General features: G+C 43.2%; 2 protein-coding genes across 3 annotated transcripts; one reads left to right on the top strand and one right to left on the bottom strand.

Annotated features, from left to right (window-relative positions):
• Positions 1-25,951: 25,951 nt before the first annotated feature.
• CETN2 (centrin 2) lies at positions 25,952-70,901 on the bottom strand. Of its 2 annotated transcripts, XM_039220701.1 has the most exons (6): positions 70,883-70,901; positions 42,204-42,250; positions 29,119-29,277; positions 28,473-28,601; positions 26,977-27,114; positions 25,952-26,527 (listed from the first exon to the last, which is right to left on the bottom strand). In XM_039220701.1, exons 1-6 carry the CDS (start codon positions 70,884-70,886, stop codon positions 26,438-26,440), a joined length of 567 nt encoding a protein of 188 aa, XP_039076632.1. In that variant the 5' UTR covers positions 70,887-70,901; the 3' UTR covers positions 25,952-26,437. The 2 variants fall into 2 exon arrangements, with proteins under 2 accessions (XP_039076632.1, XP_039076633.1); XM_039220702.1 differs by lacking the exons at positions 42,204-42,250; positions 70,883-70,901 and adding an exon at positions 30,219-30,286.
• On the top strand, positions 30,537-62,023 carry NSDHL (NAD(P) dependent steroid dehydrogenase-like). Its single transcript, XM_039220700.1, has 8 exons — positions 30,537-30,619; positions 41,092-41,203; positions 46,495-46,653; positions 52,727-52,873; positions 56,726-56,854; positions 59,291-59,433; positions 60,440-60,542; positions 61,605-62,023. The coding sequence occupies exons 2-8, from the start codon at positions 41,132-41,134 to the stop codon at positions 61,935-61,937; spliced, it is 1,086 nt and encodes a 361-aa protein (XP_039076631.1). The 5' UTR covers positions 30,537-30,619; positions 41,092-41,131; the 3' UTR covers positions 61,938-62,023.
• Positions 70,902-71,879: the final 978 nt, after the last annotated feature.

The following is a 71,879-nucleotide window of genomic DNA, read 5'->3' as shown; positions in this document are numbered from 1 at the left end:
TGAAGAAATGGGCAGAAGATATGAACAGACACTTCTTCAAAGAGGACATCCAGATGGCCAACAGACACATGAAATGATGCTCAGCGCCCCTCCTCATCAGGGAAATACAGATCAAAACCACACTGAGATACCACCTCACACCAGTCAGAGTGGCTGAAAAGATCAAATCAGGAGACTAGATGTTGGCAAGGATGTGGAGAAATGGGCACCCTCCTTCAATGTTGGTGGGAATGTCAACTGGTGCAGCGCCTCTGGAAAACAGTGTGGAGGTTCCTCAAAACGTTAACGATAGAACTCCCCTATGACCCAGCAATAGCACTGCTAGGAATTTACCCAAGGGATACCGGAGTGCTGATGCAGAGGTGCACATGGACCCCAATGTTCATAGCAGCACTCTCAACAATAGCCAAAACATGGAAAGAGTCTAAGTGTCCATCAACTGACAAATGGATCAAGAAGATATGGTTTATCTATACAATGGAATACTACATGGCAATGAGAAAGAAAGAAATCTGTCCATGTGTAGCAAAATGGATGGAACTTGGGGATGTTATACTGACCAAAATAAGTCAGGCAGAGAAGGACAAATATCATATGTTTGTACATATTGGTGGATTAGGAGGAAGTTAACAGAGGAACATGAAGTAGAAGAAGGGGAAAAATAGTTGAGGAGAGGGAGGGAGGCAAACCATGAGAGACACTTGAATGCTGAGAACAAACTGAGGGCTGATGGGGTTGGGGAGAGGGGAAAGGGGGTGATCGCATTGGGGAGGGCACTTGTTGGGATGAGTGCTGGGTGTTATATGGAAACCAACTTGACAATAAACTATTAAGAAAAAAATATTTTTTCCTTTCTTTTTTTTCTTTCTTTTTTTCCAGGATTCAAAAGAGAACATTTTATTTTTTATTTAATTTTAAAAAATTTAAATATTTTTATTATCTTTTATTGTTTTTTATTTTTATATTTTTTAAAATTTTTAATGTTTTATTCATTTCTGAGAGAGAGAGAGAGCACGGGAGGGTCAGAGAGAGGGAGCCACAGAATCCAAAACAGGCTTGAGGCTCTGAGCTAGCTGTCAGCACAGAGTCCAATGAGGGGCTCGAACTCACGAACCAGGAGATCATGACCTGAGCCGAAGTTGGATGCTTAACCAACTGAGCCACCCAGGTGCCTCTTTTTTTGTAATTTTTAATTCTACTTTAGTTTTACTGTATTTTGCTCTATTATATTATATAATTTTTTAATTTTTAAAAATGTTCTTACTTCTTTTCTTTCTTTTCTCTCCCTTTTTTCTCTATTCTATCAAACTTCTTTCCACGAGTATACCCAACACACCTAGGATCTGGCTTCCTCTATTACACTTTTTGTATTATTTTTAATTTTTTAATTTTAATTTTTTATTTTATTAATTGTTTTCTTCCTCCAAAATGACATAATGAAGGCATTCACCCCAAAAGAAAGAACAGGAAGAAATGACAGCCAGGGATTTAGTCAACACAGATATGAGCAAAACGTCTGAACTAGAACTTAGAACGACGATAATTAGAATACTAGCTGGGGTTGAAAAAAGCAAAGAATCCCTTTCTGTAGAGATAAAAGAAGTAACATCTAGTCAGGACAAAATTAAAAATGCTATAATCAAGATGCAATCATGAATGAATGCCACAATGGCAAGGATGGATGAAGCAGAGCAACAAATCAGCGATATAGAAGATAAATTTGTGGAAAATAATGAAGCAGAAAAAAGAAAAATTAAAGCAAAAGAGAATGATACACGACTTAGAGAACTCAGTGACTTATTAAAAAGGAATAACATCCAAATCATAGGAGTCCCTGAAGATGAAGAGAGAGAAAAAGGGCCAGAAATTTTATGTGAGCAAATTAAAGTGGAAAACTTTCCTAATCTGGGGAAGGATACAGACATCAAAATCCAGGAAGCACAGAGAACTCCCATTAAATTCAACAAAAACCGACTATCACCAAGGCATGTTATAGTCAAATTCACAAAACACACAGACAAGGAAAGAATTATGAAAGCTGCAAGGGGATATATGTCCTAACCTATAAAGGCAGAGATCAGGATCAGGTTCACAGACCTATCCACAGAAACTTGACAGGCCAGAAAGGAGTGACAAGATATATTCAACATACGAAGTAGGAAAAATATGCAGCCAAGAATTCTTTATCCAGCAAGGCTGTCATTCAAAATAGGAGAAATAAAGGTTTCCCAAACAAATAAAAACTAAAGGAATTCATGAGCACCACCAGCCCTGCAAGAAATTTTACAGGGAACTGTTTGAGTGGAGAAAAAACAAAAGAAATAAAAAAGACCAAAAACAACAAAGACTAGAAAGGACCAGAGAACATCCCCAGAAACTCCAACTCTACAAGCAATACAATGGCACTAAATTTATATTTTTCAACACTCACTGTAAATGGCAATGGACTAAACACTCCAATAAAATACATAAGGTATCAGAATGGAAAAGAAAACAAGACACATCTATATGCTGCTTACAAGAGGTCCATTTTAGACATAAAGACACCTGCAAATTGAAAGTAGGAGATGGCGAAACACTTATTATGATAATGGTAGCCAAAAGAAAGCGGGAATAGTCATACTTAGACAAGCTAGATTTAAAAATACAGTTAAGACTAACAAAAGAATGAGGACATTTATATCATAATTCAGGGGTCTATCCACCAAGATCTAACAATTGTAAACATTTACACCCCCAACGTGGTGTTTCCAAATATATAAATTAATTAATAACAAGCATAAAGAAACTCATTGATTATAATACCATAATAGTACGGGACTTTAACACCCCACTTACATCAGTGGACAGATCATCTAAGCAGAAAATCATCAAAAAACAATGGCTTTGTATGATGCACTGAACAAGATGGACTTATCATATATATTCAGAACATTTCATCCTAATACATCAGAATATACATTCTTCTTGAGTGCATATGGAACATTTTCCAGAATAGATCACATACTGAGACACAAATCAGCCCCCAACAAATACAAAAAGACTGAGATCATACCTTTCATATTTTCAGAACAAAACGCTATGAAACTCAAAATCAACCACAAGAAAAAATTTGGAAAGACCACGAATACTTGGAGATTAAAGAACATCCTACTAAACAATGAATGGGTTAACCAAGAAATTGAAAAGGAATTTAAAAAGTACATGCACGCCAATGAAAATGAATACATGACAGCCCAAACCTATGGGATGCAGCAAAGGTGGTCATAAGAGGAAAGTATATAGCAATCCAGGGCTTCCTAAAGAAGGAAGAAAGTTCTCAAACACACAACCTAACCTTATGTCTAAAAAATCTGGAAAAAGAACAGCAAATAAAGCCCCAAACCAGCAGAAGAAGGGAAATAATAAGCTTTAGAGCAGAAATCAACACTATTGAAAAACAACAACAACAACAGTAGAATAGATCAAGGAAACAAGGAGCTGGTTCCTTGAAAGAATTAACAAAATTGATAAATCCCAAGCCAGATTGATCAAAAAGAAAAAGGAAAGGACCCAAATAAATAAAATCACGAATGAAAGAGGAGAGATCACCACCAACACAGCAGAAATACAAACAATAATAAGAGAATATTATGAGCAATTATATCTCAACAAATTGGGCAACATGGGAAAAAACGGGCAAATTCCTAGAAACAAACAAACTATAAAAACTGAAACAGGAAAAAATAGAAAGTTTGAACAGACCCATAACCAGTAAAGAAATTGAACCAGTAATCAAAAATGTGCCAACAAACGGGAGTCCAGGGCCGGATGGCTTTCCAGAGGAATTCTACTAAACAGTTAAAGAAGAGTTAACACCTATTCTTTTGAAGCTGTTCCAGAAAATAGAAATGGAAGGAAAACTTCCAAACTCATTCCACATGGCCATCATTATCTTGATTCCAAAACCAAAGTCCCCACTAAAAAGGAGAACTACAGACCAATTTCCCTGATGAACATGGATGAAAAAATTCTCAAAAAGATACTAGTCAACCGGATTCAACAATAATACATTTAAAGAATTATTCACCACAATCAAGTGGGATTTATTCTTAGGATGCAGGGCAGGTTCAATATCTGCAAATCAATCAATGTGATATATCACATTAACAAAAGAGATAATAAGAACACATGATCTTCTCAATAGATACAGAGAAAGCATGTGACAATCACAGCATCCGTTTTTGATAAAGAAAAAACTCAAGAAAGTAGGGATAGAAGGATCATATCTCAAGATCATAAAAGCCATATACAAATGAGCCATGGCTAATATCATCCTCAATGGGGAAAAACTGAGAGCTTTCCCTCTAAGGTCAGGAACACGACAAGGATGTCCGCTCTCACCACTCTTATTCAACATAGTACTGGAAGTCCTAACCTCAGCAATAAGACAACACAAAGAAATAAAAGGCATCCAAATCAGCAATGACGAAGTCAAATTTTCACTCTTCACAGATATTATACTCTATGTGGAAAACCCAAAACACTTCACCTAAAAACTGCTAGACCTGATCCACTAACTCAGCAAAGTCACAGGATATAAAGTCAATATACAGAAATTGGTTGCATTTCTATACACCATTAATGAAACAGCAGAAAGAGAAATCAAGGAATTGATCCCATTTACAATTGCACCAAAAACCATATAATACCTAGGAATAAACTTAATCAAACAGGTGAAAAATCTATACACTGAAAACTATAGAAAGCTCATGAAAGAAATTGAAGAAAACACAAAAAATTTGAAAAGCATTCCATGCTCATGGATTGGAAGAATATTGTTAAAATGTCATTACTACCCAAAGCAATCTACATAGTCAATCCAATCCTTATCAGAACAACATGAGCATTCTTCACAGAGCTAGAACAAACAATCCTAAAATTTGTGTGGAACCAGAAAAGACCCTGAATAGACTCCAGAAAAAGAAAACCAAAGCCGGAGACATCAGAATTCCAGATTTTAAACTGTATACAAAGCTGTAATCATCAAGACAGTATGATACTGGCACAAAAACAGACACATAGATCAAAGGAACAGAATAGAAAACCCAGAAATGGACCCATGAACATATGGCCAACTAATCTTTGACAAAGCAGTAAAGAATATCCAATGGAATAAAGACAGTCTCTTCAGCAAATGGTGCTGGGAAAACTGGACAGTGCCATGCAGAAGAATGAACCTGTACCACTTTCTTACACCATACACAAAAATAAACACAAAATGGATGAAAGATCTAAAGGTATGATAGGAAGCCATCAAAATTCTAGAGGAGAAAACAGGCAGCAATCTCTTTGTCCTCAGCTGCAGCAACTTCTTACTAAACATGTCTCCGGAGGCAAGAGAAACAGAAGCAAAAATAAACTATTGGGATCTCATCGAGATAAAAAGCTTCTTCACAGCAAAGGAAACAATCAACAAAACTAAAAGGCAAACAACAGAATGGGAGAAGATATTTGCAAATGACATATCAGATAAAGGGTTAGTATCCAAAATCCATAAAGAATTTATCAAACTCAATACCCAAAAAACAAATAATCCAGTGAAGAAACGGGCAAAAGACATGAATAGACACTTTTCCAAAGAAGATATTCAGATGGCTAACAGACACATAAAAAATGCTCAATATCAGTCATCATCAGGGAATTACAAATCAAAACCACGATGAGATATCACCTCACACCTGTCAGAATGGCTAAAATTAACAACTTGGGAAACAACAGATGTTGGTGAGGGTGTGGAGAAAGAGGAACTCTTTTGCACTGCTAGTGAGAATGCAAACTGGTGCAGCCACTCTGGAAAACAGTATGGAGGTTCACCAAAAAATTAAAGGTAGAACTACCCTACAACCCAGCAATTTCACTACTAGGTATTTATCCAAAGTATACAGGAGTGCTATTTTAAAGGGGCACATGCACCCCAATGTTTATAGCAGCAATATCAACAATAGCCAAAGTATGGAAAGAGCCCAAATGTCCACTGACTGATGAATGGATAAAGATTTGATATATATATATAGAGAGAGAGATAGATATAGATAGATATAGATATAGATACACACACACAATGGAGTATTACTCAGCAACCAAATGGAATGAAATCTTGCCATTTGCAACAATATGGATGGAACTAGAGTGTATTATGCTAAGCGAAATAAGTCAGAGAAAGACAAATATCATATGACTGCACTCATGAGGAATTTAAGATACAAAACAGATGAACAGCATTTCCCTGATGATGAGGGATGCTGAGAATCATTTCACGTGTCTGTTAGCCATCTAGATGGCAGATCAAAACCACACTGAGATACCACCTCACACCAGTCAGAGTGGCAAAAATGAACAAATCAGGGGACTATAGATGCTGGCGAGGATGTGGAGAAACGGGCACCCTCCTACACTGTTGGTGGGAATATCAACTGGTGCAGTCCCTCTGGAAAACAGTGTGGAGGTTCCTCAAAAAATTAACTCTAGAACTCCCCTAGGACCCAGCAATAGGCCTGCTAAGAATTTACCCAAGGGATATAGGAGTGCTGATGCAGAGGGGCACAGGTACCCCAATGTTCATGGCAGCACTCTCAACAATAGCCAAAACATGGAAAGAGCCTAAATGTCCATCAACTGACGAATGGATCAAGATGTGGTTTATCTATACAATGGAATACCACATGGCAATGAGAAAGAATGAAATCTGGCCATGTGTAGCAACATGGATGGAACTTGAGGGTGTTATAGCTGAGCAAAATAAGCCAGGCAGAGAAGGACAAATACCATATGTTTTCATGTATAGGTGGATTAGAAGAAACTTAACGGAGGACCATCGGGGAGGAGAAGGGGAAAAATAGTTGGAGAGAGGGAGGGAGGCAAACCATAAGAGACTCTTGAATGCTGAGAACAAACTGAGGGCTCATTGGGGTGGGGGAGAGGGGAAGGGGGGTGATGGGCATGGAGGAGGGCACTTGTGGGGATGAGCTCTGGGTGTTACATGGAAACCAACTTGACAATAAACTAAGAAAAGAAAACAAAAAACAAAACAAACAGATGAACATAAGGGAAGGGAAGCAAAAATAATATAAAAATAGAGAGGGAGACAAACCATAAGAGAATCTTAAATACAGTGAGCAAACTGAGTGTGTTCTAGGGGTTGTGAGTGAGGAGATAGGCTACATGGGTGATGGGCATTAAGAAGGGCACTTGTTGCAATGATCACTGGGTGTCATATGTAAGTGATGAATCACTAAATTCTATTCCTGAAATCATTATTATACTATATATCAACTAACCTGGATATACATTTTTTAAAAATGTTACTAGTTTGCAACTAGTACCTGGACCCAAAATCTTGACTTGCAAATCCAGGAGCACAAGCCAACGTAGGAAGGAGACAGAAGGCCTCAGCCTCTGAGCACTGTGCCTCAGCAGTTTCAAGGAAAAGCCACTGGGCTGGGGCCTTGGCTCTTTGAGCTGCCACTATTGGAGAGGACTCTCTGGGAGCCCGGTACCTGATGCCTGCACCACTGTGTGCTGGCCAGCACAGTTATCAGAGAGATTTTAACAAAACAACAACAACAACAACAACAACAACAAACCCACCAACCAAATTAGATCATACTTATTCCCTGCTTAAGCCTTCCAGTGGCTCCCTACTTCCCTCAGAATAAAGTCCAAACCCTTTTCCACAGCCCACAGGGTCCTGTACAACAAGGATATTGACCCCCTGTCCAGACTTGCTTCTTGCCACTTTCTCCATTTGGCTGCAATCTGAAGCCCAGTGTCCCCACATTCCTCAAATGGAGTTCCTATCTTCCATGCTGGGGGCTCCAATGGACACTGCCTTTATGGCCTTGAGCTTCTAAGACCTAGAAGGGCCACCCTGTGCAGGGTTCAGGCTTACCAGTTTCCCACCCTTCTGATGACTCAATAATGGGATTGTAGAGCAACACCTCCTCTGGCTCTACTTCTCTAAGTGCTTGGCTAAAAAGCCATTATGGCTGCATGGGTCTCAGCCCTTCCTGCAGGACAGAAGGAGGTAGAAAAGTAAGAAGGCTGGAAGGCCTGAGAGCTCTCAGTTGGTAACAACTCCCTCAGGGCCCACCAAAGAATTCCTTGTGTCAGAATTCCTTGTAGCAGGCATCATGCTCCAATACTCCGCAAATCAGTTGGAGTGTGCAGGTCATTAATCCAAATACTAGCTGACTCATCCTACACTTGCATGACCATGCAGGAAGGTTGTTGATTCCCTGCTAGTCCCCTGCCAGGATTCATGACAGCTTTTTCTTTGACAAGTCATTTAAAAAAAATTTTATGAGATACCACCTCCACTTATAAGTGGATCAGGAGAAACTTAACAGAGAACCATGGGGGAGGAGAAGGGGAAAAAAATAGTGGGGGAGAGGGAAGGAGGCAAACCATGAGAGACTCTTGAATGCTGAGAACAAACTGAGGACTGATGGGAGTGGGGGTAGAGGGGAAGAGGATTGATGGGCATGGAGGAGGGCACTTGTGGGGATGGGCACTGGGTGTTATACAGAAACCAACCTGACAATAAACTATGAAAGAAAAAAATAAAATAAAATTGTTATTATTAAAAAATAATATAAAATTAAAAATTTTTTAGTATTTATTTATTTTTGAGAGAGAGAGATAGCAGGGGAGGAGCAGACAGAGGGAGACACATAATCTGAAATAGGCTCCAGGCTCCGAGCTGTCAGCACAGAGCCTGATGTGGGACTCAAAACTCATGAACCTTCAGATCATGACCTGAGCTGAAGTCCGATGCTTATCCAACTGAGCCACCCAGGCGCCCCAAGGCACTTTAAAGCCAAGGACCTGCCTCCTCCCTTCCCTCAGACCTTTTTATTTGTGGTAAAATACACATAACATAAAACTTGCTATCTTAATCATTTTTAAGTGTACAGTTGAGTGGCATTAATTACATTCACATTGTTGTACAGTCATCACCACCATCCATCTCCAGAACTCTTTTCATCTTGTAAAACTAAGATTCTATTCCCATTAAACAGAAATTTTCCACTTCCTCTCCCCCCAGGCCCTGGAAACCATCATCCTATTTTGTGTCTCAATAAATTTGACTTTGCTGAGGATCTCATATAAGTGGAATCATACAGCATTTGTCATTATATGACTGACTTATTTCACTTAACATAATGTCCTCAAGGTTCATGTTGTAGCATGTGTCAGAATTCCCTTCTTTTTAAAGACTGAATAACGTTCCGCTGCATGTATATATCACATTTTGTCTATGTATTCATCCATCAATGGACATTTGGTTTGTTTTCACCTCTCTGCTATTGTGAATAGTGCTACTAAGAACATGGGTGTGCGTATCTCTTCAAGATCCTGCTTTCAATTCTTTGGGATATATACTTAGAAGTGTAATTACTGGACCATTATGATACTTCATGTTATTGCCAACACTTGTTATTTTATTTCTTTTTTTTTTATAGAAGCCATCCTAATGGGTGTGAGGTGATATCTCATTGTGGTTTTGATTTGCACTTCCCTAATCATTAGTGATTTTGAGCATCTTTCCATGTGTCTGTTTATTGGTCATTTCGATATCTGCTCTGGAAAAATGTCTATTCAAGTCCTTTGCTCATTTTTAAATCAGGTTGTTTGTTTTGTTGTTTGGTTGTAAAAATTCTTTATGTATTCTGAATATTAACCCCTAATCACATATATGATTTGCAAATATTTTCTCTCCCATTCAATGGGTTGCCTTTACACTCTGTGGCTTGTTTCCTGTGATGCACAGAAGCTTTTAATTTTCATGTAATGCAATTTTTCTACTTGTCCTTTTGTTCCCTGTGCTTTTGGTGTCATATCCAAGAAGTGGTTCTACATCCAATATCATGAAGTTTCTCCCCTATGTTTTCCTCAAAAAGTTTTATTCTTTAAGCTATATGTTTAGGTCTTTGATCCATTTTGAGTTAATTTTGGAATATGGCATAGGATGAGGGTCCAATTTAATTCTGTGGCCTGTTACAAGACCACTTGTTGAACTTCCTCAGCAGTTAAGGCAAGAGTTGACAAGGAAGAGGGTGACTGAATAAGGCTCTTCCTCTTACTTGAGACACTAACTTGCTCAAGGAACCTAGGCAAGTTATTCAGCTCCTAGTCTTTCATCATTCATTAATTCATTTATTTCCCATTCATTCATATAGTGTGCAATGTCCAAACACAGAGCCCACAACTTACATAGAACTTAGAAGAGATAAAATACTCTTTACTTTCATTAACCTCTTACTGAAATTTAGCATTATGGATAATGAATCCAGGCAACCAACCAGAAGAAGATTAGCAGTACCTCTGACTTTGTCACCAAGAGAAATCCCTGTTAGGGGTGCCTGGGTGGCTCAGTCGGTTGAGTGTCCGACTATCGGCTCAGGTCATGATCTTGCGGTTCATGGGTACAAGCCCTGTGTAGGGCTCTGTGCTGACAGCCAGCTCAGAGCCTGGAGTCTGTTTCAGATTCTGTGTCTCCCTCTCTGTCTGACCCTCCCCTGCTCATACCGTCTGTCTGTCTGTCTGTCTGTCTCTCTCTCTCTCTCTCAGAAATAAACATTTTAAAAAGAGAGAAATCCCTGATATTTTCATATCATGTTACTGTGGCAGCAGGTCTCTTCAAATATACTTTACACTTGTCACTACTTTCAAATTACAGTAATTATTAGATCTGCCATTCGATCTCATTATTTAATGCACCAGTGAAGATACACATGTGTTTTATAATATCATGACTGTTATTTTTTAAATATTTTGATAACTGTATTTCAATAAAGTTGCTTTCCTTTGTAATACTACCTGTTTTGTTTCATGCATTCAAAAACATTCTGAGAAAATTCCTACAATCTTCCCCACATGAGCAAGGAGAAGGTTAGGAAGCCCTGTTCTATGTTGCCCACTGGGAACACAGCAACCCATGACACAGCCTTGGAAAGATCTCAGAAGCTGGAATTGGGAGGGCACACATGTGTAGTTACAATATAGTACGGTGATTTCAGTGCCAGGGGCACCAACATTGTGGAAGTCCAGCAGACTATACAACTCTACACAAAAGTTGACCAGTCATTTCTCAGAGGACTATTTGTATTAGGAGAGACCATCCACTTGTCAGCCTTTAGGAAGTTCTGCCCTTGGTGACCTGTTTGCCCCCCTTTGCACAGGTAATGAAATTCAGAGGAACCAGCCCTGCCTCTCTTGGAAGCAGAACATCGGCTGCCCTTCCCCCTCTTCTGCTGACACCAGATATATTCAGCTGTGGAAGCAAAGATGCTCACTGAGCTCTTGGTAGCTATGGAAATCCCAGGGTTTCCCTAGCAACAGCTCCTGTACGGCCTTGTTGCTAGGGAACGCTGGGATTTCCCAGGTTGCCCGTTGAGCAAGACTTCTCTAGCTGGAGGGCAGAGGTGTGAGCACAGCTGTGGGTTTGAGTCTTTGGGAATAAATGGTCCCTTTTAATTCTAATCATTTTAGATCATCCTGGCCCATAGCCAAGTGAAAGGGGGATGCACACTGGGTGAGAGGTCTTGAGAGGGGGATCAGGAGGGAGTTCTGTACAATAAGCAAACTAATTAGAAAAGTCCAAATGAGCTCAATAGATACCAGGACGTGGAAGATGGTGTACTTTGGGAAGCTTTTTAGCCTTCCAGTTCAACATTTGACTGTCTGTTAAGCACTTTACCTAAGATTATCATGCAGCACACACCTGTTTGGTTTCAAGAGAAAGCCCCAAGGTTAGAACAAGTGCCAGCTTCCCTCATGGGTATGTAACCTATGCAGTTCCACAGAACCCCTGCTTAAAAACGCTCTGAATGGTTGGTATAATGCTCTGTTGTCACCTTGAAATTCAATTTTTGAACAAGAAGCCTTGGATTTTTATTTTGTGCTGGGATCCACAAATTATGTATCCAGTCATAATTATAACCCTCATTTTCTACAAAGGAGAAAACTAACCGATAGGGAGCAGATATAATTAGCCCAAATTCGTGTGTCAGAAAGTGCATCTTAGGGGTGACTGTATTTGCCATTAGCTGCTTTAAGACACCAGCAGCTGGAGGGGCTTAACCCAAACAGGCCTTCAGCACAAGGAGACTTTCCTGGGATCCCCATGGCAGGAAGATAAGAATGATCAGAGTCATGGTCCCCTCAGTTGTTTTGAGGGTTGAACAGAGAACTGGAGAAAGTAGAGTTTCTGGGAACTCCAGACTAGTAAAGGAGACTGCCAGCATTAAGGAGATATAATTGGAATAAGGGCTGAGGTGGTGGCAAGTCTGTTGGCAGGGGTGGGTGAGGGGGTTGTAGCAGTACTGGTTCTACTCATGTCTTAGAAAGCCTTGAAGAGTATGTCTGCTTCCTACTGCCCAGGATTCTTTAGAAAGTGGACTTTTCCCATCTCTTTGTGCTGTAGGCACCAATTCAATGGAATACGAAAATAGGCATGCAAGATCATATACATATTTAGTGAGACTTCCTGCATGCCATACTCTGGTATCTTATCTGTTCTCAGCTGAATTGGGTTCCCCCCAAATTCGCATGCTGAAGTCTCAACAATAGTACCTCAGAATTTAACTATATTTGTTTTAAGGTTTATTTTTGATAGAGAGAAGGAGACAGAGAGGGAGACAGAATCTGAAGCAGGCTCCAGGCTCTGTGCAGACAGCTCAGAGCCTGATGTGGGGCTCAAACCCACGAACCATGAGATCATGACCTCAGCTGAAGTTGGATGCTTAACCACCTGAGCCACCCAGGAGCGCTAGAATGTGACTATATTTAGATACAGGGTCTTTAAAGAGGTAATTATAAGTTAAATGAGGTCCTGTGAGTGGTCCCTAATCCAATCTGTTTGGTGTCCTTATAAGAAGAGATTAAAACACAGACACACACAAAAGAAAGATCATGTGAGGACACAGGGAGAAGAGGACCATCTATGAGCCGAGAAAGGCCTCAGAAGGAATCAACTCTGCTGACACTTGGATCTCAGATTTCTAGCCTCCCAAAACTGGGAGACAATATGCTTCTGTTGTTTAAGCCCTCAGTCTATACTACGTGGTTCTGGCAGCCCAAGCAGACTAATACAATATCCTTCAGTGCTCCCATCCCTGTAAGGCAAGGAGTATGACTATCTCACAGAGAAGGGACCCAAAACTCAGGGGTTAAGTATCTTGCTCAGCATCACCCAAGCTACCAGGCTGCCATGCCAGGACTTGGACTCAGCTTAGTTTGCCCCTCACGCCTGTGTTTACAACTCAGCAGGCCTAGATGAACTGCACCCCAGCTCATCCAATTCTGAACATCTGGAGCACTTTCCAGGCCATGTCTGTCTCTCTGCTGTCCTGTGGGCTCAGAGACTTCTGGCACAGTTCTCCTGCCCTGTTGCCCATGACCAGCATTATTTCTGCCTAGGGTTCCAGTGTCTCAAAGCTTCCTGGTAGTTGGCACCCATGCCCCAGGATGAGATGATCACCTTGGCTGGTTCCTTTCACAGAAAGACTCTGAGGCCATATTGACATTGGTCCTGAAGATCAAACAATAAATAGAGTGGATATGCAAGGCTTTTGATAGGTGTTACAAAGCAAAATGGCAGCTGCATGAAATCCCTAAGCCCTTTAGTACTAGGGGAACACATTTCTTTAGTGTTAGAGTAGCTGCATCGGGACATCTCAGGTTCTGCTGCCTTCATATGGGAGAGCAATTAGGCTCTCTCTTTGACTTTCTCCTCTCACCCCCAAGACAAAATTGTGTCACTTCTCTGGAAAGCAAAAGCAACTGCAGGTAGTTAAAGAGATTTTTCTTCTTAAAAAAAATTTCTAGGGGTATCTGAGTGGCTCAGTCAGTTGAGCGTCTGACTCTTGATTTCAACTCAGGTCATGATCCCAGGGTCATGGGATTGAGCCCCACATTAGGCTCCATGCTGAGCATGGAACCTGCTTAAGATTTTCTCTCTCTCTCTCTCTCTCTCTCTCTCTCTGTCTCTCTCTACCCACTCTCCTCTCTGTCCCTCTCCTCTGCTTGTGCTCTCTCTCTCTTTCTAAAGTAAAAAAAATTCTAGATTAACAGTGTTTTATCAAGGTATAATATACATCTATTAAACTTCACAGATTGTAAGTGTAAAGTCCAATGAGAAATCTGACAAGGTACACTTCCATGTAATCATCACCAAGGTCAAAATGGTAGCTGTGGTTTTAAATAGAAATCCCCACCTCTCTGCTACAAAGACTCCATACATAGTATGCCAACTCTGGACATGGTAGGTATTGGGACCCAAGGAAGCAGAGTTGAAGCACAAGGTCAGTAGAGTGGATGACCTCGCTAATATAGCAGGACCAGAGCTATGATGGAGAGGATATGGGCTGGGGGAGCACAGAGAGGAGTATAGATCCAGCCCAGGGCCAGTCACAACAAACTCCCCTAAAGCATGTGACAGGTAAGCTGGATCTTGTAGGCTGAGTGAATCTGCTGGGGGGAGAGGAGAAATAAGAGGACATTGTAGACAAAAGGATGTGTGAAGCCTTCGGGGTATCAAACAACTTAGGAGAAAGAGTTAAGACTAAATGGGATGGCCTAGAGGGTGCTACTGGGATCAAGAACAAGATAGGATTATAGAGAAATGAAACTGAGCTTCTTGCCTGACTTAGAAGCTGTTTCTGAGGTCAAAACAGTCAGTGTCTGTCTAATGTTCAAGTCAGGTTTTATTGATTGTGGCCAAAGGCTGTTGCACAATATATAGGGCAAAGAGCAGGGACTGCGTGATACTCTTAGCAAAACATCCAGAATAAATTTGAGTCTCTGCTTCAAAAGTGACTTTACAGAGCAAGTTACATAAACGGAATTATCTAATGGATCACAACACAAATTGATCAAGGCATCTCAAATCAGCTTAGCACTGATATTTAAAGCAGTCAGTATTAAAGAAATGCTTAAAGTTAGAAAACCTAAACGCATGTTTCATATCATTGTCTCAACATGTCATTTTTTCCTCTTTAAACATTTGTTTTATTTATTTTTTTTAAATATTTTATTTATTTCTAGGAGAGAGAGAGAGAGAGACAGCGTGAGTAGGGGAGGGTCAGAGAGAGAGGGAGTAACAGACTGGAACAGGCTCCAGGCTCTGAGCTGGCAGTCTGCACAGAGCCCGACTCGGGGCTCGAACCCACGAACCGCGAGATCATGACCTAAGCGAAAGTCGGACGCTTAACCGACTAAGCCACCCAGGTGCCCCTAAACATTGGTTTTATTTTGTTGCCAGAATGTATATTTTCAAGCTACCATAAGTCCTTTCTTGAAAAAAGAAAGGTATACACACAGATGACCATATACATAGGTGAATCAGAGACAGTCTGTCATTTTACACTTTTCCTGACATAAACCAAATCGCCATATACACTGAAGTCTGATTCGAAACCATTTCGTCTGTTCCAATAATCATTTATTTGTTCCTCACCCTATACCACACTGTTATTTACTGTGGTTCCTTCTCTTTAAACATTCAAACATTCTCAAGTTTCTCCCATTAAAAAGCAAAGCAATTCTCCCCATGCCACTTCTGCCTGACCATGAGCTACTATTCTTCTCTTACCCTTTCTCACCCACATTCCACTCCTAAGCCACCACTGTCTGATTTGTGCAGACATTGCTCTAAGATCTGTCTTCTCTCACACTTTCCCCTTGCTTCTGTGACATTCTTGCCGTCACTTTCCTTACTTTCAGTGTCTTTGCTTTGCCTCACCTCCTCTTCCCATTTCTTAAACACTGAAGCTCCTGGGACTTTGTTCCTGGGCAACTTTCTCTTAGCACACATGATACACAGTTGCCTTACGAGTTCTCCTCACATCTATATTGTTTATGACATTAGTGATGCTACATGTTCATCAAAGACCATTACCTTTTCCTCCTTTACTTGCACCTAGACCACATTTCCCAGAATCCTTTGTGATTCAGTGTACTTATGTGACTGAATTCTGACCAATGGGTATAGGAAAAAGAGACATATGACATTTGCAGGTCTGGCCACTCAAACCTCACACATGGTCCTCCAAGATATCTCTCTTCACTCATCCGCCATCCAGATGCAAAGAAGCCAGGGGACACCTTGGAGTGCCTAGGGCCTCTGCAGCTACTGGTCAGAAGGAAGCTGAGTCCTTAATAGCCTTCATGGAGTAGAGCCCAACCCCCACTCCAACCCACCCCCACTGATTTTGAATTACAACATGAGTGAAAAATAATAGCTTATTGAGTCAGCTCACTGAGTACAAGATTCTTTGATATAGCAGTTAGCCTGCCCCAGCTGATACACTATCTCTATGCTAATTCACACACTAAGTATGTGAATTCCAGGCTTCCAATTCTCTTTGTACACCAAATAATTGACAATGATGCCCCAAATGATAGGATAGAAAATGTTTTTTAAATTTTTAAAAAATGTTTATTTATTTTTGAGAGAGCACGAGCAGTGGAGAGCGTGAGCAGTTAAGGGTCAGAGAGAGAGGGAGACACAGAATGGAAGCAGGCTCCAGGCTCTGAGCTAGCTGTCAGCACAGAGCCCGACGCGGGGCTCAAACCCATGAACCATGAGATCATGACCTGGGCCAAAGTGGGATGCTTAACCGACTGAGCCACCCAGGTGCCACAAAAATGTTTTTTAAAGTAGATTATTAGCAAGTCACAGATATTCATTCATTTATTCAATGCATATTTACTGAGTGCCTACTGTGTACCAAACACTGTACTAGGCTCTAAGGTTGCAATGATGAGCAAAGATAAAGTTAGTCCCCACTCTCATGGAGTTTAGCATGAAGTGGCTGATAGTGAATTCCTACATCTCCTTATTATATTCCAACTGTCAGAAACTTGCTCAGCACTTGCTGCTTCACCCACACACATCATCCATAAAACTGAAGCCATCCTTCTGTAGTCCCCAGAAGCCAATATTTTCTCCTTTGTGAAAGGAGATCCCTTGTGTATCTAAATAGTGTGACATCTGTTTTTATTTGTTTGTTTTTTAAGATTTTTTCAGGTTTTTTTACCGTGATAAAATATATATAACATAATACTTATTATTTTAACCATTCAGAAGTGTACAACTTAGTAGCATTAAATATATTCACACTGTTTATAGCCATTACCACTACCTATACTCAAAACTTTTCATCATCCCCAGAGAAACTCTATACTTATTAAATAACAGCTCCTCCTTCTCTCTTCTCCCAGCCCCTGTTAACCTCTACTTTACTTTCCGTCTCTATATATTGGCCTGTGCTAGGTATATCATATAAATGGAAGTGTATAATATTTGTCCTTCTGTGTCTGGCCTTTTTTCACTAAGTATAATGTTTTCAGGATCCACCCATGCTATAGCATATAGAAAAATTTAATTATTTTTTACAGCTAAATAATATTCCACTGTGTATGTATACCACATCGTGTTTATCAGTTCATCTGTGGATGGACACTTGAGTTTCCACCTTTTGACCATTGTGAATAATGTTGTTATGAACATGGATGTGCAAGCATCTTTTCAAGTTCCTAATTTCAATTTTTTTGGTAATATATTTAAGAGTGAAAATGCTGGGAGGCTCAGTCGGTTAAGGTTTTCATAAGGCATACAATCCAGAAATCATAATAAAAAAATTGATCACTTAAATGCATTAAAATTTGTTTTAATTTTTAAAAAGCGGGGTGCCTGACTCAGTCGGTTAAGTGTCCGACTTCGGCTCAGGTCATGATCTCACGGTTCGTGGGTTCGAGCCCCGTGTCCAGCCCTGTGCTGACAGCTTAGAACCTGGAGCCTCCTTCAGATTCTGTCTATGTTTCTCTCCATCCCTCCCCTGCTCACACCCTATCTCTCTCTGTCTCTCTCTCTTTCTAATATAAATAAACATTTTATTTCTTTCTGAGAGAGAGAGAGACAGCGTGAGCAGGGGAGGGTCAGAGAGAGAGGGAGACACAGAATCTGAAACAGGCTCCAGGTTCTGAGCTAGCTGTCAGCACAGAGCCCGACACGGGGCTCAAACCCACCTTCGCAAGATCATGACCTGAGCCAAAGTCAGACGCTCAACCGACTGAGCCACCCGGGTGCTCCTAAACATTTTTTTAAAGAGTGAAATTGTTGGGTCATATAGTAGTTCATTCTTTAACCAAAGAAACATTTCCACCAACAATGTATCAGGGTTCCCGTGTCTCTACATCCTCACCAACACTTATTATTTTCTGGCTTTTTAAAAATTATAATCATACTAATATGTGTGAAGTGTTATTTAATAACATTTTAAAAATAAAAGGCATAGGGGCGCCTGGGTGGCTTAGTCGGTTAAGCGTCCGACTTTCGCTTAGGTCATGATCTTGCGGTTCGTGGGTTCGAGCCCCGCGTCGGGCTCTGTGCTGACTGCCAGCTCAGAGCCTGGAGCCTGTTTCAGTCTGTGACTCCCTCTCTCTCTGACCCTCCCCTGCTCACGCTGTCTCTCTCTCTCTTTCCTAGAAATAAATAAAACATTTAAAAAAATAAAAATAAAAGGCATACATTGATACAACCTTGTTGTAAGAATTTCAGACTCAGAACAAAATAAGGGGAAGAACCATTTCACTGGATTCACCAAGCCCCTTCTTCTCACCAGAGAAACCCATCATTAAAAGTTTGGTGTGCATCTTGGGGCGCCTGGGTGGCTTAGTCGGTTAAGCGTCTGACTTTCGCTCAGGTCATGATCTTGCGGTTCGTGGGTTCGAGCCCCGTGTCGGGCTCTGTGCTCACTGCCAGCTCAGAGCCTGGAGCCTGTTTCAGAGTCTGTGACTCCCTCTCTCTCTGACCCTCCCCTGCTCATGCTGTCTCTCTCTCTCTCTCTCTCTCCTAGAAATAAATAAAACGTTAAAAAAAAATAAAAAAAAAAGTTTGGTGTGCATCTTTCCAGACCACATTCTCTGCATTTATATTCTTACATAGGTATAAATGTAAGATTATACATAATGTATACACATAAACGATATCATTTTCCATCCTTTTCATTCATTCAATTTTTCTTTCTGTTAGAGTAGTTCCACCTGTGAAGTCTGGCCCTATAGCTTATCCCACTGATTATAACGTGGTCTTTGATTTTCCAGCAGAACTTTGGTGTCTATCTCATGCAACAAATCATGATGTCATTGTCACTGGAACAGACCTGTTTTGGGGATGACCATATACTATATACATTCACATATACCAACAGCTCTTTATGCTCCTTTCTCCCTCTGAAGTTACCTTTCTTTTGTCTGGAGGGGGAAAAAAAAGAATTAGAAAGATTTTCTCCTTTTTAAAGAAAATAATTGTCTAAGAGTTCCAAATGGGAAACAGGCAGTGTTTGACGGGAGATTGCCCTCTGCTGGCTGTATTAGTTGGAGTTCTCTAGAGAAACGGAACCAACGGATTATACATATACATATAATTATATCTATCTATCTATCTATCTATCTAGACAGAAACACAGAGAGACAAAGAGAGATTGATGGACGAATGGATTGATTATAAGGAATTGGCACGCATGATTATGGAGACTGAAAAGTCTCAAAATCTTCAGGGTAAATCAGCAAACTGAAGACCCAAGAGAGCCAATGGTGCAAGTTTCTGAGCGTGAAGGTCTAAGAACTAGCAGATCCATTGGTGCAGTTCCAGTCTGAAGGCTGTTGGCTCAAGACCCAAGAAGAGTTGACATCTCAGTTTGAGTCAGAAGGCAGGAAAAAGCCAATGTCCCAGTTCAAAGGAAGAATTCTTTCTCTATTACTAGGAGAAGCATCAGCCTTTTTTTGTTAAATTCATGCCTTCTACTGATTGGATAAGGCCCACCCACATTAGGAAGGGCAATCTACTTTTCTCAGTCTATAGATTTAAGTGTTAATCTCTTCTAGAAACACCATCAGAGAAACACTCAAAATAATGTTTGACACCCCATAACCCAGTCAAGTTGTTACATAAATATAATCACTCTGCTGGCCATGTTAATGTCTTTTGGGGCCTAAACCCTTAGTAGGAAGCTGTAATGCATTTAAGTAATTGCCCTGATGGGTGTTGTAAGCAATCAGAATTCTAAGTGAGAAATTAAGATAGAAATCATTTAAGCCAAATCAGAGAGAAAGAGATAAACCATCCAGCTTCCACTTGAAAGTATTTAAACTCCTTGAAATAAGAAGCAAATTGTTTTACTTAGAGAGCAGAGTGATAGAGTAGAAAAGAGCATGAACTTTAGAGTCAGAAACCCTTAGAGAGCAGAGTGATAGAGTAGAAAAGAGCATGAACTTTAGAGTCAGAAACCCTTAGCTTGAGTCTTGGATTTCATGCTTAACCTTTCTGAGCCTCATTTGCTTTATATGTAAAATGGGGTAATAATAATCCCTGCCCAACACTGATAATGCAAGGAGCAAGTCCTTTCTAAACCATAAAGAGTTTGGTAAATCCTAGGTCTGGGAGTTATAAGCCAGTGTCCCTAGAATGATCTATTAAACCTGACCAGCAAGAGAGAACTGTCTGTGGCTGAGAAAATAACCAGAGTTTGGGAGAAAATAATAATGGCACTTTGAACTTCATAACAATAATGAACCAGTTTGGGTGGACATTAACCATAAGCTTAGACTAGAGAACTTGAGGAGGCAAACTCCTAGAGGAAAAAGTCAGGAAGCTAAATAACACAGAGTATAATTTGTGATCCCACTGCTAGAGACTCTAGAAAGGAATGTGACTGCTGAAAGATGGGAATTCTAAAAAGGAGAAATCTGCCTCTAACACTTCACATTCCCTAGCAAAACTTGCCCCAGAAATTTCTGAATCTCAAATTATCCAAATTTTTAAAAAAATGTCTAAGTCAGCCATGTCGCTATGCAGGGAGGCCTCTAAATGAGCCCATACTGTGAAAAGATATATACTCTCATAGGCAAATCTCAACACAGTTGGCAGCATGAGACTCCAGCATAAGACATGTTACTTTCCTGCTCAGATTCCAGTGCTGACCACCACCTCCATCACCCACGGAATATAACCCTTACATTGGGGATTTACAAGGCCTTAATTTACCCAACCTCTGCCTCCTGCAACTTGTCATTTATCACTTTGCTTACTTTGCTGCAGCTGCATGAGACTCACACCAAGCTCATTGTTCCTCACACCAAGCTCACTGCTGCCTCAGGGACTTTGTACCTGGTGTTTCCTCTGCCTGGGTACTCTTTTCCCAGATCTCCACATGGCTTCAGGTGTTTGCTAGGATGTCACCTCTACAAGAAGGTGCCTCACAATCCTGTCTAAAATAGCACCCCTTCAGTCCTTCACTAGAGTGTAAATCCCATGAAGCTAGCGATTGTGTGTTTCTTTCACTTGAGAGCCTGGGTCAAGGCCTGAGTGCTCATTAAGTATTTGCTGAATGAGGGGTGCCTGAGTGGCTCAGTTGGTTAAGCTTCAGGTCATGATCTCATAGTTCATGGGTTTGAGCCCTGTATCAGGCTCTGTGCTGACAGCTTGGAGCCTGGAGCCTGCTTTGGATTCTTTGTCTCTGTCTCTCTCTGCACCTTCCCTGCGCTCTCTCTCTCTCTCAAAAATAAATAAACATTAAGAAAAAATTTTAAAGTATTTGATGAATAAATGAATAAATAAATAAATGCAAAAGATAGGAGAGAAGATATCTAATAATGGATAAAAAAAAAAAGCAATGATGTGGATCCCAAAGGAAAAAAAAATTCAGGGACGCTAAAGCTGAAAATGAATTGAAGCTTTCAAAAACTGCTGAAGACAAATAGGTAAACAGCCTTTTAGTCAGTGCAAGTAAAAAAAAAAGATCAACTTTCTGAAAGAAAACAAATCCTCTTTTGTTGGCATATTCCTTCAAGAGGATTGATTTTTCAAGCTAAAAAAGCCTGGAGGGAAGGGAGAGAAGATAGCAGGACGTCCAGGTGAGTGGTGAGGTTGCTGGATCTCAGGGGCTCCAAGGAGTGACTAGTTGTCAGGAAGTCTAGACAAGGGCAGATACAGCATTGTAGAGATCCCAGGCCCCACAGTGGCAAGGAAGAAAGGGCATTATAACAATCCAAATTTGGGTTGAGGTGGTAGCTTCAGAAATGAAAAAGAAAGGGGTGGATCACAGTGACTACTGTAGGGAAATCTTGGTGACATAGACTTTTGGGGCAGAGGAGAAAGGAAATACAAATTACAAGCCTCTAAATTGTAGGAGAAAGGAGTAGTTACTAGGAGATTTAGAAGAGGTGACTGGCAGTCAGCAGGGTAAAGGTAGAGAAGACATGTTCTGGTGGTGATGTTTTAGAAATGGGCTTGGAGACTCTGTGAGAATCTTAGGGGCCATTGATGGAGATTTGGGTCACTAAATGTGTCCGGTATGTCACAACATGGTGCACTAGAATGATGTCATTGCTGCACAGCTGCAATCAATGCAGAGTGATTACTTTTGCTACAGCTGAAAATGTCCAATAGTCCAGTGGCTTTTAAAATACAGAATGTTGAGCTGAGCAGGTTCTTAGATATGGAGTGAGGAGGGAGCCACTTGCTACAAGACACTTATCAATATGGCCATGAAGGGCTCAAAAACACATAGCACCTGGACCGCGGGGGAACTTGGTTTTGTGACGGAGCATCACCAGGGAACAAGCAGTTCTAGTCAAAGTGACATTGCAATGCATAGTGGGATGGCTGTGGAGGCGTGACAGAGTTGTGATTGTTGGTAAAGTGCTGCTTTGAGTGTATTACTGCCTTTGAGTGTGCTTCCAAAACTCAGTATTTGAAAGTGTGACAAAAACAAGCATTTAAAACCTGATAGGAGGCGAACAGACCCTGGGAGATGCCCCCAGGCAGCCAATGTACATTTCTGCCTTTTAATGTCCCATCAACATCCTAGGTCCAGCAGCTCTTCCATGTCTGAAAGACAGGGACTGAACTACCTCCTTTCTTTAAACAACTTTTTGAGGTAGATTTTACTTATATCAAGCCTGAGTATGGCTATTGATTAAAACAGCTGTTCCTAGCCAGCAGTTGAAACACTTTGGAGCAAAGAAAACACTATCCCCTGGAGAGTTCCTTCAAGGAAATCCAATATATCCCTCAGTTAGTAGGGAGACCCACAAGACCCAACAGGAACTAGCTTCTTTTTTATCCCACTCACTTTCCCTCCCTTGAAGCCGCCATTCCCACCATCTCCCTGGATCTCTCTGCTGCATCCTCATAGGAAGTGACTCCAGCTCCCTCTCTATCTTCACCCCTTTACCTCCCTCCACCTCTCTGCTCCAGCTCCATATGAAGGTACTTCTACTCCCTCTATCTACATGCCTGTCACCTCCCTCTGACTCTCTCTGGTCCATCTTATATCAACCAAATTCAGCTCCCTCTCCTTCCCAATATCCAGCTCAACATGCAATGCCCTGTTTTGCTCTCCATTCTACCACATCCCTTCATTTCTCTACTCCCCACTAATATGAACTAACCTCTGATCTCATTCCCATCAGTTCCACATGAAGGAATCTCGCCCCCTCTCGCCCCCTCTCGCCTCCTCTCCCCCCCAACTTTCATGAACAAAGCTCTGTGCTATGTCAAACCCCACCCCTCCTCCCCTACAGTTCCCTGGTCCAGCCCCACATGAACTGACCTCTCCTCTCCCCATCACCCCCAAGCTCCTACAGCACTGGGCCATCTACATAGAAACTAATTCTTGCTCCCTTTGTCTCCTCTTTCCCCCTCCCCCCACCTGAATCACTCTTTCCTGCCCTCACGGACTGACTTTTGGCCCTCTACTTCACAGCCACCTCTCACTCCCCAGGATCTTTCTAATTCATCCCCAGTTGAACTGACCTCTCTTACCTATCCCACTCCACCCTACCTTACTCTCCATACATCTCCCTCGTTGGTTCCTGTTCCCTTTCTCTCCCTTCCCATCCTCCTCCATTCCCCTGCAGCTCTGTAGACCCTTCCTGTAAACTGACCTAGCTGTCTCTCCTTCCCTATTTACCCTACACCCCTAGGTCTCTCCTAACCATTCCTCCCACATTTCCCTGGTCCAGCTTCACAAAAACTAACTTCTACTTCTCTATCCCCATCCCCTGCCATCTCCCCTATATCTCTTGGTCTAGCGCCACCTAAGCTGACTCTGCTGCCCCCATCATCACTTTCCACCCGCTCTACAACTGCATCATCTGCACCTGCACTGACCACTCCTACCATTTCTTCCCCATCCCATCCATTCCCTTCAACTACCTGGTCCAGCCCTACATAAACTGACTGACCACAGTCCGCTCTCCATCCACATTCCCCAGCCCCCTTGCAGTCTTCTTTTCTGCCTTCGCATGAGGTAGCCCCAGCTGCCTCTCTGTCCTCATAATCCTGACCCTCATGTGACTCTCTGTTCCAGTCTCACACTCACTAATTCATGCTGCCCCCTCTGTCCCCATGCCCTCCATAAACTTATTTTAAAATGGCTGGCAGGCATCAATATGATGAGCACCTCATGCTTGTTTTTATCCTTAAGGATAATGTGTTACTTACCACTCTCCCGTCTCCCAAGATTCCTGACTATATTTCATTTATGAAAACATTAAGAAGGAGATAAGAATGTTTCCAGGGTGAAAGTTAACAGTAAAATGGGAAGTAGGCCTCAGTCTTCTCACCCCTTTCCAATATCTTATGTCATATGCCTCTTATTAGAAAACAGAAATATGACAAAGGTCAAATCTTCCCAGTAAATGCTGTCAATTTGACTTTGGAGGACAGTAAACATTAAAAACTTCATGGACCCACATCTAACAAAGCTATGTGACAATCACACCAAGGAAATGATATTGAGAACAAACACTTCTGAAATACCTTGTCTGCCCTTGGTGTGAGTCTGCATTGTGCCCTCAGAGACTCTGACTTAAGCACAACTCTTCTCCCCACTACACAGACAAGGAACCCAAGGCACTTGGAGGAGTTTGTCCCAAATTACCCAGCCAGAAACTGGTGGAGCTCATGAGAGAACCCACGTCTGAGGCTACTCTGTGCTCCCCCACCACATCCCAGTGTTTCTCTAGAGTTATGCTCTTGCAGACTTGTCTGGGAGAGGGTCACCAAGTCATTCAGGATGACAGTTTCCAGGGATGAGGCCCAGGGTCAGGCCTCTTTACATGCTCCCCATGTAGGGTTACTACTTGAAATACAGGAAACCCAAGTAAAGTTAAATTTCAGATCAACAGTGAATAAACAACACAAAGTCCAAATGGGATATACTTGTACTAAAAAAAAATTGTCTGAAATTCAAATTGACTTAGGTGTTGTCTTTATTAGCTAAATAGGCAACCCTATCCTGTGATTAGGATGCCCGCAGAAGTTTGAAACCCATTCTCTTCCTCTCCATGTGTGGGTGAATGTGCATTCCATTGTTGTTGTTCATTTTCTATTTCCCCTTGGTCTTTCTTGTTCCCCACCCTCAGCCTGGGGCAGAGACTTTAATTTTATCTGACAGGGCTTCTCTTATAGGTCATCCCACGTAGGGTCAAGAGGGGGCTGGACAAGGTCACTCAGCCCAATCTGACACTGAGATTCTGAGACACCATCTACCAAATAGACTGACTAGAGGTTGGATGAATTCAACCTACTGTCATAATAACTTGTCTTTCCCCAATTTGTCCAAGCTCAAATTAGCAATAAGACTCTCAGACTTACACTGTGCCCAAACTATTTTTAAAGCATCATTTAGGCTTAGGTGAAATGGAAATTCTACTAGTTTTACACATTGATAGATTCCCAAGGAAAGAAACAATTCAAGTCAGTAGTAAAGGATTATTTCATTTTCTGTCCATGGGCTGGGATGGAGTTGGGGATCTACCAGGCTGTCTTCAGCACAGTGGTTTAGAAGATGAACTCATAGTCAAGGCTAAAGAACTCATCCTTAGAGAACAAAAGCTCAAAATAAAAAAGGCTTTATTTTTAAGACAAAACAAATAGCACAAACACATCCAAATGCAAGCGACTAAGTTCACTGGGTTTTAGAAAAGAGAAAGCTGCACTCAGGTGTCAATTATAACTGGAAACATCAAAGAGAGGTCCCCTGCTTCCGGTGACATGGGTACAACATGTGCTTGCCTAAGAAGTCATTCTGTGGTGGCATCAATGTGGAAACGCATGACAAGAGTGAGGTGATACACGGCAGAACTGCAGGTGGGTGAAAGCTTTAAGACCCTTTTCTCCACTCTAATGTGCTCTCCTTTTGCTTTGGGGAATTAAAGTAACCAGCAGGTCACCTTATGAAGAACTTTAATGTCTAAGAACACTTTCAAATACCTAAAAGAGATTCAAGGTTGTTACTAAAATTATATATGAAGGTCAGTGGGGGAAAAGAGTTTGTGTTCTCAAAACCTAGGTTTCACACAATATGAAAAGAAGACACTGATCTTAGTAAAGGCTGGTCTTTTTCATGATGCGCAGGAACTCCTGCTCATTGACTTCTCCATCTCCATCTCGATCAGCCTCATCGATCATCTCCTGTAGAACAATAAAGATTCAGCTTAGATTCATTCATAAATGAGCTAAAATGACTGAGCAATGGCTTTCATAAGGTTACATGAATAGACAGTGGTTGTCCACCCAGTACAAATGTGTTCCTTTTTTAGAATAGCTTGGTTCCCAAAAAGTTATTTGAAAATCAAGCAATACTTTGTCATACATATCATCTAGAAGAGAGCCTGAAGATCATCCTGACTTAGGGGGATTCTTAAAACCTAAAATAGGAAGTAAAATTTTATGTGTGCATTTTTCTAGGAGCAAGGCCCATAGGCTTGTCACACTATCAAAGGATAAATTAACTGGTCAAGAGAGGAACAAGAGAACACTAGTTTTCCTTCAAAGTGGGGCTCACATCAGAGAAAATGTTATTTGGAAAAGTCACACAGGGCCTCCAAGCAGGAGGGCCTCCAAGCTGATGCCTTACAAACCTGCAGCTCCTCATCAGTGAGGTTCTCACCCAACTCCTTGGCCACACGCTTTAGATTTTTGAATGATATCTTCCCAGTTTCATCATCATCGAAGAGTTTGAAAGCTTTCAGAATTTCTTCTTTGGTATCTTTCTCAGACTTAGCAAGTAAAATAGAAAACATAGAAGCAGTTACTCATGCAGCAGCCCCATAGGCACCTAACCCCTCTATGTGGTCTTGGTGATGGCCTTCATGACATAGGTCCTAGCTCACAGGAGACCAAACATCATCCAGGGTAGAAGAGAACAAACCCAATGACATTATTATAAACACAAAGGCTAAAAAGGAAATATAAAGGACTGACTTAAAATATTCTTTCTATACAAAGCAGAAAGAAACAAGAATTGAGGGTAAAGTTAAAGCTAGAAGAAATATAGTGCTTGAGCTGGCGGAAGAGGGGTCCTCTCAGTGGGGGTAGGGGGATGCAGGGAGGAAAGAGAGAGATATTTAACTTGTTATGAGATCACAGAGAGTTACTGGGATCCCAAGTACTCCAAAAGAGGAAGAGAGGAGAATCTCCAACAGCTCAAACTCCAGAAATTCCTGAAAGATCGCTAAAGATAGAGAGAACCTCCCTAATAAGAGCAATATGGGAACCCACCTTTAAGGTGGGATAGCTTTACTAGGTGGTTACAGAATGTTAAGCTTCCTGACCACTTAAATTAATATACAAATAAAAATATAGATATGATTTGATGATTTCAAAGCAACAGAATTATTAGAGTAGGAACAGACCTGTGACCTGAGACACGCATGGAGTTACTTTTCCACAGGCTAGTAAAGTGTAGGTTAGCCACACAAAAGAGGAGCCGGAAGGCCAATGAATGAGCAATGGACGAATGGGAATATCAACGTATATCCTGAGTGGGATGACACTCAAGGCGGTGAGGTAGATTGGTCAGATGACATAGTCTTTCTTGACCCTCTGGACCCTTTAAAATGGTGACACATGAGGGACTACAGATGGGTGAATTCAACCTTGAAAGTGCTGAAAGACCAAATTCCCAGGGCAGTGAAAAGCACAGCTGTGGAAGTAATCTGCCCTCAGGCTAAGGCTGCCCAGATTAACAAATGAGAGAGAAACAGAATTTTGACCTTTAAAGAAGTATAGACATTTCGTCTTGTCAGGCAGTGTAAAATTACTGGTGTTTACAGGTTTTAGTGCTTGTGGTTATCACACTGGCAAATCTGTTGGAGAAAAATTATCACAAGAGTGACAGCAGTAGTACTTTTAGGACGTTACAGAGGATAAACCGACTTTTCCTGTGATTTTTTTGGCCTTGAAGAAAGCCAAGAAGAACCTAAGCATCCTAATTTTTCGTCATAAATACCATCCTTTATCAGCTGAACCCTCCAGTTTGTATTAACTTTTCTTCAGCGAAGGCATTTTCATATCTAGATTCAAATTTGGTCACCATTATGGATGGAAAATATGCTGATTATCCTAGCTAACTTACCATTTTCTGAGTCATCACAGTCAAAAAGTCACTAAAGTTCATTTTTCCTGTCCCTTCCTTATCAATTTCGCTTATCATTTTCTTGATCTCTTCTTTCTTGGGTTCAAAGCCCAGTGCCCTCATTGCCACCTACAATGAAAACAGGGTCATCTCAATATGCACATCTAAACCTAGCAGGAACAAAAATGACAGCATAGACATCATTAAGCCAGCATCTGACACAGTCATGTTAAAATGACTGGAGGGGCGCCTGGGTGGCTTAGTCACTTAAGCAGCTGATCTTCGTTGATGAGTTTGAGCCCTGTGCCAGGCTCTGTGCTGACTGCTCAGAGCCTGGAGCCTGCTTTGCATTCTGTGTCTCCCTCTCTCTCTGCCCCTCCCCCACTCGTGCTCTGTCTCTCAAAAATAAACATTAAAACATTTTTTTTTAATTTGGGAAACACTAGAACGTTATGCAGATTGATATTTGCACCCCATTTTATTTAATAACACTTGAGGTAAATAAAATCAGGAAAACAGAGCACAGTGCATCCTCTCCTGTTACTTCTTGCAGGTAGAAGAGGGCAAAAGGGGTAGAGTGGGGACAGAGAAACAAAAAGAAGTAGAGGAAAGGCAAGGCAGCGGAGTTGGAATGTAAAGGGCTTGCCTTAAGTTCCTTAACATCTATGGTTCCAGTTCCATCAGCATCAAAGAGATCAAAAGCTTCCCGGATTTCCTGTTTCTGCTCTTCAGTAAGCTCCGGTTTAGGACTCATCCTTTTTCGCTGGGTAGATGAGGCCATGCTTGCCTTCTTAAAGTTAGAGGCCTTTAGACGTTTTACAAACACAGAAGCACAGTATTACATAATATAATCCATATTTTACATAAACTAGTTACAGACAACAAACTATTTTTAAATTGTTTACACCAACCAATTCCGAAGCTCTGCTTACCAGGAGAGATAACAGAGTTTACTGGAAAGAACAATGAATCCTTCCATACATCTCTATCCCTCCCTCTTCTTTTTTTACTACTGTTTCTAGAAGCAAGGAGACTCCTTGTTCATTTGGACATCTGTGACTGAAAATCATCCTAAAAAAGATCTAGCCAAGGAGCTGACTGCATAAATGTACAGATAATCAGCTGTCCCTGAATTTGGGGATTTTAATAATTATCTAGAAATGTTCTTACAACACCCACTCATGGTACTCCGCTTCCCTCTATGTAGCCCCATTTTAAGAAGTAATCACGCTTCCAGATTTGGCCAAATATTACTAGGTTGCTACAATGTATATTCTGCCAATATCGCATAATAAAAATTCAATCCAATCGGCACATCTGTGCCTCCTCCAAGAAGCTCAAAACAGCTCCCGGATGTCCCGGTACTTTAAGTTTAGAATGCATGCTAACAATCAAACATCATAAACCTCCTCCCCAGTTCTGTGGGTAAACTTTGGTAGAGCGAGTCTGAGAGGTCAGAGCCTGCGGGTAACCTGTTTTCTTTGCCCAGGGGCGGTCACCCAGGGGGCCGGCTTTGGAAGGTCAGGGGAGACAGAGGCAGACTGTGGGTGAAGGGGAGCTGCAGCGAATCACAGGCCCAGCTGGGCGGCAGGCGTCTCTACCCACCCTATCCTTCCGGGAAAGAGCTCAGAGGAAGGAGGGGGACGGCAAAACCGAGAACGGTGCTAGAGAGCTGGCAGGGCCAGACGAAACCTTGGAAGGGCTCGGCCTCTGCGCGCGGGGAACCAAAGGGCGGCGTGCACTCACCATTGCAGACCAGCTCCGCAGTCCGTTGTTACGGCAACCGACCTATACACTGACTAAGCGCCTTTCCCACCGCCCCGCGCGCGCAGCCCCGCTCCCCATTGGCGGTCCACTTGCCAACGCCGCTCCCCATTGGCGCAGGGCTGTGGTGGGTGGGGCTAACCGGACAAAGGCCAGGCCCAGAGCCAGGGGGGCTGTGCACTCACAGCCGAAACCTGGCCTCATTGGGCAGGATCACATTATGAGCACCGATTGGCTGAGCCAGCGCCGAGCTAAGCCAATTCCGTTGGTGGAGAAGTCTCGGCCGATCCTCGGCTCACGTGGGCGTGGAGAAACGGGTGGCCGCGGGTGGCTGTAGGTCTTTGGGTACTAGCTGTGGGAGCGCCGAGGATTGCCTACGGACGGTAAGGGTCACGACCTCACCCTTGGAGGCTACCTTCTATCAGCTACAGGGCGCGAGGGCAAGATGCTGGGTGAGGCGGTCTGGTCAGGAGGTTTCTGGTCTGGCCTAAGACAGAATTAAAGGGGGGCCAGAGAAGACCGTGACCTTGCGTGTTAGAGCCGAGACTGTACACAAGGGCAACTGAGACCCAGAGAAGGGAAGGGGAATGTTGCAGAGGTTTGGACGGCTGGGATTTAGAAACCGTATCCCCCTGAGGCTATTTTTTTGAGAGTGTCCATTCTAGAGCACCGCCTCCCCCAACAGATTTTTAAGAGAGGATCACTTTGGTTTTCTCCTGGCTAAAAGCAGCCAAGGAAGGTGAGTTGGGGGCCTGGGAACGGACTTTGAAGGAAGTGAAGAAGCTATGAGCGAGCATGAGGAGAGAGGTCATCAAAATATACTCTTGGATAGCCAAACATTCAGGCAGATAGAGGGAGCATTCCAGGGTCAGACACTGCCATGAGTAAAGTCACTGAGGAGTTTGGAAGTGTTGAGGGGAGCTTGGAGGGTGTGGTTTTAGAATTTCTTTTTTTTTTTAATTTATTTTGTTTTTATCATGGTAAGTGTAGCCTTCAATCCCTATAACCTATGCAACTCATTCCCTCACCTATTTCCCCTCTGGTAACTATTAGTTTGTTCTCCACAGTTAAGAGTCTGTTTCTTAGTTTGTCTCTCCTTTTCCCTTTGCTCATTTGTTTTGTTTCTTAAATTCCACATATGACTGAAATCATATAGTATTTGTCATTCTCTGACTGACTTATTTCACTTACCATTATACTCTCTAGCTCCATCCATGTCGTTGCAAATGACAAGATTTCATTTTTTTAATGGCTGAGTAACATTCCAGTGTGTGTGTGTGTGTGTGTACCACATCCTCCTTCTCACTTAATCCATTCATCAAAATATGGGCTACTCCCATATCTTGGCTATTATAAATAACGCTGCTATAAACATCAGTGTGCATGTATCCCTTTTTGTATCTTTTGGGTAATACCCATTAGTGCAATTTATTGGATCATTTTTAGTTTTTTGAGGAACCTCATAGTGTTTTCTAGAATGGCTGCACCAGTTTCCATTCCCACCAACAATGCAAGAGAATTCCTCTTTCTCTGCATCGTTGCCAACATCTGTTGATTCCTGAGTTGTTAATGGTGGCCATTCTGTGAGGTGATATCTCATTGTAGTTTTGATGTGTACTTCCCTGACGGTGAGTGATGTTGAGCATCTTTTCATGTGTCTGTTAGCCATCTGGATGTCTTCTTTGGAGGAGTGTCTATTTTAGGTCTTCTGCCCATTTTTTAATTAGATTATTTGTTTTTGGGGTGTTGAGTTGTATCAGTTCTTTATAAATTTGGATGCTAGCCCTGTTCAGATATGTCATATGCAAATATATTCTCCCATTCAATAGGTCGCTTTTCAGTTCTATTGATTGTTTCCTTCGCTGGGCAGAAGCTTTTTATTTTGATGTAGGCCCAATAGTTTATTTTTGCTTTTATTTCCCTTGCTTCAAGACACACAGCCAGAAAAAAAGTTCCTACAGTAGCCAACTTCGGAGAGATTACTGCCTGTGCTCTCTTCAAGGATTTTTAGGGTTTCACATCTTAAATTTAGGCCTTTAATCCAAACTTTGAGTTTATTTTTTTGTATAGTGTAAGAAAATGGTCAAGTTCCATTCTTTTGCATTTAACTGTCCAGCTTTCCCAACATCATTTGTTGAAGAGACTGTCTTTTTCCCATTTCATGTTCTTTCCTGCCTTGTAAAAGATTAATTGAGCTTTTCTATTCTGTTCTATTGGTCCATGTGTCTACTTTTATACCAGTACCGTACTGTTTTAGCTACTACCACTATGTAATATAACTTGAAATCTGGATTTGCAATACCTCCAGTTTTGTTCTTCCTTTTCAAGATTACTTTGGCGAATTGAGATCTTTTGTGATTCCATAAATATTTTAGAATTGTTTGTTCTAGTTCTGTGAAAAAAATGCAGTAAATCTGTAGATTGCTTTGGGTAGTATGGACATTTTAACAATATTTGTTCTTCCAACCCATGAACATGGGTTGCGTTTCCATTTCTTTGCCTTGTCTTGGATTTCTTTCATCAGTGTTTAATAGTTTTCAGAGTACAGGTCATTCACTTCTTTGGTTATGTATATTCCTAAATACTGTGTCATTTTTGTTACAGTTGTAAATGGAATTGTTTTCTTAATTTCACTTTCTGCTGCTTTATTATTAGTGTATAGGAATGTAACAGATTTCTGTACATTGATATTGTATTTTGTGACATTACTGAATTCATTTATCAATTCCAGTAGTTTCTTGGTGGAATCTTTAGGATTTTCTATATATAGTATTATATCATCTACAAATAGAGTTTTACTTCTTCCTTACCAGTGTAGATGCTTTTTATTTCTTTCTGTTGTCTGATTGCTGTGGCTAGGACTTCCAGTACTATGTTGAATAAAGTGGCAAGAGTATACAACATTGTCTTGTTCCTGATCTTAGCGGGAAAGCTTTCAGTTTTTCACCATTGAGTATGATGTTGGCTGTGTGTTTTCCATATAAGGCCTTTACTTTCTTGAGGTATGTTCCCTCTAGACCTACTTTGTTGAGGGTTTTTATCATGAATGTTAATGGATGTTGTATTTTGTCAAATGCTTTTTCTGCATCTATTGAAATCATATGGTTCTTATCCTTTCTCTTACTGATGTGATATATCACATTGATTGATTTATGAGTATGGAATGAGCCTAGTATCCCAGGAATAGATCACACTTGATTGTGGTGAACAATTTTTTTAGTGTAATGTCAGATTTGGTTTGCTAGTATGAGGATTTTTGCATCTGTATTCATGAGAGATATTGGCCTGTGGTTCTCTTTTTTTGTGGTGTCTTTATCTGGTTGGTATCAGGGTGGTACTGACCTCATAGAATGAATTTGGGAGTTTTCTTTCCTCTTGTATTTTTTGGAATAGTTTGAGAAGAATAGGTATTAACTCTTCTTAAAATGTTTGGTAGAATTTGTGAAGCCGTCTGGTGCTGGAGTTCTGTTTTTTGGGAGTTTTTTGATTACTGCTTCAATTTCTTTGCTGGTAATTCATCTGTTCCAATTTTCTTTTTCTTCCTGCTTTAGTTTTGGTAGTTTTAGTTTTTATGTTTCTAGGAATTTATCCATTTCTTCTAAATTGTCCAGGGGAAAGCTCTCAGTTTTTCCCCGTTGAGGATGATGTTAGCTGAGGGCTTCTCATAGATGGCTTTTATGATGTTTAAGTAAGTTCCTTCTATCCCGACTTTCTCGAGGGTCTTTATTAAGAAGGGATGCAATTTGTTGGCATATGCGTTTTAATAATGTATATGGGGGCATGTGCAAGGGTTGAAGCAGCGGAGCTCGAGGTCCAGGATCTGCCCTCCGCAACTAGTCCAGTGTAAGAGGGCTCTCAGCCTTTACCTGCTTCCCCTCTGGGCATTGGGGAATTATTTAGGGAGGGAGAGCACAGATCATAAGCTTCTTAGGCTGATAAAGGCATGAGATATATTAGCAACCATTAAATGAAAGTCTTTGCTGACCTTCTGCTCTTTTTTCCCTTACTCTCTCAGCATGAACCAGGTCCAAAACCATTCAGTCATATTTCACTCTTTTCCTGTCCCCTCCCCATTAACCAGCGTCCAGGTAGGTTCTATCCATTCTCCCACTTAAATGTCATTTCTTTTCTCTTTTCCACCTCTACTGCTCCTCTTCCAATTCAGGTCTTTGTCAGCAGCTTCCCAGCTCCTACAAGCCAGAATTCTCACCGTGGTCTTCAGGGCCTGGCATGACATGCCCTTTCCTTTCTCCAGGCTCATTCCAGCTGGACACTAGGTTCCTTGCTTGGCCTCAAACACACAGGCACATTCCTCAGAACTTTTGCTCTAGCTGGCCTTTCTGACTGTTTGCTCCACTTCTTTCCCTCTTCCAGGTCTTTGCTCCACTATCACCTTCTTTCTCAGTGGGCACCCTAAGCACAATATTTATTTAGTACTGCAGCCCCCAGCATGCTTGAGCCCCATATCTTGCACTACTGTTTTCCCATGGCACTTACTTATTTTGTTCTTTATTGCCCACCCACTAAAAGGTAAGCTCTATGAGGGCAGGCATCTTTACTTTGTTCACTGCTGGTACTCCAGTACCTGGAACAGTGAGGGGCATGTATTAGGTGCTCAATAAAGCTTGTTTGAATGACTGGTGAATAATTTCCCTGTGCCTGCTTCTCACCTGTCCAGTATCCCTGCTCTGCCAGGTTTATCTTCCTGGTGAACTCTCTGGTCAGGTCGTTTCCCCCTGTTCTTAAGCCTTCAGAGGCTTCCCATGACTACAGAGTAAAGTCTAGACTCAACCTTGCATCTGAGCCTCCTGCCCAGTTTTGCCTCTGCTGCCTCATTATACATCATGTGTCTCCACACCCTACTTCCCAGTTTGCAGGGTGACAGCCTGGCAGAGTAGAAAGAACAACCACAAAGTTTTGCCTTGGCTGTGTAACATCTGTGTGGTTTTCAGCAAGTCACTCGACCCCCGCTGTGCCTGACTGTCTCTTTTGTTGAATGAGACCTAACTGGGTGCTTTCAGGATTTTAATGGTGTAATATACTTAGATATACAAAGACCTGGGATTTAGCAGTTTTTCAAGCAAAATATTATTTCTTTTCTCTGATTTGCTCTTGTCATCTCCTCTACCCTGCATGCCCAAAACTTTAGACTTGGGTAAAATCCTTTCTCCACACTGTAGCCGGAGTGATCTTTCTGATCTTAACACTCACCCTGCTTACAACTTCCCAGGACGTCTCCATCTTCTCTTAGTGTAGCCTTAACCTGACACACAGTCCCCTCATATTCTCAACTTTGCTCCCAGTCTTGCTTCATACTCACTATAATACAACTTATCACAGTTGTGAGAACATGCTGGCTCTGTGCCATCACCCGTTCTTCCCACCCCTGGCCATGGAATGTCTTTCAGGACACCCACCCCTGTTTGACTTACTCCTCCCCGGCCTTGAGAACTTGGCTCAGGGATCACCTTCTTGGGCCAGCCTCCCTGCTCTGGATTCATCTTCATGAGAACTCAGAAGCAATCCACAATTGTCCACTAAGTCCATCTTCCACAGTAGATGGTGGGCTCCCTGGAAGTTGGTGCTGTGTCTTACACGGGTTCTGCTTGGCAGTGGCCAGCATTGGGTGAGTGAGCCAAAACCCGGGTTTGCTTTTGTAAGTTACAGCTCCCCTTTTATCCCTGAGGCTTGTTTGAGCCCCATAGCAGCTCTGAGGTCAGCAGGGAGGATCGCTGCTCTACAGAACAGATCTCTGGGAGCAGCCACAGGAGCACAATACAACCCCTGCTCCGTTCCAGGCTCTTTGCTGGCTCTCCGGGGGCTCACAGCCAAGTAGGACAAAAAAAAAAAAAAGTATAATCGAGCGTGCTGAGTGTAAGAACAAGAGCAGACACAGGTGCCAAGGAAAGAGCTGACTGTCCCCAGGGAGGTAAAGGAGGTTCACAGCATGGTGAGGAGGAACTTACCAAGAAGAGGGAAAATATTCTAGGTGGAGGGAATAGCATAAGCTAAAGCTTGCAGGCATGCCGATGGGTTTCTCAGGGGCCACTACAAATTCCAAAGCAGAGAGACGAATGACAAGCAGAGAGACAAATGACTAACAGAAACAACCAGACGCCTTAGGCCTATGAAAGGACAAGATTTAGCTGATTGAGTCCTTTGGGGAAGTGTGTTTTGCCTTGACTCCTGTTTGCAGTTTTCTTGTACACACAGGTGTTGTCTATCCACAGAGTAGACTGGTGAACTTGTGGTAGCCACATCTTACCCTCCTGCACGGACTCCATGGAAGACAGCAGGCAGGGCCCCAACTACCCCCACACACCCTAACACAACCCTCTGAATTGCACTGCATTACTCCTTTACAAAGAAGCTGATCTTCCATGTTTTCAACGGAGGGAAGACTTTTCTTTCTATCTCGTTTGAGGTGGACAGACTGTCTCTTTTGCCTCCAGGAGTTAGTTGTTGAGGGACTTTCCCCAGCAAGAAGGAGGAGATTGGGCCTACTTGCTTGTCTTTTCATCTAATCCTGTCAGCAGCCTCTTTCCCCTTGCCTGGAAGTTGAGCAAAGTACTTGGATTTCACCTAGATTGTGTTTTTAGTTCAAAGCTTTGTCCCAGTAGGAATATACTGGTTTTTAATGGATTCCAAAAGCTAAGATTTTATAGGAGAAAGACCTGAGGCTTCTGATTTGTGAAACTGAACAATCCCAGCCTCCTGAGTGTTGCTGTTTGGGGTCTTATTTTTCCATTTAGAGCTATTCTGAGCTCATTTTCAAGAGTATGGTTGGTGGCATGAAGTACATTTCACATTGTTGTACAACCATCCCCACCATCCATCTCCAGAAGTCTTTGTCTTATAGAACTGAAACTCTTCCTAGTAAACACTAAGTCCCCAATTCCCTTCCTCCCAGGCCATGGCACCCACCATTCTTTCTACGTGTATGAATTTGACTATTATATATACCTCGTATAAATAGGATCATACGGTATTTGCCCTTTTGGCCTGGCTGATTTCATTTAGCATAATGTCTTCAAGGTTCATCTATGTTGTAGCATATGTCAGAATTTCCAGCCTTTTTTAATTTTAATTTCATTTTATTGTGGTAAGAGCACTGCAAGAGATGTACCTTCTTAACAAATATTTAAGCGTACAATACATTATTGTTTACTATAGGTACAGTGTTTTACAGCAGATCTCTAGAGCTTACTCATCTTGGTAAACTGAAAATTGATGCCCATTGATCAGTAACTCACCACATTCCCCCTTCCCCAGCCCCTGGCATCTACCATTCTCCTCTTTGATCCTATGAATTTGACTATTATAGGCACCCTCTCTAAGTGGAATATGGAGTATTTGTCTTTCTGTGACTGCCTTATGTCACTTTAGCATAATGTCTTCAGAGTTCATCCATGTTGTGTATTATAGAATTTCCTTTTTTAAGGCTGAATAGTATTCCATTGTATGTATAGACAACATTTTCTTTCTCCATTCATCTGTCAGTGAATATTTAGTTTGCTTACATCTTAGCTGTTATGAATAGTGGTGTAATGAGCATAGGAGGGCTAATATCTGTCTCTTTGAGATACTGGTTTCAGTTCTTTTGGATATATATACCCAGAAATTGAATTACTGTATCATATGGTAGTTCTGTTTTTAATTTTTTTGAGGATATTTTATACCATTTTCCATAGGAGCTGTACTATTTTGCATTCCATCCAACAGTGTGCAAGGCTTCCAATTTTTCCACATCCTCACCCACACTTCTCTTTTGACTTTTTTGATAACAGCCATCCTGACAGGAGTGAGGTGATCTCTCATTCTAGTTTTGGTTTGCATTTCCCTAACGATTAGTGACACTGAGCATTTTTTGTGTTTGTATGTTCGCCATTTGTAGGTCTTCTTTGGAGAGATGTTTCTTCAAGTCCTTAGCCCATTTTTTAAATCGTTAGGGGATAATATGGTTTGCAAATATCGTGTCCCATCCCATAGTTGCGAGAATTTCCTTCCTTTTTCAGGTAAAATGATACTCCATTGTGTTTTATCTGTTCATCCATTGATGGACACTTGGATTACTTCTACCTTTTGGCTGTTATGAATAGTGGTATCAATGAACAAGGATGTATAAATATCTGTTCAAATCCCTGCTTTCAGTTTTTTTGAGATAAGTAGCCAGACATGGAATTGCTTGATCCTATGGTAATTCTACCATTTAATATTTTTTGAGGAACCACATGCTTTTTCCCACGGCTGCTGCACCGTTTTACAGGAGTTCCAGTTTCTCCACATCCTCATCAACACTTGCTATTTTCTGTTTTCTGGATTTTTTTCATAATAGCCATCCTAATGGGTATGAGGTGGTATGTCGTTATGGCTTAGATTTACATTTCCCTAATGGTTAGTGATGTTGAGCATCTTTTCGTCCGCTCATTGGCCATCTGTAATGTATATCTTTTTTTGAAGAAATGTGTTCAATCAGAGACATTGTTGGTCTTCATTTAATTTGAGTATATAGCATATGGAGGATTTAGGTTGGTGGGTTACCAGTGGGATCTGACTCATTCCCTGAGCTAGTTTTGGGTACCCTAGTCCCTAGGGACAACTGAAGTAGCACCAAAATTCTTACGTGGATCATAGTATTTATAAACTTTAATTTGTATATAATTTGAGACAAGGTAGATTTGATTTTGTTTTTGTTTCTACAGGAGGCTGGTTTGTTGAGGATTGAGTGAGCACTGTTTGAATGGTGTGGATCCATGGCAGCAAAATGGATTTCTTCTTTCACCTCCCAGATCTTCCTTAGAGATCGAGTTGGGGAACAGTCTTAAAGGCTTCTTGCTTTTCTAGTAGTACAGGGTGGCTATGTAATTGACAGTTGTGTTATTTGGATTTCAGAACTGCAAAGAATACCTGTTTTGATTTCCTGTGGCTGCTGCAACAAATAACCACAAACTTAGTGGCTTAAAACAGCAGAAATTTCTTCTCTCCCAGTTCTGGAGGCCAGAAGTCTGAAATCAAGGTGTCCATACAGGCCATGTTCCCTCTGAAGGCACTAAGAGAGGAACCTTCCTTGCCTCTTTCAGCTTCTGATGACTCTAGGTGTTCATTGGCTTATGCCATCTGCCCTCTCAAATCACCTGACACTTAACTTTGAGTATCTAGGAAATAGAGTAAGAAGCCAGCAGAGGGTGTTCGTGAGTGCAGCACTGCCAAAATATAATGAACCCATCTGCCCCTAGTGAAGCTCCTGCATCTTAGATGGGTGTCCATGTGTATGTGGTAGAGAGAAGAAGGTGATCTGCATGAGTGTGTACACGCATCATGTACTCGAGTCCAGTGGATATGTGAATGCCCACTTTATACTAGGCCCTGCGCTTCGTGCCAAAACACAGTGGTGAGCAAGACAGAACTCCAAGAACTGTTTGCTAGGCCATGGTGCAAGTACCTAAATCTGCATTCCCCATCTGATGCACGTTGAGCCAAATGAGTTAAAGCTCACCAGTCACATCTATTTAGAATGAACAAGTGGTAGGGCCCCTTGGTAACATAAAGAGAACTTATGACATGGAGGGATAAGGATAGGCATAGAAGTACAGATCAACTTTGCTTAGTCATTACATGCATCTGAAAAGATCCATGAAAAGTGAAGTTTTGAAATATATTTTCCTGATAACTTCCATTATGATTTCAGAAACATGTTTCCCTAAAATGGTCCCATCAGACTCAGAAGTTCGTGATATCCATTTCAAGGCCATTTCATCCACCCACAAAATCATTTCCTACAAGGACGTGTGTGTGTGTGTGACATTAGAGGTGTAGAATTGGATTGGAGCAGTCATGGTGTTTGAGACCCCACCTTCTCACTGATGAGTGTGATGAGTGTTCCGTGAATCTAGATTTTTGCACACAGTTGGACTGTTTTCTTAGTCACAGATTTCACCATCTCCAGACGTTAGGAGATCCATGAGTTAAGTAAATTGATCACTACCAAAAAAACAGATGTAAGATCAAATACATCTAACCCAAGATTGAATGCTTCTCTTTGTTTGCGAGTCAGTGTTATGGGTGAATGAAGAGAGGAGCATATCCTAAGGGCTGTCACAAAAGCTTTTCTTATAATTTACTCCTCTGTTTGGTGTTGTGGAACTTTGTCAGCTGGTATGCTTCATTGTGTCTTGGTTGTGAAGTGCTCAGTCCCCACCATACTGTGACCACTTCCTGAAGGCTTCTGATGGCCCCAGACACTGAGTTCTTCCACATATAGTCAGGGTGGCTTTAATTTCACCAGGAAGAACTCTGTCGTCTAGTACACTGTTTTGCTCCCAGCACCCCCTGCCCTAGCATCATGAGGATGAGTTCATAGTCCCTTTTATTCACGGGGAGACTCAGATGAAGCAGAGAGACAGGACTTGAGTGGATACCTAGTTTGTGGTACGGCTGACACCAGATCCCGTCACTCCCTAGGTCTGTACATTTTCCCACTGAACTCCCATAATGTGACGATCAACACAAGAGAAATCTAGACTAATTGAAGCATGTGAGTGCCATAGAAAAAGCTACGATGCAAAAGATGTTCCTCATGTTGTAAATGATGAGAGATGCCATTTAACTGGCTTCCCATTCTGTCTCTAATCCAAAAATGCAGTGAGTTATGGGCCCAAGTACACCCTTTCCTCAGAGAGAAGCCTGTCACAGGAATGTTAAGCAGAGGGCTTCATTTAACAGCTACCTGCCACTGTGGTTCAGCTCTTTGTGGAAACTTGACAGGGGAATGGCATCCACACAAAAACACTAATTCCTAAAAACTGTTTCAGTTTATATAATATAAATGTCTGTCTCTAAATATGTCTTTATGAAGAGAAAACATCATCGCAAACATAAGGATATTTGGAGCTGAAATGGAACAAGTATTTGGTGAGCCAATGAGAGACCAGGTCACACGGACACATTTGGCAGAAGACATTCCAAATGTGAGTATTGACACAAAAAAAGGTTAACCAAAACCAGATAAGGGAAAAGTCGAGCACATATATACCAGGAAGCCACTGATACTACCTGTGGGTTAAAAATTGTTATTTGGTACATTTAGTAAATCAATGTTGAGTTTATATATATATATATAACTCATATATATATACACACACACATATATATTTAAGGTATCAGTTACTTATTGCTGTGTAACAGTGTTAGAACATAATGGTTTAAAACAGTACCCATTTCTTTGTTCTTTGTTCTTGATTCTGTGATTCAGGCTGGGCACAGTTTGGGGGTCCTTGGCTGGTTTCCTCTGGGTTCACCCACCCACCTGCAGTCATGGGGACCCCCCTGACGTGTGTTCCAAGCAGCCTCACTCACATCCCTGGCACTAACTGCTGGCGTCAGCCGAGTGCCTACATTTGCCTTCATGTGGCCACCAGCAGGCTAGACTAGGCTTTTGGGTGGAATGGCAGAAGGCTTCCCCAGTAACCACAATGGCAATAGCAAGGACTCTTAAGATCTAGCATTGCAAGTATCAGAAAAGACTTCAAGGAATTGTCAGGCCTCCTGGAGGTTCTTTGTGTAGGTTTGCAAAGTTTTGGTTTGATTCATTTTTAATGAATGCTAATATTTCAGAAATGAAATCATGCCAAGATAAAATGTGTTTATATCAAATGTTAATAAATTAAAGATGCCCAAGAGTTTCTCTGGGCTACCAGATCATACTTGTCTTGGCGTGTAGCTCGGAATAAAGCCTCCTCTGTGCCTCTGTAAGAGAAGGTTAATGTGAGAGTCTAATGTTCAGATGAACTAGTAGAGTCCCTTGCCATCTAGTTCCTTATTTGTATAAATTAGGATTTTACTGATACTCAGCAACCAAAAAATGTATATTTCAATGGTTGTGTCATGGTGTTCTTTCTCACTGGTTGCCTTTATAAGAAGTATAAGTTACAAATTTAAACTGCTAAAATAAAAACATTTTCATCTTACCTTATGTATATGTTCTGTGTAAGACTTCTCTGAAAAGAGGCCCACTGCTAGAGACAAAGGAAAACAGAACAGGTTAAAAGAAACCCAGGGTGGGGCGCCTGGGTGGCTTAGTCGGTTAAGCGTCCGACTTTTGCTTAGGTCATGATCTCGCGGTTCGTGGGTTCGAGCCCCGTGTCGGGCTCTGTGCTGACTGCCAGCTCAGAGCCTGGAGCCTATTTCAGAGTCTGTATCTCCCTCTCTCTCTGACCCTCCCCTGCTCACGCTGTCTCTCTCTCTCCTATAAATAAAAAAAAAAAGAAGAAGAAGAAAAGAAACCCAGGGGTATGGGGATGAGCACAGGGTGTTGTATAGAAACCAACTTGACAATAAACTATTTAAAAAAAATAGAAAGAAAAAAAATAGAAACCCAGGAGTTGGGGGTCGCCTGGGTGGCTCAGTCGGTTGAGCATCCGACTTTGGCTCAGGTCATCATCTCACAGTTCGTGGGTTTGAGCCCTGTGTCGGGCTCCGTGCTGACAGCCAGCTCGGGGCCTGGACCCTCTTTGGATTCTGTGTCTCCCTCTCTCTCTGCCCCAAGCAGACTGCTCACACTGTCTCTCTCTCTCTCAGAAAAAAAAAATAATAATAAAAAAAATTTTTTAAATAAAAAAATAAAAGAAACCCAGGGGCCTAGATCATTCTCTTACCTCTAGATCATATTGCAATTAAAATCATTTGAATGACTTTCTTTTCTATTCTTAAAACTCTCTCTAGGATGATGATTTTATAACTTCTCTCAGTAACCCATTCTTGAGTCTCAATGCCTGTTTTCAGTCTGGAGTTTTATTCTTGTTAGTACATATTCCTTCTTGTCCACTGTGCCTACTTCCTCTGCATCATCTTTCATGACCATAAAATGTAAGTAGTTATTTCACATGATCTCTAACCATGTGGTGTTACGGTGTTATTAAAGACATTAACCCATCACACACCTGTCTTCTCTGGGGTAAATGCCCGTTCAGTTCTCATTACTACAGAACTCTCTGTTGAATAGCAGTTGACCCACTTGTTCCAAGCAATATTGGTGCCACATTTCAGTATGACAATATAAAAAGAAAAAACCCAGGGGTGCCTGGGTGGCTCAGCCTTGATTTCGACTCGGGTCGTGATCTCATGGTTCATGGGTTCAAGCCCCACATTGGGCCATGCACTGACAGTGCGGAGCCTGCCTGGGATTCTGTCTCTCCCTCTCTCTACCCCTCCCCTGCTCATGCTCCTGCGCATACTCTCTCTCTTAATATAAACTATAAAAAAATAAATAAAATCATGAAAGGAAATTACACTGGACATAATAGAAAGGTTAATTTTTTAAATTAGACTATCAAACTATGAAACAACTGTAACTAGAATTGCCAGATAAACAAGAGAATCTGAAATCCTTTGGGATACTATCAAAACATGTCTAGTTTGAACCTCTTTGGACTAAGGCAAACTTTTTAGCAAACCAAGAAAAATCAGTTTGGGGAGCAGTGAGGTTCGGAGTTATTCTTAAAAAACTGCATTTACTTTGGGGATGAGCACTGAGTGTTATGTAGAAACTAATTTGACAATAAACTATTTGTTAAAAAAAAAAAAATTACAAAGGACCTAAAAAAAAAAAAATACAAAGGACCTGGACAAAAGATTAAAAGATATTGGCTTCCTGCGAGCTTTTCACCAACTTTGTTGCTCTCAGACTGAAGTCTAGCATCTATATCCAAGCAACGAAACAACTGCATCATTTGAACAGCAGAAAATTGAGTAGGAAAATTGAATTCTGAAGCCGAAGGACAAAGTACAGAATCAAAGGCCCTTGCTTATAAATGAGTTCTGTTCAATCTTGTTTTTTCATTTATCTTCTTTTTTGTTGTTGTCAGACTATTTCCCCCCAACTAGATATTCATATTAAGTTCTGCTTAAAGGGAATTTGATATCTAGAGGGGAAAAAATGTACAACTTGAAGAGCGGTGGATATTCAAAGAAATTAGAAGAACCATTTGTTGCAATGACTTGTAAAAACTCTGTAGCAAGGACCTTGTATAAGTACAAACAGTTCCAAACTTATAAGTGGATTATGGGTCAAAAGTTTGTTTGTAAGTCATTTGTTTAAAATTTGAAAGGCATTTGCCTATCGGAACGGTGTTGTAGGTGGTGGCCCAACACTGGCATTTAGTTACCACAGCTTGTGTAATACACTGTCTTACATCTGAAATAGTAAAATAACAGTTCCTGAGGCTCTCAGACTGAAGTATGTGGGGACATGGCAACGAATACTTCCGGCCATGGAATAAACATGGTGCATCTTTCTGATATGTTCATTTTGTTATAAAATTTAGGGAAGTATCCCTTATGAAATAAAAATCTGTAATGTAGGGGTTCCTTAAGTGCCTCAGTCTTGATTTCTGCTCAAGTCATGATCTCATAGTCTTGAAATTGTGAGATCGAGCTTCGAGTTGGTGTCTGCCCTGAGCGTGAAGTCTGGTTAAGAATCTCTNTAAAAAAAAAAAAAAAAAAAAAAAAACTGCATTTGCCTAGACAGCTGACTTGAGGGAAGGAGAAGGTATAGGCAAAATGAGGATCAAATGGGATTCATGTATTTAATTTGCCTGTGTCCTAGGAATACTTTAGGAATTTCAGTCAAGGTGCAAATTATTTAGCATGGTGTGATTATATGTATATGGGAGTAATCAAACAAAACCTAGACAAAAATGGGATGAAGAGATCATTTGTTCGGGGGGGTAGGGGCAGCATGGAATAGTGAAGCTGATTAAGTCAGTAGGTTACACGTGTCTGAGCCAATGATGCTAAAGCTCCAGAGCCATCTCTGGGTGGCCCAGTGGACTCTAGTAAAAAATGCCAGTCCATGGGATACCAGGTTGGGAGGGGCGAGTCTGTAATAGGGGCTCTGGCACCTCTGAAGTCTCCTGCATAACTCAATTGTATAGATACTTAAGGGATAAATAGAGGGATTGTTTGTTTGTTTTCTAATCAGGAGCAGAATCTCTTTAATATCTTTAGTTTCCACACTCCCAACTTTGATTTACTGTACATGAGCTTAGGGAAAATGGGCGTTTGTCATTTTCAGGAAGTGCCGATAGAGTTTTAGAAATACCCCAGGGAGGAGGGATATCACTGGTCCTTCTATGGAGATTCTTGTGGCCAGCTTAATCAGTAAGCAACAGACAGTTTTGCATTGACTCTCTGGCATCAGAATAGTGAAGTGCCTGCATCTGGTGCTCTGTCCATCCATTATCCCCAGTTACCAGAATTGGAATTTAGCCCAGAAAGTGCACATGTTTTAGAAGGTGAAATGTAAACACCATAGCTCTTCCCTGATTCGTCAGTTTGCTCAGAGCTTGGAGAAGGGAAAGCAAAGCCCTACGCCTGGCCGATTAACAGTTTACTGATCCTCCCTGCAACCCCTCCAGGAGATCCCATCAGACAGCAACAGTCTTGGATATACTAAGGTAGGAAGGGATTAGGTGACAAGTCAAAAGTCACACAGCACAGCCTTGTAATGGTCAATGAGAAAAAGGGGCTGACTTTCTCCTTTGAGCATAGAGACTTTGCTTTTTTCTTGCTAATATTTTAAGTCTACATTTTTTTAAATGTTTTTTATTTATTTCTAGGAGAGAGAGAGACAGCGTGAGCAGGGGAGGGTCAGAGAGAGAGGGAGTGGCAGACTCCGAAACAGGCTCCAGGCTCTGAGCTGGCAGTCAGCACAGAGCCCGATGCGGGGCTCGAACCCACGAACCGTGAGACCATGACCTAAGCGAAAGTCGGACGCTTAACCGACTAAGCTACCCAGGCGCCCCAAGTCTACATTTTCAGTTGAGTGGGTGGCATGTTATGTTGTGTTTTATTTTGTTTCTGTCTGTTCTGCCTTAAAAGTGCCCAAGGCTCTGTTAGTAGGAGCAAGAAGGTATTACTTTTGGGTTCTTTGTATTGTCCAGTTTTGATCACACGTAGTTTCATTTTTTCAGAGGTGCTTCCTGCTCCTTTCACTAAACACACAGCATGCACATATCAGATCATGCAATCCGGCCAAGATTGCATGATATCTCAGTATCATTTGCTATCTCTCTTTCCTCCTTACTCATCCCAGGAGAGGAGGGTGCCACTGGCAGTAGAACACCAGAATTATATAAAGCTTCCAACTTGACTCAAGAAGAATTTCAAACAGACAGATGGGCTTGCTCATGTGAACATGTGAACCAAAGCTCTTTATAGCTTCCAATTCTCATATACCCCCTGCCCATCCGTCTCTCTGCAGGCCAATAAGTGCACAGTGATCGGAGGTTCTGGATTCCTGGGGCAGCACATGGTGGAGCAGTTGCTGGAAAGAGGCTACACTGTCAATGTATTTGATATGCGGCAAGGATTTGACAATCCCCGGGTGCACTTCTTTCTGGGTGACCTCTGCAACCAACAGGTAATGCCTTGCCAATTTTCCATGGGACCCAAAGGGAAACTACCAGGCTTACCCTGCTCAGAGGTCAGCCATATTGTTTCAAAAAAAATTTTTTGAAGAAATTTAAAGTTTACAGGAAAGAATTCAACACACACACACATTTTGTCAGTACAACTGCACTCTACCATGGTAGTGCAAAAGCAGCCATGGTTGGTACATAAATGAATGGGTATGGCTGTGTGCCAATAAAACTTTATTTGCAGTGTTGTCCACAAGCTATGTACTATGTTGACTACTGTTCCAGAGTATTCAGTTGATCTTGGAAAAACATGGGTCAGGAGCACCGACCCTCATGCAGCTGAAAATCCATGTACAACTTTTGACTCCCCAAAAGGTTAACTACTAGTTAGCCTACTGTTGACCAGAAGCCTTACTGATAATATAAGCAGTCACTTAAAACACATTTTGTATGTTGTATGTATTAATATACAATATTCTTACAATAAAGTAAGCTACAGAAAAGGAAACGTTAAGGAAACCTTAAGTAGGGGGGGCACCTGGGTGGCCCAGTCAGTTGAGCATCCGGCATCTGCTCAGGTCATGATCTCACAGTTTGCAAGTGTGAGCCCCACTTCGGGCTTGCTGCTGTGAGTGCAGAGCCTGCTTTGGATCCTCTGTCCCCCCCCCCCCACTTTGCCCCTGCCCCGCTTGTGCTCTCTCAAAAATAAATAAACATTAAAAAATTTAAAAAAAACCATAAGGAAGAGAAAATACATTCATGGTCCTGTACGATATTTACCTCAAAACCGCATATAAGTGGGCCCAGGGAATTCAAACCCATGTTGTTCAAGGGTCACCTGTGTACCCAAAAGTGCAGTCGCTGGGTTTCAGGGTTTTTATAAGTTGAGATATACTTTACATTCCTATAAACTTAATTTTTTTAGATTTTTTAATGTTTTATTTATTTTTGAGAGAGAGGAGAGAGCGAGCAGCAGAGGGTCAGAGAGAGAGGGAGATAGAGAATCCAAAACAGGCTCCAGGCTCCAGAGCATGACGTGGGGCTCGAACCCACGAACCATGAGATCATGACCTGAGCCAAAGTCAGACGCCTAACCGACTGAGCCACCCAAGTGCCCCTAAACTTCATATTTTTTAAATGTACAATTCAGTGGTTGTTTATAGTCACAGAGTTGTATGACCATCACCTTGGTCTCTTTCCAGACCATTTTCATCATCCCAGCAGAAAATCCTAGGCCCATTAATAGTCGTTTCCCTTTTTCTCTCCTCCTCTCCAAGCCCTTGGCAACCACTCATCTCCTGTCTCTGTAGATGTGCCCACTCTGGGCATTTCATGTAAGTGGAATCATGCAATAATATATGTCCTTTTGTGACTGGCTTCTTTCACTGAGCATGTTTGCAGGCTTTACCTGTGTCATAAGGGTATTAATATTTTGAGTTTTATTAGATGTGGCCATATTGCTGAGCAAAGCTGCTATATCAAGTTTCTGTTCACACCAGCAGTGTGGTAGGTAGGATCCATGTTGTTCTACGTCTTTGCCAACACCCAGTGTACTTAGACTTTTTGGTATTGCCATCCTGAAGGGTGTGGAATGGTAGCTTGGTGAAGCTTAGAGTCATGTGCCCTCCCTATTCAGGAGGCCAGACTCTGTGCTCTTTGTTGACCCTCTGTGAAGTGCCTGTCAGCAACCTTTGTCCATTTGTCTTTTGCTTACCTTGTTTCTTTTCTGGATTTGGAAAGCTGTATCACAGACAGCTTCCCTCAGCCTGTCCATGGGCTCTTAATCTAGGCTTTGGCATCATTTGCTGTAGTTGTTTTACTTTGAATTTTAAGGTCACAGCTTCCCCCGCAGGCTGTGTTCTCTCCCACCCTGCCCATACCTCAGAGCCTGGAGATAGGGTAGAAGTCTTCCTTGTTTGTCGTCGCCACTTCCTCACTGCCCTAAGATCCCTCTGGCTGTGCAGATGATGCCGGCAGAGTGTACATACCCCAGTTCCCTTCCTTGGGACAGTCATCCCCAGCCACCTGCTCCCTTTCCCAGGGGGATCCATCTCATTTCTTAAGTGATTTTAGCTCCTGGCCGAGGTCAGCCTTGTCATAACTGTCGATAAGTTCACTAGTCACACAGATGACCCTGCCAATACCCTCACCTCACCTCTCCTTGGCTTTCTGTCACTCCCTCCTGTTGGCCTCCAAGCCAGTTGTCATCCCCTGCCCCAGAACCTGTTATCATCATGAAATATGTCCTCACCATGATCTCATTTACAGGCCCTCCACTCTGAGCACCACCTCCTATCTTTCGAGTTCATGCCCTGTAATACCTTTGCCTAACAATTCTTAAAACAAATCCAGATTTCTGGCTCTTTTCCACTGTCCCTCACCCAATGTGTGTTGTGTCCTCACTGCCTTTGAGTCCATGACTTACTGTCTTGCATAACACTGATCTCCCTTGCTTCTTTCTTCTTGTCTGTATCAGCAGTCCGGGTTCTCCAGAGAAACAACCAGTAACATGTGTTTGTATGTAGATAGAGAGGAAGACGGAGAGAGAAATGGAGAAAGGGATAGAATAAGATTTATTAAAGAAATTGGCTCACGTGATTGTGTGGCTGGCAAGATTGAAATTTGCAGGGCAGGACAGCTGGCTGGAAACTCAGGCAGGACCTGATGCTGCAGTCCTGAGGCAGAATTTCCTACAGAAACCTCGGGATTTGCTTCTAAGGCCTTTCAAGTAATTGGATAAAGCCCACCCAAAGAATGGAGGATAATCTCCTGTGCTCAAATTCAGCTGATTATATATGTTAACCACAGTCATGGAATACCTTTATGGTAACACCTAGACCAGTGTGTGATGAGGTAATGGGACTGGAGCCTCACCGAGTAGACACATAAACTTCTCCATCAGGTTGTACTTACTAGGCATAACCCTACCCCTGGTTAAATCTGATTCTCCCTCCTCCCTCTGGGCCTCAGGGTACTGAACAGAGCTGGAGAGGAAAATACAAGGCTTTTTGCCTCTTTCTTCATGGCTTCAGCCTTCAAGTCAGTCCCATGGTACCTCATGGTACCATATGCACAGACATGCCTCTGACCGCATCTGTGCTCTGTGGTGCTTCATCTGTGCCAGCTGTAGCTCCTCTCTTCCTGCTCAGTGATTCCGCTAGGGATTCTGGCTTTTCTCTCCTGCATCAGCAATTGATCCCTCTCTGCCCAGTCATAGCCATCAGCACACAGACATGTTGCAGTCTCACCCATTGTAAGAAAGCAAAATGCCCTGATAAGATATCCACTCTAGCCATTGCCCCACTTCTCTCTCATGTCATAGGTGAACTCAAAGAGCCATTTGTACATGTCGCCTCTGATTGCTTCATTCCATTATCTCTTACAAGCACTCCAGCTAGGTTGTCACCAACAGCCCCTGTCAGAGCCATCAGGGACTTGGAGGCGACCAGATCCAGTGGCCAGGCCTAGGACACCCCACTTGCCCATTTCTCCTCCTGCCATTCTGTCTCATCTCTATAATTTCTTTTTTCTGGTTTTTGCTGCTCTCCTTATCTCTATAGTTTCTAAATGTGGCAAGCTCCAGAGCTTATTACTTAGATCTCTTTTCTTCTCTGAGCACACTCAGTGTCCACATGAATCCCCCGCCCCTGGCTCACCATTGAAATGCAGTCTAGGAGCTGACTAGCACCCAGCTTGATATCTCTAGCCTATAGCTATCCTGGACTCATATCTGTCCAGCAGGCAAATATCTCTATTTGGATACATAATAGACATTTTAGACTTGCCATATCCAAAATTCAGCTCCTGGTTTCCTGCTATGGGTCCCCTCTCCCACTACAGCAATCCTACTAAAGTCCTCTCCATATCAATAAATGACCCACTCTATCTTTCCAATTGCTTTGGCCAAAAACCTTACATTTATCCTTGATTCCTTTCTCTAGTACCCTCCATCCCATTCATTAGCAGATCTTTTTGACTGCATTCTCCAAATAGATTCCCAATCCGGCAACTTCTCACTCCTTCATGTTACCATGCTGGTCCAAGCCACCACCCTTTTAATGCATAAATCAAATCATGATACCCCTCTGTTCAGAAGTCTCCAATGGTCCAATTCTCTTTAGAGCAAACATGTAGGCCCTTATAATCACCTATGAGGTCCTGTGTGATTTTCCCTCACTACCTCTCTGGCCTAACCCTCTCCTGTACTCCCTCTGTGCTCCAGCCACACTGGCCTCTTTACCACTCCACAGATTCACCAACTGAGTTTCTGCCTCAGGACCTTTGCACTCACTGTTCTTTCTACCAGGAATGCTGTTTGTGACCCACTGAGCTTGTTCCTTCAATTTTAAGTCTCCAACCAACTTGTGCTAAGCCACAAGCCCCTCCAGATCTCCTTTACTCTATATTTCTGTATAACTCTTGATACTAGCTGATATACTCTGTATCTACTTGATATATGCCCACTGATCCCAGAGACAGGAAGTTCCATGAAGGCAGGGATAAGGCCTCTCTTGATCACTGCTGTGTCCCCTCAAAGGAGCTGAGACTCCTTAGCAAATTTCAGCTTCCTTCCAAACTGCACCCCCAACTCTCTACTACTCCTGTGATATAGTTGCTAGTATTTTATTTACAAAAAATTTTTTTAACACAAACTTAAAGCAAGACCTGCCAGTATGGTATATTGTTCTCCAGCAACACTCAGCTACTCAGACACCAGCAGGGAGAAGGGAGAATTGCACTTAACCAGGGCTGGTGTTTGCCAGACCAACTTGATAAAGACAGACATGGGCAAGGCCAAGATTGTGATGATGGGTCATGAGATCCAAGATAAGGAGGATGTGAAGAGGTGAGGAGGTTTGAAATGGGTTTGAAAGTCACTACTTGGGTTTTGTGCCATATTCTTGAATTCGTTCATCAGTACTTCTTGTTTCCCATTTCTTTCTTCCAGGTTCCTTCCTCTTCTTCCTAAAGCATTTCCTTTAGCATCCCTCAGTGAATATTTGGCCAGTAAACTTTCTGGGCCCTTGTATGCCTGAAAATTGTTGTTATGTCACCCTCTCTCATAAGTGCTTATTTGCTGGGGGTGGAATTGTAGGTTCATAATTATTTATTCCAACACTTAATCTGATCATTCCTTTGGAAGTCATCTGGGCTTTCCTCTTGTGCCTTTTAGGATTTTCTTTTTTATCCTGTATGCTCTGTAGAGAACATGTCTAGGTCTGAGTTTTTGTTTTGTGTTTAAATCCTACTCAACATCTAGTGGGCCTTTGGAATCTGAGGACACAATCCTGTCCTCATTTCTGGAAAATTCTTTATTAGTTTAAAGAAGGAATTCTTATTCTTACTGGTGGGCCAGTGAGAGCCTCTTCAAAGTTGACTCTTGAGTCCTTTTAACAGGACCCCAGGTGTCTTGGCTAGCTTCCTTACTTTCTGGTTCGACAAGGTGTTGCTGGTTCATCTTGTCTGTTTCCTGCCCCAGATCTGCAATCGGCCATTGCTCTCAGGAGCTTTGCTTCATTTTAGCAATCAGTTAAGCATACCTGTTTTTATTTCCTTTCAGCTTGCTGTTCTATATCTATTTACACAGAAGGGAATACTCCTGTGTATTGGCTATTTGCACGATCTTTCATGGTATAGGACTTTTTCATATGACCCATAATTTATATCTGTGAGCTCATTTTCCCAGGGGTTTTACCCTCAGGTGCCCTGAATTGTCATACACACACACTCACACTCACACACACACACACACACACACACATACATACACACCCATGGTGCACAGAGGCACAGATATTGCCTTTGTCTGGACCCCACAGGCTTCTTTCTCATGCCCTAAACCAGTTTTTACTGAGGATCAGTCAATGGGGAGGGGCGATTGAAAGGACAACATGGGTTCTATCCTATGTACTTCTGTGTTGTTTGAATCTTTTACTGAGATTTTATTTCCATGTTAATTATAGAATTATGAAAGGGCAAGACACCTACATGCCACAGATTGGAGAGTGGGAATATGAGGAGGCTGTTTACTTGTCCAAAGCAGGAATGACTTTTTTTGTCTGTTTGCTTTTCCAGGATCTGTACCCAGCTCTGAAAGGTGTAAGCACAGTTTTCCACTGTGCATCACCCCCACCATCAAGTAACAACAAGGAACTCTTTTATAGAGTAAATTACATTGGCACCAAGAATGTCATTGAAACTTGCAAAGAGGCTGGGGTTCAGGTAAGGGGAAAGCTGGAGCAAGTGCTATCAAGAGCATGTTGTGAACCTTTCTAAGTGTGTGGGAGCCAGGGTTCTTCTTCCTCTCTTCCTGGGCCTAGCTAGGCTTGCTTCCTAAAATCTTGTGAAGATCCTAGAAACAGCCCTAAGAGTTGCTGGGCCAATTTGAGCTATAATATTCTAACTGCATCTCAGTAGACCATCTGAGGACACTAAGGCTTATCAGTCTCTGGTTAAAGAGCTATAAAATATCAGTATTGCTTATTATTTTTTATTGCGGTTAGACATCATAAAATTTACCATTTTATCCATTTTTAATTTATAGTTCAGTGGCATCAAGTACATTCACATTGCTGTGCAAACATCCCCACAGTCCATCTCCTCAACTTTCATCTTCCCAAACTAAAACTCTATCCCCATTAAACAACAGCTCCCCTACCCCTCCTATCCAATCGCTTGGCACCCACCATCCTACATTCTGTTTCCATGAATCTAGAGACCTCACAGAAGTGGACTCATGTGGGATCTGTACTTTTATATCTAGCTTCTTTCGTTCATTGTAAGGTCTTTTAAGTTCATCTATATTGTAGCCTATGTCAGAATCTTTTTTTTTTTCTTTTTTTACCACTGGGTAACATTCCATTGTGTGGATAGACCACATTTTGTTTAGCTGTTCATTCATCAGTGGACACCTGGGTTGTTTCCATGTTTGACTATTGTGAATCATGCTGCTAGGAATGTAGGTGTATAAATATCTGCTCCAGTCTCTGCTTTTAGTTCTTTTGGGTAAATACCAAAAATTGGAATTCCTGGATCATACACTAATTCTATGTTTAACCTTTTAAGGAACCTGCCATACTATTTTCCAGACCTTGTTTACATTTTCAAAAAAAAAATAAGCTGTTTACTTTTCACCAATAGAAATCTGTTATAATTCAGACCTGAGAGCATATGAATTTCCACCCTGTCGTAGTTTGCTTTGTTATAAACCCTGATTCTCAGGATCATCACCCTTATGGGGCACCCGGCATCATCAGCTGACCCAGCAAGAACAAGTGGGTGCCTGGTGGCTCAATCGGTTGAGCGTCCAACTATTGATTTTGGCTCAGGTCATGATCTCACAGTTCGTGGGATCAGGCCCTACATTGGGCTCTGCACTGACAGCATGGAGCCTGCTTGGGAATCTTTCTCTCCCTCCCCTGCACCTCCCCAGGTCATTCACACAATCACTCGTGTTCTCTCTCTCAAAATAAATAAATAAACATAAACAAATAAAAATAAAACATTAAATAAAAGAACAAGTTTATAAGGAGCTCTTCAGAGGTTAGTGCCTGGAAAGGTTGAATCATAGTAATAGTGACCCCTTATACTTTGCAAGTGACAAGACATTCTGCCGTGTAGTTGTCACCTGATTTGCTCCTCAATAGGTAACCAGGAGCTACTAATGTCACTTAGTAGGTGAGGAACCAGATTTGAAAGGCTAAATATCTCTTTGCCAGTAATGAAAGAGGTTGGATTCAGATCAGACCATTTGATGCCAAATCCCAGACTCCTTAGTCTACACCATGCTTGAGCTCTGTGAATTTCACTGCTGCTGTTTTTTTAAGTGGAATAACCCAGCTATCCAGAAAAGATTCGAGAATAATATAGTACTCATATAATCATCACAGAGTTTATTTTTTAAAAAATATTTATTTTGAGACAGACAGAGGTAGTGCATGAGTGGGGGAGGGGCAGAGAGAGAGAGAGACACAGAATCTGAAACAGGCTCCAGGCTCTGAGCAGCCAGCACAGAACCCAACACAGGGCTCGAACTCAACCGCGAGATCCTGACCTGAGCCACCCAGGCCCCCCAATCATTACAGAGTTTAAGTAACATTACTGGTAGAGTTGAAGTCCTTTGTGTTTCCATCCTCAATGTCATTGCTGTCTTTCCCCACCCACGGAGAATGACTGTTCTGAACTTGGATTTATCATTGCTGTTTGCTCCATGTGCTGCCAATATAAGTTATCAGTTTGCATGTTAAAAGCTTTATAGAAATGATATATTGAATAAAGCTTCCTGCAACTTGTTTTTTTCACCAACATGTTTTTGAGATTTTTCTATCTCAGTATATGTATATGCAGTATATTCACTGAAGTGGCAGAATAGCTTAATGTGCTGCAGTGCAGAAAATGGCTTTTCATGTTGTGTTTTTTTTTTTAAATATTTTTATTTATTTCTAGGAGAGAGAGAGAGACAGTGTGAGCAGGGGAGGGTCAGAGAGAGAGGGAGATACAGACTCTGAAATAGGCTCCAGCCTCTGAGCTGGCAGTCAGCACAGAGCCCGACGCGCGGCTCGAACCCACGAACCGCGAGATCATGACCTAAGCGAAAGTCGGACGCTTAACCGACTAAGCCACCCAGGCGCCCCTCATGTTGTGTTTAAGAAACATTTCTTAACACTGAAATCAAGAGGTTTCCCCCCAGAGGTTTAAAGTGTTACTTTGCACATTTAAATCTTCAGTCCACCAACAATTTAGGTTTGTATGTGGTCTGACAGTAGTGATCGAATTTTTGTTGTTCGGCACCATTATCATGTGACCTATCCTTTCCCTACTGTTCAGCTCCCCATCCAGCACATCTCAGGTGTAGGTGCCTTCCACAGGTCTCTTCCTGGCTCTTTCTTTTGCTCCATGAGCTTCTGTCTGTGCCCATGCTACTGTGCTCTGCCTTCAGGAAGCAAGACCTAGGGTGAATCTCAGTATGTGGTAAAACAACTCACCCCCTAACCATGTTCTTCAGAATTTGCATGGCTGTTCTTAACCCTTTGCTCATCCATACAAAGTTTACAATCAACTTGTCAAGTTCCTTCATAAACGCTGTTGGAGTTGTTATTGTCATTGCATCAAATTTTAAGGTAATTTGGGAGAGAATTGATACCTTTCCAATACTCAGTCTTAACATCTCTATCTCTCTTTAATGCCTTTCAATGGAGTTTTGTCCTTTAGACAAAGGTTTTGCATATCTTTTATTAAACTTATTCCTGTGTACTTAATTTTGGGTTATTAAAATAACTTAATTCATATTATATTTTTAATTGTTAATGCATAGAAACACAGTTAATTTTTGTATATTGATTTCAGACTCACCAACTCTGCTGAACTCTAACTGTAATATTTTTTGTATGTTCATGTCTTCTGTCTAGACATTTCCAGTATCTGTGAATGGTGATAGTTTTGTTTCTTCTTTTCAAATTATTCCTTGTTGTTTGTCTTAACCCACTACGCTTGCTAGGACTTCCAGTACAGTGTTGAATAAAAGTGGTAAATATATGATTCAAGCTATTGCTGTTCAGTTTTGGACATGCTGCCCTTAACCAGACGGCTGGAAGCTGGGACACTTGTAAGAAAGCATTTCCTTTCCAGTAGCACTTCTCAAGTGGGCATGTGCACATGTGCTTGTGTACATGTGCTCACGTGCCCAGGTTGGTACCAGAAGCACCAGGCATCTTTTTCAGACAAACATCTCCCTCTAAGTTGGGGGCTATCCTTCTCCCTTGAGGAATCTTTCCCATAGTGAGATAACTGTCCCATCTCTCAGTAGTGATAGAGAAAAAAACGTGAAATCCACTGTTTTAGAATGCAGTAGAATGTACCTCAAATCCATGTAGCTACAAAAGATGCTGATCTTTGAATTATTTTAAAAATACCTGAATAGCAAAGCATTGCAGTAAATAATTTGTATGGTGCCTTGTCTGTGAGGGTTGTAAATAGGTGCTGTTTCATTCTCTTTCATGCATGACCATCAGATTGTTTAAATAATGATCATTTCTTACTTGTATTTTGTTTTAACTTTCCTTTCTCCTCTGCCAGAAACTCATTTTAACCAGCAGTGCCAGTGTCATCTTTGAGGGCATCAACATCAAGAATGGAACCGAAGACCTCCCTTATGCCACAAAACCCATTGACTATTACACGGAGACAAAAATCTTACAGGAGAGAGTATGTACCTGAGAACTGTTGAGTGACAGGCGAGTTCATGAACATCTGGAAGGCTTAGATTTTTAAGAAAAATATTTATGAAGTTAGTGTTCTCAGTCCTGAATACCTAACTTGGGAAGTAAAATTTGTAGATGAAATTCAATTTAAAACATAATAGCAATAGCTTTAATGTGTTTTACAGGAACTCCCTGATTTAAACTTCACAATGACCCTATAAGGTGGATATTATTTTCATCACCAGGTTATAGATGAGGACAGTTGATCCACAGATTCAGTTTCTTCCTGAGGCTCTGCAGCTAGTGGGTGGCTAAACCCACACACTCAACCTCTTTGCCATGTAACCTCTACGCAGACAGAATTTGGGCTTAATGCATAAGTGTTTTCATTTGAACACACCTTCCTAGTGGCACTCTTGCCCCCCTTCCTTACTTAGATTAAGCAATGAAAGGATCTTGCTTTATTTTAAGGAAAAGTACATGGCAAGGCACTGGTTTCCACCTGACAAACTAGATTTGCTAGGGAGCGCCTGGTTTTAGCGGCAGTCCAAGTTGAGTAACAGGGCAGTAAGTCTTTGGACTCCAGGGCTCCAGAGACCCTGACAGCAGCTAGCTCCAGGACTAATGTCCAGGGAGAATATTACCCTAAGGATATACTTAAGTTGAAGAAGGTCACGTATGCTCATTGAGCACAGACGGCTTGCCTTAACTGGGAAAGCTGTGACGTTTCTTTTCCCAGGTGTTTACAGCATATTACACCCACTGAGGTTGCATTTTGCAGCCAGAAAACTAGAGCTTAGTGCTGACTTGGCATGAGTCCCACTGTGCTGCCTGAGAGCCAGCTGCCTCCCATCTGTTTGGTATTACTCCAGCTCAGAAAGTTCCCGAATAACTCATCTACAGGGAGACACAAAGGCCTCCCCAATCTAGGGGATGGAAGTCTGGCTTATTGTAAGCTGGAGTCTGTCACCCTGCTCCTTGGAGCACAGAGAGCCTCACAGAGCTCCCACCTGCTAGGACTTGACCCCTGAAGCACTCTTATCTAAGACACTGGGACTCCTCCTGTCTATGCTCGGGAGCTGTAAGTGGTAGCTGTGCCTCAGACCATCGGTGTCTCACTTGCATTGACTTTTGGCCTCTCAGTTAGAAGTAAGCAAAGCCTATAGATGCCTGCATCAGTAACCTTCCTGGAGCCCCCTCTCAGCCACTGTTGGCACACAACTTGCTGTTGGTTTTCAGACCTCTCAACTGATGATAAACTCAGTAACATAGCTTAAACTCACTGGGAGCAAAACATACGCAAGAATTTTGCCACCATAGAGTAGAAATCCTGGGTGAGGTGGCACAATAAGTTTACTTATCCGGCACATACTTACCAAGACAGTTGATGTGGGTCACCTCATTTGGTCACTGCACAGCCCCATCCAGGTAGGAGCAGTCATCCACATTTTTACCAATAACCTAGCAAATGATTCAGGATGTTTTGTCACTTTTGAAACAAAACCTGTTTCTCTGTATTTTAAGTCCTTAAGTTCTAGTTTGTCCGCTAAGCCACGCAGAACACATCTTTTCTGACAGTGGATGACAGAAATAACAGCTGTTACTTCTTGAGTCTTACTGGGTACTAGGAACTGCTCTAGACTTTACCTGTATTGGATCATCTCTTTAGCTACCCAGTCACTGTACTGTTTCTCCCAGACCCATTACCTTCTCAGTCCCTTCTTCCCAACCCACTTGGGTTCATCAGAGTCCCTTCCTGGCAGGTGGTTCTCAGAACTGACCACAGCGGCCTGAGACTGGTGGAAACAAGCACGTGGAGCTTAAGGCAGGCGACTAAAGACTAACTTGCTAACTGGAACCCTCAGATCTTTTCCACAAACTGCTGTCAGGCTCATCTTCCCCTGGCTATAGTTGTGTGTTTTATTTTTTAATTTTTTTTAACATTTATTTATTTTTGAGAGACAGAGAGAGACAGAGCATGAGTCGGGGAGGGGCAGAGAGCGCAGGAGACAAAAAATCCAAAGCAGGCTCCAGGCTCTGAGATGTCAGCACAGAGCCTGATGCGGGGCTCGAACCCACAAACTGGGAGATCGTGTCCTGAGCCAAAGTCAGATGCTTAACTGACTGAGCCACCCAGGCACCTCTACAATTGTGCATTTTAGGCCTTTCTCTTTAATTATACTATTGTTATTGTTGTTGTTGCTAAATAGGCTCCACACCCAACATGGGGATTTAACTCACAGCGCTGAGTTGCATGCTCCATCGACTGAGCCAGTCAGGCACCCCTGATCATACTCGTTTTGACCTCTCCTTTGTTTTCAAATTTGAGTGACATGGGTAGATGGGATAGAGAAGTAGCCTCAAATTATACCAGAGCAGGAACCAGCCTCCATGTCCCCTGTGAGTAGTGCTACTGACATGCCACTTCTGCTCTTTGCAGGCAGTCCTGGATGCCAATGATCCTGAGAGGAATTTCTTAACTGTAGCCATCCGCCCTCATGGCATTTTCGGCCCAAAGGACCCCCAGTTGGTCCCCATCCTCATCGAGGCAGCCAAGAAAGGCAAGATGAAATTTGTGATTGGGTAAGTTGGCCCACAGTTGATCTTCTTCATGACCCCCTGACAAAGATCAGTCAAGTTTATGTAGCTCTCTTCTAATGTGGCCTTCTCTGCCTGTCTCCTGGGGCTGCCACAACAAATGGCCACAAACTGAGGGCCTTAAAACAACAGAAATTAATTCCCTCACAGTTCTGGAGGCAAAAAGGCCAAAATCAAGGCATTGGCAGGGTTGGTCCTTCTGGAAACTGAGGGAGAATCTGTTCTAGGCTTTTCTCCTGGCTTCTGGTGGTAGCCAGCAATACTTGATGTTCCTTAGCTTGTAGACAAGTATGTCCTCATCTTAAGTTGATTACATCTTCAGAGACCGTAGTTCAAAATAAGATCACATCCAAAAGTTCCAAGGAGACATACATTTGGGGAGGGCACTGTTCAACTTAGTACACTGTCAGGTGGCCTGGGAAAATATTTGTGTCCCTGTTCAGAAATTGAGGAAATAGGCTCAAGGGTGAAAAGACTGGCACAAGGTCAAGGGCCAGGCCTTCAGTTCTCCTTGCCTCTAGGAAGGCAGGTAAAGGTGTTCGCATTCCTCAAGGAAAGTGCAGGTGGTAAGAGTTTTGCAGGTGGTGACAGAGTGCGGCTGATTCCCCAGTATACCTTTGCTTCCCTCCTTTCTTTCTCCCTTTCTTTCCTCCTCTTATGCCTGTGTCCTGGCACCTTGCTTCTCTGCCTCTTGCTTTGCTTCCCTGCTGCCCTGTCTTCTTGCTTTGAGGGATTAGAAAGAGATGGTAGAAAAGTATAAGGCCAAAGCAAGCCATTAGCCCAGAGTGTCCCAGGGGCAGTTGAAGAGCCGCTCCCCAAATAGAAGCCCAGAGCAGACAATACTGGGGTTTGGCCATGCCAGGATGGGGCAGGCAGGGCACTGGGCTCTCAGACTCATTGCTTGGCCCTTACATATCCCACCTCTGAGGGCCCCAAGAACCCTGGCCCCTGCATATCTCTAACTGTGGAACCATTCCCGGCATGCCTGCAGAAATGGGGAGAACCTAGTAGACTTCACCTTTGTGGAGAACGTGGTACACGGACACATCCTGGCTGCAGAACACCTCTCCCGAGATGTGGCTGTCAGTGGAAAGGTAAGGCACCTGCTCCTCTCTTGCCCCGTGCGTGTTTGCCTGTCTTCGGATTGTGTCTCCCTGTGATTGAATTTATTGGCAAATTGCCTTCATGTTCCTGTGTCTTGGCTGATTCGGTCTGAGGTTGATCCCCTGTGGTAGGCCGTGTGGTGACGTTGCGGTGCCACATCACTCTAGATGGCCCAAATCCGGGGCTAGTGAGCTGGGATTGAATAAACATTCAGGACCTGGTTTTCCATGTAACATGACCTGGATACCCACTATGGACTTGAATGCTCCCAGCAGGGTCCCACGTATATTTGATGGGGCACTTGCTGTTCATCTTGTCTCCCACTTATTCTGAAAACTTCTCCATTTCTCCCCCATTGCCCACCCGTGCTCTTGCCTCTCACTGCTGCAGAGAGGCGGATGTATCTATATGTCCTGGCATTTGGCACCTGATGGGCAGGATGGATATGTCAGGGGAGGTGAGCTCTGACGCAGAGAGGGGAGAGCACATTAGAGCCCCCTCACCCTCTCCCCCCACTCATAGGGCCTCCATCTTTCTTGTTTCTCACCACTGTCTTTAGAAGTCCCTCTTTGGGCCTCATGTTTCTCCTGGACCTCTGCTGTTTTCCCACTCCTGTAACACTTAGGATGGTAGGACTAGGGTAGGTCTGTGGCTTTTGGTTTAGACGAAACATATCACATTTGAGAAATACAATGTAACCTGTTCATTGCATCTGAAGATAAGGAGTTTTACCATGATGAACATGATTATTCATGATTATTAAATTAAGTTCAATTAACAAACATACTTTCTGAATGTAATCTAAGCTTTACTTAAAAATCCTAGCCCATAGGTAAAACTCCTCACCTTCCCTCTCTGCCTTAAGGCTGACTATAGCTGCAAACCAAAAAAGCCTGTCTTTCACTGGCTGACATTGGTAGATTGGAGATGCTGGGTGGGCAGGCAGGGAGAGGCCACTAGCTTCCTAAACTACTGGTCCCAGGCTGACCCAGCAGCAGTCTTCTCACCTCTCCAACTGGGGAGCATTTTCTAACTTCTTGTTCTCTCTCCAGGCATTTCACATCACCAATGACGAGCCCGTCCCTTTCTGGACATTCCTGTCCCGCATCCTGACAGGCCTCAACTACGAGGCCCCCAAGTACCACATCCCGTACTGGGTGGCCTACTACCTGGCCCTTCTGCTGTCCCTCCTGGTGATGGTGATCAGTCCTGTCATCCATCTCCAGCCCACTTTCACACCAATGCGGGTTGCGCTGGCTGGCACATTCCACTATTACAGCTGTGAGAGAGCCAAACAGGTCATGGGCTACCGGCCCCTGGTTACCATGGATGACGCCATAGAAAGGACTATACAGGGCTTTCACCACCTGCGGAAAGTCGAGTGAGGCACCCCGGAGACTGGGCCCTCTCAGTGCATTCCCCAGCCACAAACTGTCCCCTGTGAACCAATAAACTAACCTCTTTCAAGTGAGTTTCTTCGGAGCTTAGGTCTCCTCCTGCCAGTTAGATGAGGCCACACCCAGCTCTTCTGCAACCACAGGGTGGAGAAAGCAGCAGACATTTCTCACTTTGTAGGATTGGATTTGAATTTCTTAAAGCAGGCAGCTTCACATTCTGCTGTTTGGCGTTCTCATTCTTTCCCTCTTCCTCTCCGCCACCCCTCCTGAATTCTGGGTTACTTATCATTCCAGTGTCCTTGTGCATAATTAAGGAAGCTGTAGGGAAGAAACAACCCATTTGCTAATTGATGATGAGAAAATACACTTACTTCCATGCAAACCAATAACCAGAGGAGAAGCCAAAGACTGGGGAGCCACGTAGTACAGATATCCTGGAAGAAGGGCAGGAATTATAAACGTGTGGTGAAACTTCAAATGTACATTTCAAATAGATGCAGAAGTTAAAGGACAAACTTTAAAAAAATTTAAATAGTTGTCACCCCACCACCACCCAATCTCCAGATGGAAGAGATCGCTCGTTGGTCACCTCTGTATATGCTTCCAGGTTCTCTCTCAGGTGTAGCTGGTGTGCCTGCCTGCATTGTCTTTTCATAAAACATTCTTTCATGGACACATGTCTCTTTAGCAGCAGAGCCCCATTGTCCGTTTTAGTTGCAAGGTGGTAGTATACCCCAGCTGTGCAGCTCCTCTTCTAACATGGGATGTGAGGCCACTTGACAGTACACCACTGAAGAGATCAGAGAGAAGAGCGTCTTGGATCTGCTTGGAGTTTGGGTAGACACTCCATGAGACGATGCAGAAAGGGCTGCTTCTCTGCAGCTCATGCTCAGAACCCTTCAGCCAATTTCCGAAAGACAAAGCACGTATGATTCAGTGTTCTGTATATTCTGGTGATATTCTGCTTACAGAACCTGCTTTCTTCCTAGGCTAATCAAAATGTAATGTTAAAGATTTCTGCCTTCTTCTCTGCCTTTGTCCAGGGGTGGAGAGGCAGCAGGGCAGACTGGAGTAAAGTGAAGGTATTGTACATGCCATGAGGTGTTTGTGATAGGAACCTCATCCCCGCATGCTGGGTGGTGGGGGGAGATTGTGCTAAGCTGATGGGGCAGGGGAGCACAAGCAGAAATAAGACAAGGTCTTTGCCCTGGGGGCACCTACAATAGAGCAGCTTGATATTTATTCACAAGCCGAGGTGCCTGAGAGACAAGGTGGTGTAAGTTCAGGGGAAGAAAACATGGCTTCCAGGCAAGACCATCAAAAAGGCTTCCAGTGGGGAGGTGACAGCATTGAGTTGGACCTCAAAGGATGGATAAAGGGTCCATAGGTGCAGGCCCCTAAGTGGCATTTCAGGCTGAAAAGTCAGGTTCATAGTCAATGGCTTATCATAATTTCATTAGCAGTGTGTTATCTTTCTCAGATTCAGTGAAGTACAGAAGTGACAAGCCTGGCTTGTCAGTGGTAGGAGCAGTGGGAGGTTGGCTTGACTGAAGAGATAAGTAGGGCTGAGGATGCCAAGCCAAGAGGGCCTAAACTTTATCCTGTACACATGGGAAACTGTTCAGAGTTTACCTGGTGGAGGACAAAAATCAAGAAGCTTATTATTGCCACCCTGTGTGGAGCCTGGGAGATCAGATATGAAGTAACAAAAGTCTGAGCAATGCTATAGCTGTAGAAATAGAAATAGAAATGAAGCCTTAGTGGAAGCATCTGGAAAGAACTCAGAACTTGCTGCTTGATTTCTTAGGCAGTGGGAGGGAGGAGGAGGCCACGGCATAGAACTGATAGAGTCTGTTTTCAGAGCTGTGAGGAGGAAACTTTCAGGCCTAGAAGAGTGAGACTGGCGGACCAAAGTGCCCTCAGCTTTGTCCTCCCAGATTTCTTTGGAAAATGGCTAGCAGCTGCCTCTACAAAAGATGTCTCTCACTGAACTCTGTCCAGAGTTCGTACATCATGTCCATTTGTGTCTACTTCCTCAAGAGAACGTCTAGCCTCCTCACTTGTTTTGTTCAACCATCCATTCTACACGTTTGTTGGGCACTGCCTGGGCTTCAGTGGTGAGTGAAACAGACACAGTCTGGAGCTGACACTGCAGTAGAGCCACCACCCTCCCTACTGCAGAGGGCTTTTATGACTGCTCCTTTCTCTGCCCTGCATTCCTGACTCAGACCTGTGTCACCCTCACCCCCCCCATCTGTTTGGAGAAAGTCCAACTGCCCAGGAAGCATAGCCTCCGAACCCCCTGGGGAGCTCGTTAGAAATGATGGGGCCCCACCTCAGACCTACTGAGCAGAGACTTTGAACCTGCCACTCTGTTTACAGACCCCACCCACAGTTCCACACCACTGAAGTAGACTCCCACCAGGTCACCAAGTCCAGCTAGAATCTTGCCTCAGTTACTACAAGACTGAAGTTGTCTCACTCACCAGCCCAAGTCTCCAAGCCACCCCTAATCTGTCCCTTTCCTGATGGCTGATAACCTTGTAGCACACCTCCCTAAAATGACATCCTAGAGAAATGACCTAGGCCTGCACCTCCCCCTCCGTGGCACATCCATGTGTAAAATCAGGTTAGAAGAAAGCAGTTCTCTCCCAGCTTGAGGACAGCTGAAAGTCCATGTCCAGTTCTGCATGTTCATTGGGGAGGTCTCTCATTTCAGTCCCTCTTCCCTCCCCGTTGATACTGACCTAGTTCGGCACCTGGCCCTCTCTGCACCTGGATCAGGTGTACTGGGACAGCCAAGCTGATCTGTCTGCCTCCCCTGATCCAGCCTTTATATATCTCCAGGTCGTCTTTCCTAAAAGAGACCTAGATCTGTCCCTTTGTCAAAAACACTTTAGTAAGTCCCGACTTTCTCTTGAACACATTTTGCAGCCAGTTTTTCACAGCCTGTGCTCAACCTGCCTTTTCCAGCTTCTTCCACTGGGCGTCACACCTGTTGCATTCCAGCGAAACTGCTCATGCCTTGTCAGACATCCCTTGCTCAGATCACCGTGGCTGCTTGCTCTGACCTCTCCCTGCTATGTCCCCAGATCCAGAATAGTCATATCCCTTTCCCCCCAAAAAGCCTACCCTCATTCTCCCAATTGGAGATCATCTACTTGCTCTGGACTCCCAGCCTATAGCTCTCAATCTTTGCTTTATTTAGTGTATTCCCTTGGTGTACTTTCTCCCACCCCACCAAACTAGGAGCTCCTTGAGGGCAGAGCCAACCAGCATCCCCACAGCACCTAGTAGGTGCTCAAGAAATGGGGGTAATTACCTGCCTGACCTGAAATCCTAGAGTAACTGCAGCAACAGAAGGAAATAGCCAGTGGGACTGGTTGGAGCAGGGATGCCAAGCCTGGCATTTCTGCGTGGAATTCGGGAGTTTGTGATTCCTAGGAATTTGACACAGCCTTCAGGACATCTGTGACTATGTATCTTTTGTCAGGAGAGGGCACAGAGCTGTCCTTAGCTTTTCAAAGATGACTGTGGCCCAAGACAAAATCCAAGCTGGTGGGATGGGCACCAGCAGCCGTAGGGAGCCCTGATTTTGAGGAAGGGTCCAAGAGAGAGAAGCTGATGGGGAAGAGGTCAGAGTAGAGCTCTGAGGCCTCATTAGCATCTCCATCTGCATGTGCTCATGGACCAAGGGGTGGCTGTGGCCAGGTGCTCTGCCTATAGGTCCATGACTTCAAGATAGAGAAGGACTGGAAGCAAGGCAGAAGCGGGCTTCTCACACAGGACAGAAATGTGTGAAGCCTCTGGCCACAGCCCTTCAAGTGCTGGTGTGCATTTCTTTCCACTGACTACGATATCCTCACTTTGCTGTGTGAGAACAGCCCTTGCTGGTAGAAAGTTCTCCCTTCTGCTGAACTGAAATACCTTTCCATGCAACTTCCCTTGCCTTCCCTCTCTCCACCCAGTGCCAGCAAGATAGCCTACAAGCCCCTCATGGCTCCTCAGCTGCATTCTCCTCTGCGCAGCTCACCTCACGGTTTCTGGTCCTGCTGGGCAAGCAGCCTCTTCTTTCAAACTTCCTTTCCAACATTATTTACTCCTCACAGTTTTTGCCCTACAGTCTCCCTCTCCTGGCTTCCTACAAAGCCCAGCCTATATTGCCATCAGCCATTGGCTCAGCTGCCTGGATCTTCTACAAGCCACTACACTCTTCAAGGCCTGGGGACTTTGGATTTGTTTCTCTGCCTCTGAAGTCCTGTGCAGTGGCTGCTCCTGTGACCAGACTGAAAGGGTGTTTAGAGGACAAAGCTACTAATACCCACTTTGACCAGCTGGGGGAGCCCCAGAGAGAAGAAGCCTTGACCTAGGGCACTCAGGCAATTAGCAGAGCCTGGGCTAAACCACAAGCTTGGAATCCCCTAGGCCAGTGCACCCCACATTACCCACCTAGATTTAGGCAGCTTACACAGCAGAGGTGCCCATCTGGGGAGGAAGGGACACAGGCTCTAATCTGAGGCTTTGCAACATGAAGGGCTCCAAGGGCACAAGTAAGAGGAATGGAGACAAAAAAGAGGCATGTGGAAAGACACTAGAACCTTCCCTCAGCAGCATGCACCTCTTTTCCCCAGCACTGACTAGTTGTCAGTTGTGGAGACTCTAAATGATAATGGACCCAAATTAGAGCTTTCCATTTGTCAAGTCTTTCTTTCACCCACTCAGCCCCAGAATGTTTGTTCACATTAGCTGCTTTGGCCCAGAAAACTTTCTAGTGTGAACTGGGTAGGGGAGAAAAGGAGGGAAGAGGGTGAAAGCCTCTCAGCCTTTGCCCTGTACTGCAAATCTTGTGAGACACCTTCTCTAGTAGGTACTGGTAGACACACACCGTTGGCTTTGTTCTTTGTAGGGAGGGGTAGGGACCATCAATTCACAAAATATTAACTGACACCTGCTAGGTCCAAAGGGATGCAGAAGTGACCAGGATAGAGTGCTTACTCTCAGAGAGTCCCACAGAGAAAGTAATACCCCAAGTGCTCTTTGCCTTAAGAGCAAAGGTCCACAAACTGAACGTAGGGTTGAATCCCATTTGCCTGTGCTTTGGTCAATAAAGTTTTTTTGGGATACAGCCACATCCATTTGTTTACAAATGTCTGTGGGTGCATCCATGCTACAGTGGCAAAGTTGACCATTTATGACAGAGATCTGTAACCCATAAAGCCTAAAATATTTGCTGTCTTTCACCTTACAAAAAGTTTGCCAACCTCTGCTTAAGAGTGACTGATAGGCCAACAGGTATTTGAAAAGATGCTCTTAACATCTCTAATTATTAGAGAAATGCACATATCAAAACCACAATGAGATACCACCTCACACCCAGTGGAATGGCTACTTTTTTATTTATTTATTTATTTTTTTAATGTGTTTTTTTTTTTTTTTTTTTAGGAAAGAGAGAGAGAGAGACAGTGTGAGCAGGGGAGGGTCAGAGAGAGAGGGAGTCACAGACTGAAACAGTCAGAAACAGGCTCCAGGCTCTGAGCTGGCAGTCAGCACAGAGCCCGACGCGGGGCTCGAACCCACAAATCGCGAGATCATGACCTAAGCGAAAGTCGGACGCTTAACCGACTAAGCCACCCAGGTGCCCCGTAATGTCTCTCTTTAACCCTGGTAATATTCCTCCCTTTTTTCCCACTGAAGCTTACTTTTTTTTTTTTGAAATTAATTCAATTGGTCCTGCTCTTTTAGATTAGCGTTTACATAGCTTATCTTTTTTTTAAAACATACTCATTTTTAACCAATGTTTTTAATTTGCAGTGGGTTGCATTAAAACAAAATTTCAGATTAATATTTTCATCAGTTTACATGGTATTTATCAGTGTCTCTCCTAAGCAAATAAATATTCTATTGCTAACTGAAGGGATCTGTCCTATTTAAATGTGAAATCAGTTCTTAGTCCTGTGACCTTAGCTTCTTGATGAGTTCAAGAAAGATCATTAATTTGTAGTTTGTCCTATTTTGTCTCTGGTTATAAAGGGCAACTGGTGCCTTTTCCAGATTTTATACCTTTAAAAAATGCACATTATTTATGTTGCTTTGTTTTTTTCTAGCTGGGTACTTCAGCACCATGTTAATTAGATGTGATAGTGAACACCTTTATTTTTTCTTCATTTCAGAGAATAAACTTCACATTAAAATTTTTTAATGTTTTTATTTATTTATTTATTTTTAATATTTTTATTTATTTCTAGGAGAGAGAGAGAGACAGCGTGAGCAGGGGAGGGTCAGAGAGAGAGGGAGTCACAGACTGAAACAGTCAGAAACAGGCTCCAGGCTCTGAGCTGGCAGTCAGCACAGAGCCCGACGCGGGGCTCGAACCCAGAAACTGCGAGATCATGACCTAAGCGAAAGTCGGACGCTTAACCGACTAAGCCACCCAGGCGCCCCATGAATGGCTACTTTCAAAAAATAAATGAATAAAGAAAACAGTGAGCCAAATTGGCCAGCTGGAGAAGAGAAGGAATGCCCTTCTAGCTTCCAGGCCAAGGGATATACCCGTGGTCTGTGCCTGGAAATGGTAAGACGTGAGGTTGCAAGGGTCAAGGAGCTTGGATTTGATTGCCCGTTGAAGAGTGACATGGTGGCCTTTGTGTTTGCATGATGAAAAGAGTGCAAGGGGGACCAGAGCCAGAGACCACTGTAAGCCGTGGCTTGTGGTCCCTTCATCTGTGTTCAGAATGCATCACTCCAATCTTCACTTTCATCAACACATCTCAAAAGGTAGACATTTTGGGGGGCAATTGCTCAATCTACCACAGTGGCCAATAAGGTACATAACTCTAGAAAAGCACCCCTCTGGGCTGGTGGTCAGCAGGGCACAAGTTTGCTTGTCCTCTAAGGTTTGCCTGGCAAAACCAGTCAAACAATCCAAACCCAATTTCAAGGCAGTGAGATGACTAGGTAAGGCACTGGCCAGGTACACCTTTGTCTCAGGTCTGCAAGGAAGGTGCTGGGACCTGGGTACAAGACAGACCTCCAGCTGGGAGGGAGCCAAAGGACAGACAAGTCCCAACAGGTTCAGCAGTCATGAATCTGGGGAGGGTCATCCCGTCACCAAGGTGGCAGAGAGAGGTAGGACCCTGGGTAAAGTGCCAATGCTCCAACCTCCTTCTGACAGGCCCAGGGCTTCAAGCAAACTGCTGGATCTCTGCAGCCCTGTCTGCCAAATACTATTCAGATAACTCACTGGGCTAGTTTGGCACCAAGTGATGATTGCAAATCCTGTACAGAGGTCACTAATATGATGGTGCTGCTTTAGAAGGTGCTGAGAAATGTGGGTGGATCTGCAGAGTGGGTTTGGAAAGGCATGAGAATCCAGTGGCCCAGGTGAGCAAGTATTAGGTCTCAGCACTGCCTCTAGGCCTGGGACTGGGGCCTCAGATCGTGGGACTGGTTCTCATGTCCTGGCAGGAGAGGAAATAGGATTTGGACATGCCTCTTTGTGCCATATTTGGGGCTGGGATTAGTGTTTGGGGAAGTGAAGTACAGCCTCCGACACTGACTCAGGCGGCCCTGAGAGCAAGCCTGCAAAGAGTGGACCCTGCAAGAGAGGCAGGGACTAGATGCAAGGCCCCAAGGCACCGTAGGCTGTACAGGACAGGCTCCATTGTGCTACCACAGAACCAAGGGTGCCGACGTCCTTGTCCTATTCACAGTCGTTCGTCTGCTTGCTCCCTTCACCAAAGTCAGTTCTGGCCAGGCCACTGAATGCTAAGAAGCTGCCTTCAGTGTTGAGAGGCCCAAGATAACCTTTGACATCTCTGGCCCCTCTGGGCCAGGGGCTCCGCAGGCAGTCTGCTCTGGAGCTTTAAAGGGACTTCCACTGGACTAGGAAGCCCATTGCTAATGGCAGCACATGGGGGCCTCTTCCTGGAATGCCTTCTGCCATCTTTGCCTGGTTGACTCCTACAAGTCTCTACTGGGCTGGCAGCAAGGCCAGGTGAAGCTCCTGCTGTGCTCTCTCCCAGGCTCCCACTGTGCCTGACCAGGGCTTCTACCCATGACACTAGCCCAAGATTCCTGGCTCATGTACCTGTCTCCCTCTGCTCTAAGATGTCCTCCAAGGCAGGGTCTGGCTGTGATCCCTGTGATCCCTGCCAGACCAGCACAGGCACTGGCACTCTGGGGCCTATGTCTCCCCACTCCAGCAGAAGTGCTCCACAGAGCCAGTGAGAACCCAGCAACAATGAGAAAACAGTAATGACCCATTTTCAAATCCAGTCACATTTACAGGCGCTGGGAATTAGGACATCAACATATCCTTTAGGGGGACATAAGCAACCCATAATAGGACCCATCTGATCTCCAGTGCCAAATGAGTCCTTCATTCCTGAGAGTTTCCCTCCCTCACTCTTTCCTCAGCACTGGAACCTGGGGGTGGCAGATAGCCTAAGGCTTCTAGAAGAAGCTGGACTGAAGACTCTAGGTGTGCCACTGTTCTTAAAGTGAATTTTGTCATTTACACTAATATAAGGTCATTCAGGTGGGTCCTAATGCAATATGATGGTGCCCTTATGAGAAAAGGAAATAGAGACACAGACACAGGGAAGACAGCTATGTGGAGGACAGAGACAGAGATTTGAGTGATTTGGCCATGAGCCAAGGAATGAATGCTTGGGGCAATGCCAGAAGCTGGAGACTGGAAGAGGTAGGAAAGATTCCACCCCCCACACCCGCTCCCCCCCCCCCCGGAGGGAGCATGGCCCTGCCCACAGTTTGATTTCAAATTTCTGGCCTCCAAAACTGTGAGAAGATAAATGCATGTTGTCTTAGTTCCCCCCACGCCTACAAGCCCTTTGGTTGTGGCAGCCCCAGAACACTCCTACAGATGCACAAATGTCCCCTAGCTCCTCACAGCAAGACAGAAGCAGAAGCCTTACCCATCTTCCCATTCTAATGTCAACGCCCCTTGTGCGGCTTCTTTGAGCTTACCACTTCCATCCCCATCGTGAATAAACAGTGCTCCTCAGCTTCAAAGCACTTTGGAGATACTAATTAACTCTCAGTTAATTGGATGAAATAACGTGAAGCTCTAGTGACATCATTTCCATTCTGTGCCCAGATCTAGCCACAGGCAGTCTGGTGACTGCTGGGCTGTGAGCCTGTCTTGTGGTAACATGTTGTGCCTTTTGCAACCGTCCCACAGAACACTGATCAGGGAGGGACCTCTACCCTCCTCCACTCCATGGGCTTCAGAGAATGACCAGCTATGGGCACTCTTGGCCAAACAAGTACATGTGACACAAATGGTCCTGTGACTGTGTGTCTGTGTCTGAACTACACAGCCCTGCCCTGTTTCACATCACTGAGATGCTTTTACTGGAAGTTCTAAACAAAAGCCTACAAAAACTCAGATGTATCTTCAGATATTCCACAAAATAACCCTGTAGGGCTCTTTCTTTGACCCTCAGGGCCTGTGTATCCCTGTTGTAGAACCAAGGAGAAGAATCCCCTTACCCTTTATATTCAGGACCCCAGCGGATAAGGTGTTTGCAAGGCCTGGAGGCAGGACCCTATTCCAAGTCAGAGTGGGGAGACATTTAGACCACAAGGATCATGAGGCATGGTGGGGAAGGGCAAGGCTATGGCTGTCCCCACCACACCAGGGTCTCCTGTGGATAGATAGTAGATGCCAGGGGACTGGGTTGGAGTCCTATCTTCAACCATGACACTGATTAACCTGGATGATGTCAACAGCCTCATCCCAGGTCTCCCTGACTCTATTTGGGCCCACCTTTGTTCTCCACCCAGTAGCCAGGGTCTCCATGAGCCAGGCAGTCTGCTCTTGCCAGTCCCCACTAAACTCCAGTCAAAGGCTGCTCATCTCCCTTACCCTGTGTGTCCCAGCATATAGGCTGGAGCAGTATCAATGGTACT

The sequence above is a fragment of the Hyaena hyaena genome, unplaced genomic scaffold, assembly GCF_003009895.1.
Source record: "Hyaena hyaena isolate Hyena2069 unplaced genomic scaffold, ASM300989v1 scaffold_917, whole genome shotgun sequence".
Classification (NCBI taxonomy): domain Eukaryota; kingdom Metazoa; phylum Chordata; class Mammalia; order Carnivora; family Hyaenidae; genus Hyaena; species Hyaena hyaena.
Note: the sequence above shows the minus strand (reverse complement) of the source record. Positions and strands in the feature narration are given on the sequence as shown.

Excerpts from the sequence above, each read along its gene's own strand:
- NSDHL (XM_039220700.1), top strand. The coding sequence starts at position 41,132 with ATGGAACAAGTATTTGGTGAGCCAATGAGAGACCAGGTCACACGGACA. Across the intron at positions 56,855-59,290 it reads CAAAAATCTTACAGGAGAGA|GCAGTCCTGGATGCCAATGA; the intron begins GTATGTACCTGA and ends TGCTCTTTGCAG. Across the intron at positions 60,543-61,604 it reads ATGTGGCTGTCAGTGGAAAG|GCATTTCACATCACCAATGA; the intron begins GTAAGGCACCTG and ends TTCTCTCTCCAG.
- CETN2 (XM_039220701.1), bottom strand. Across the intron at positions 28,602-29,118 it reads TAGATGTTAAGGAACTTAAG|GTGGCAATGAGGGCACTGGG; the intron begins GCAAGCCCTTTA and ends TTTTCATTGTAG. Across the intron at positions 26,528-26,976 it reads TCACTGATGAGGAGCTGCAG|GAGATGATCGATGAGGCTGA; the intron begins GTTTGTAAGGCA and ends ATTGTTCTACAG.